A 68,400-nucleotide genomic window follows, 5' to 3' on the forward strand; every position below is an offset into this window, starting at 1 on the left:
CATGTGCTGGATAAAGCTGCTAGCTGCCCTTCGAACAGTTGTAATAACCACTTTCTATCGGAATCCGGCGCCAAGGGCTGGAGCCCAGAAATCTGCTCCATTGTCACTCCCAACTTGCAGCGTGCATGACACAGGAACCAGGCACAGCCCTCTACTCCTCAGGTCCTTCTTCTGTTCTTCATGAGAATCCTGGAAAATGGAAAAGTAAATTTATTAATGATTCGATTTTATACCACGCATGTAAAGGGCAAATAAAAAGAAGGAGAAATAATGTTACAGGGCAGCAAGAGTTACCTGCTGATCAGGACCACCTTTCCTCTTCATGCAGTTATCGTTCAACAGCTAAACAGCAAGATGGCATCCGAAAAAGTATTAGCATTTTAATTGATTTGTCAAACCAAGCATCATTGTTTCTTATTTGTTTATAAGATGTTAATTATTTCAAAATGCGAACAAAGGGTACTGATAATAATTCTTTTCGTTTATAGATCTTAATAAAGAGTAAAGCTATAAAGCTGAGAACATTGTTCTTTTGACACTATCTTTATTGGTCTTCAAAAAGAAAACACAGTAAACGGGTAGCTATTCCAATTAAATTCAAGTTTCCGACTTCCCACCAAGTTCCTTTGAGGTAATGGATCCAATAAAGCTTATTATACATACCTGACCGGGGTCTTCAGGAAATATACAATTTCTCTCCCCTTGAACCTAAACAAAAAGATTATAATCATTAATCAATTAATACCACATTATTCAAAATTTTTATTCTTCATGCACATGCATACATACACAATTCCACATGCAGAGAGATTTTTGTCCTTTTGTTTTTTGGCTTCGGGAAGTGAGAAATATTAAGCATGATGGAAATAGTTTTCTTACAGATTGTTGCTGCCTCATGTTTCCTGATCCACTGCCCAAGTACGGTAAGCTGAGAGCCTACATTCAGGGGGGATATATATACTATAAGAGAAGGAAGACTTCAATAAAAGTAAAGGAATGTTAAAGGAACATTGTGAGGCTGAGGCTTTAAACAGTGTGCCATCCCTGGTTCATGGTTGTTTGCAAAAAAGCGTAGGGGAAGGAAGAAACATCACCTCAATTTGACTCTGAAGGAATCTGATGTACCCAATAGCCTCTAACAAGACAGAGGCTGTGTCAGTCTGCAAAAGAGAGAAATATCACACCACAACCCTCCAAAGTCATATTTAATGTCTTTCTTAAAAAAAAAATGCTTCAAGAGAGGGAGGGAAAAAAACAACAATACGAAGAAGGAAGGAAGCTTTCATCTTTGGAAAAAGTCCTTTATGGGTTTCCTCGTAAAGAATACAAATGTTTTTTATTCCATTTTCGTTCTGCAAGATCTAAATCTTTGAGCCTTCTTAACTTCATTGATTAAAGCTAATTACCTTCCCAAAAGGAGAAACGAGCTGGTGAAGTGCTGTAATTCTGTCTCCTAATTTTTCCTTCCTCACCTGGTATTAATTTGTACAAATTAATCAGAAAAAACAAGGTGATGAGAACTTGATCAGGTCCCATGATTAATTACTTTTAACTAAGTTATGATAGTACTATTCTTTCTGTTCTACATTGATAGAAGAAAGGGAATCATAGCAATGATCATAGCTATGTCCAAAGAATGGTCATCCGTGAAGAAATGGACAATCAAGAGAAGGACAACTACTTTACCAGCCCACGGATGAGTATGTGTGTTTTCTGCTTGTGGGTATCTTGTGGGTGTGCGTGCAAATTGCGTTTTTGTGGAGTGTAGGACAGAGAGAGAAGGAGAGAAGGCTGAAAGGGTTAGGTATTTTTACTGGGCATTTTTTGTACATTACCTTGAAGGTAGATTGGGTTGCAGAAGGTTGAACCCTAGCTTTCTTTAATGTCCCACCAGTTGCAGTGCTGTTACACTACAGAAAAAGAAAAGAAAAGAAAAGGAAAAAATAAGATGAGAATTCTGATTGGACAGCAATCTGATAAATCAGAGACGGTTAGTTAAAAGAAACCCTTCAAGGCCTAGAAGAAGACATTCAGCTAACTAACCTTGTTATATAAAACACTATTCATCAACCACCGGTTGTACTACTTTATCAAAGTAGAATAGATCAAATTATGGGTATAATTCACGCATAAATTTGATAAGTACTTCAAAAAAATCAGGAAACCCTAAAATGTCTGGAAATTTTTTTTCTATCTATTAAATATCATGAAGAATTAATACTCTCTGCTCTTTCATTTTGTCCCGTTCTTAGTACCTCAGAAGAGCGATCTGGAGGTGGATGCCTTGCATCAGCTTTGTTGCCAGAAAAATCCAACATGTTACTGCTGAAACTTGTTACGCAGGATTTGGGGGAAGAGGCAGGCATTATCTGATGAGACCAAGTTGGTTTAGTTGCCTGATGAAAATCTTCATTTGCATGCCCATACACATAGCTGCTTGCGGAGTTTTCTTGCTTCACATCCACAACAGAAGCATTTGAGGCTTGGTGTAATGCTTGTTCCTCCCAGTTCTCCACCTTCTTGGGAACTTGAACTTGAAACTGGCCTATACCACCCTTTTCTTCTTCACCCACCAATCCACCCCTAAAATAACATGTAATAACTCAATTAAACTGCCTGTCTTTTATCAGCTCATCAAGTCAATTTAAAGATCGAATCCAAAACATGCATCGTGTATGTATAATACTGTAAGAGTATGTGTAGAAGACAAAAGATAGCATCAATCTAAAGCCGATACACAATAGATAGAGAAAGAGAGAGAGTTACAAGAGTAGTTGACTCCAGGACTCAGGAAGCTCCTGGTTATCATGCCAAGAAGGAATAGGAAGTGAAGAAGAGGAGGAGGAAGAAGAAGAAGAGGTGGGGGTGTATTGAGGGAAGAAAGTAGGAGGAGGCGGCAGGAAAGGAGAAGGTTGTTGATGATGAGTTGGTGGGCGCATGCTGTTAATGCTCCACCAGTTAGGGTTTCCGGCCATCATCTGCTGCACTGGTGAGCTCTGCAAGACTGCTCGGTTCATGGCCTTTCCTTAGCAAAAACTTTGATGATGATGACTTCGGTCACTTGAAACTCTCTCTTTTAACTACTACTCCTTGTTTTCCTGTCCCTTTTTTATGCTTGCTTGAAGCTAGCTCCCAAACAAGTCTTTGTAGAAACTTTGAGAGGTCTTGCACCTCTGGTTTAAGTAGAGAGAAGAAAGGGAAAGACCCTCAAGTCCTATTGAGAATTTGAATCATGGAGTTTTGAGAACCTTTGTTTTTCTCTCTTTCCTTTCCTTCTTTATGACTCTGCCTTTTTCTTTCTTCCTTTCTTTTATGTTTTTCTTTTTCTTTCTTGCTTTTTCGCTGCTTTTGCTTTATCTCAAAGTGGGACAGAAAAGGTGCAAGCAATTCTCAATTTCTTAATTAAATAACAAAACAAATAAAAAAATAAAAGAATTCACCGGCTACTGTAACTTTTGACATAAACCATTTTTCCATCATATCTACTTATGTTTTTACTCTACTAATTAATTACAAATCCTAATTAATTAGTACATAAAATTAGGTTTTTTTATCCTTTTCGGTGCTTGGCAAGAATTAATTTCTAGACAAAGAGAAAGATTGTAAAGAATAATGTTCTATCTCTTTAATAATAATAATATCAAAGAAAAAAATATAGAAAATAATGTTCTATCTCTTTAATAATAATAGTATCAAAGAAAATAAAAAAATATAGAAATAAATTCGAAAACATTTGAAGAAATCAAAGTAGAAATGAAGTAACTAAATATATTTAATCAAAAGGTAATAAAATTGAATAATTATTATTACCCAATTATCAAAAACTTGAGTGATGAGCAAAGTTAGTCGATCAGCTATATAAATGACTATTATTGGATATATACGGAGTCACAATTATTTGATGGGTCTAGTGATTATTGATCATATTATATATATATATATATATATAGCCATCTAGCTAGCTATGAGCAAGTATCATTTCTCGGTTGAAATCAAGATTGAATTTGTCTTGTATTGGTATAGTGAATTTTCCTTAATTCTGAGGTTACATAAATATTACAAAACATTATCCATATATAGCATGTGGTTAATACACCAACTCCCAGCTAGATATGGTATTTGCTTTCGACTTATACTATACTTTTTGGAGGACCACATATCTGTAGCTATGATTTCGTTATTTCATCAAAAATTAAAAATATCTAGCTGTATTGCTTTGATTTTTCAAAAAAAATTGGGTCGATTAATTGAACATAGAATATTAACTAATAATTCGGAGGTAGTGCCGGTAATTGACGTCAGGATGGTGGGAAAAATGGAATATATATATATATATATATATATATATATATATATATATAGGAGTAAGGTAAGGGTGTGTTTGGCTTTATAATGTATTATTGTAAAGCATGAGGAGCCGCCCGTGAGAGGACCGACAGACCACATTTTTCAAGAGGTCAAAATCTAGGGTTTGGAGATCCCTAACCCCAGGTCTTCAAGAGAATGATTACCATTTCCAAGATCAATATTTCATCTAGTACTAGTATTAATATATAGTATATTAGTACTAGCAGTATTATTTTTCTTTTCAGATTATTTTAAAAGAAATACATCGTTCCCCCCTTTTCACCTTCTATTTTTTTAATCAAAATTCAGTTTCAAATCTTGTTTTTAATTATTAAAAATTTTGTATCTATAAATCATCATCTCTAAAAAATATTTACATTAAAATAGTGATAAAAAATTTCACATTTATTAAAATTAGGAATATCTTAAGCATATATACCTATTGTCAATTGATTTTTTATTAGTTACTTGTTTTAAAAAATTCAATATTATATTAAAACAGACACTCTTCCCATTTGTTGACTCCTTTATGGGTTCTTATTTCGTTAATTCACAACACGTGGTAAGTCAATAAAATAACAAAAGTCTCTCCACCTATTAACTATTGATTTTTTAAATTAAATATACATCTTAAAATATCAATAGTTTATTATTTTTATAAAAGCATAATTTTAAAAAATAAAATTTTAAACCTTTAATGCTATTATCGAATCACGCTTTGAGATGTGAATATGTCCTCCCTTTAATAGCATTGCAAAACGAAAAGGAAAAAAACAAAGTGTTACTCCATTTCTATTGTATCAATACATAGTAAACAGAAGCAACTAGTAATATTCTACCAAAATGTTCTTGCAAACTGTAAATATCGAAAGGACAATTATTAATTTCTTCTTTTGGAATTTACAGTTTCTTGTTAGCATGGCCTAAACTGAAAACGATGTACAGTTAATTGACAAAAATAAGATGACAGTCAATGAAGTTAAAGAGAAGAATACTAGTACTAGTTTTAAACATCCAAGAACAGTGCACGAGCTTTATAAATTTTTTTATAATCCAAATATTGAAAATAATCATAATTGTTGCACCAAATTAATATCCCAATTGGTTTTACATACAAAATTAAAAAATTTTAGGCTTCCAAACTTTATCAATAACTCGAATGTTAGTTATGTAAGAATGGGTCTCAACTTAAGATTAATAAATGAAATTAATTATTTATACCAATATGCTTATGCTCCAGATTAACTCAACATGTGGAAAAAGGCCATGAAAACAATAATTGTTTGACAAAAAATCTCTAGACCTTAGGAGTGCACATACATCAAAATCTAACCGCCTACAAATCAATCTTTGCTTGCGGATTATAAACTTATATTATTTTGTTATTTTAAAATGAAATGTTGCAATATAAAACAAATAAAATTATTCTTCTGGAATAATTTATGGGATTATTCCCTTGACAAACATTCCCTTGAACCGCATTTCAAAGTTGCAAACAAACAAGCAAAAAAACCCTTAAATCTCGAGCTAATCTGACAAGCGACTTAGGAACACAAAAACATTATTCTTGGGGAGGTTTGAAGGGGAAGGGGGGTTTGGAAAATGGCCATGTCTTTTGTCCGCACTGCCAAAATATTTGTCGGGGGCCTCGTGTCTTTTCCCATGTTCCTCAAGTTTTTTACCCTCCCCTTTTTCGTATTTTATGTTGCTTGCCTCTATTCCTGGTAATTCCCCTTCCCCCATCCAAAGAACAAAAATGGAACAAACCCCTCTCTCTTTGTCTTCTTCCTCTTTCCCTTATATTCTCTTTCTTTTTCTGTTTTCACTTTTTGTTCACTAGATCTACACCCATTTGTATACTAGGAGGGAGTTCATAATTCCAATTGATAGATTAACCTCATTCTTCTAAAACCTTTTCATTGTTAATTAACTAAAGTATTTGGACTTTGATTTTTGTTTCAATTCATCAAGTCAGCTATACATTAATAAATTTAACAATTGTTCTCTCTTTTAATAGGATTATACTATACTCAAATTAAAATCTACAATTTTTTTTCAAATTATAAGATCATGAACCATGTAAGTTTCTTTTCGAATAATTACGATATAAAATAAAAATTTTAGTTTAAATTGTTCGCTGAGATTTCAATAATAATTTTAAATTCACGCCGACTAGTTAAAAAAAATGTCCAAGATTTAACAACTAATAAAATAATTATTCATTCCTCGACAGACAATTTATTTAATTAAAATTCTTGCTTTAAAAACAACAAAATTGATGCATCATCACAGTCAGCTAAATTAATGTTTATGTTAGGCAAAGCATGATGAGTTTTTGAATCATCTAATTGTCATTACACCAAAACAAAATCTTAGAAAGAATGATTCCGACACCTTTGAATTGGCATGACTTGCCGCAGCTTGTTGCTTCCACAGTAATATATTGTATCCCCCTAGACTATCGAAATCAACAATTAATTAATATCGAAATCGACAATTAATGTTTCAAACCTTGGTCATGTCGTTTCCTCAGAACTCGAATATTAACCCCATCAAAGGTTGTGTTTTTTTGTTTCATCTTGTTCATGCTTTAATCATTGGATTCCTCATCACATGCATTTATACTAATAAATTAGGGTTTAAGTAAAGCCGTAAATTCTTCTTTGTGATCCCAAGACGGCTTGTTTTTATATAAGCCCGTGTACCTTAAAACCCTCGCCTTGGTCCCTTATTTTAGAGGCTCCCCAAAACCCAAGGGGGAATGCTATAACTAGGTACATTTTTTTCACCTAATTGTAGTTAAGGGTTAAAAACAAAGGCAAACAACATAGCTAAGAAACATGTTTTGTAAGTGTGATGTAAACGTACACTTTCATTTTTGTTTGTCTTATATGTGGCAGATGAAATGAAACCCACAGAAGAAATCCATTTGCCTCTTTTCAAAATTCACCAGTTTGTGAATTGCACTTAAAATTTGTACTCGAAAAGCTAGCTATGAGCAAATTGCAATTGTATAGTTGAATTTTTAAACTTTTTTTTATTGAAATATTCATTAAAGTGGACAGATAAAAGTTGGGATCGATGATTAACCATGTCTAATACACTAATGAGCATTCATAAATGGGCTTAACTCATCTTTAATTAATTCTAGTGCTTTTATAAGTGTGTTTAATTGATGATTAAATTGATAGGTAAGTAGAGAAAAAAGAAAGAAAGAACAATTAGATAATTCTTTTTTGAAAAAACACACATACATACCAAAGGCTGGCCTTCCTTTTTTCCTATCCAATAATTTGTTTTAAGATATAGTTTCGTGACCAAGTCCATCGGTTAACTTTTCATCACAATCTAATAACTTTTCAAATTTATACAAAAGAAAAAATCCAAAATTTTCTTGTCCATATAAGCATTTGCAAATATAATCAACTAAGAAATAATTCCATAAATAGTATATAGTTGGAGAAAATTCAACAAGTTAAAAGAATTGGATTAACCGCAGACATGCATAATGTGTTGAATGTAAGAGTCGGTGAGTTCAAAATTTTTATTTTCTAATTAAGATAAAATCTAGTTAGTAGAATTTAACCCACATGTTATTAATAAACATTTTGGTATAATTATTTCTATAATTGATTTTATGGAAATTTTTTTCTGAGTATAATTGATTTTATGTTATTTCTCTTTAATTGGTGAAATAACCAAAGAATCAAGTATATCTCTTCTTCTTATTAAAACAAAGAAAAGATGTTACATTTATAAAATCCCTCAAAGAATATATATATATATATATATATATATATATATATATACCCAAAGTTGAAATTTGCTTAAATTTTCTTTGACGACAATCCTGGTTTAAGCATCGATCATTTTACAATCATCGAAAAAAACAAAGAAAAAAAGTAAAAGACACTTTGGTTTTTATTTGAAAATCAAGGGGCGGATTTTTTAATAGTTGAAAAATCAGCAAATATCTAGAGTTGGTGGCAATAAAGGAGAAGGACATCTTGTTAGCATTTTCATGTTTTGTCAGTTTCTCGTGCAAAAAGTATATGAAATGGCTTACGCCTTTAAGAAAAGGAAATAAAACTCTATTTTATACCAATGGAAAATGCCCTTTTTGTAACTTAATTACCGCATAAAATTGAAGTACATATTATAATTAGTTTGCCGACCCTTCAATCTATAGACATCATGCTTATTGATAGTAAGTTTTATTTTCCTTATCTATTTTGCAAAAAAAAAAAAAAGTGTTGGTAAATCTCCTGCCAAATTTGAAGAAATGATTGCCCAAGTGCATGCTGTCAATCTATTATATTTCGGAATTATTAAGAATGCTAGCATTTTCCTAAGCACAAAATCATTTCCTGCCCAAAAGAACATCATTTCCCATATCAACATCAAATCCAATTTACTGAATAGTCTGAAAAATATTTCACCGAACCATATATCGCAAAATCATCGATAGTCAATTTGCATCTTGTCAACTAAATATAAACATTAATAGAAAGAAAAATAAAAAGTTAACAATTAATTTATTCCTCATTAGACGAATTGTATTGACTGAGAATTTCCCTGAGGTGTCTAACAAAGATTGAAGAGGCATTTTTAGGTGAAAATAATATCCTGGTCCTTTGTTGGCTTGGCGTGCACGCATTTCAAAGCATCCAATCAATCTTATCCAGACATGGGTTTTTTTTTTTTGGTGGGATTAAAATCAGCTAATCATTCCATAATTTTTCCTTTTTTTTGCTTTTCTCACCTTTTTCTTAGGTTCTCCTTTTAATTAATTTTAATTTATGCTTAATATTCAGTTCTAGTTTTTTAATTTTGCATATTCTTCATAAGGCATCATTTGTTTTTGATCAGATATTAAAATAATATAGAACACAAATGATTTTAATAAGGGTGTATAGATAGGTAATTAAAGTAGTTATATAATTAAAAAATTAAAAAGGAATAATCTTGGCAGACAATAGAAAGAACCATATCTCAGTAGAGTATAAACAATTCCATCAATCATTCTCAGTGTGAAATAATTAATCAGATTTCTCCCTTTCTTTTTCTTATGTCCTACTAAAATACTGATCCCAATACCCTCTCACACCCAGCTTTTTTTTTTTTCCCTATTTTAATCCCTATTCTTTTGTCTTCTTATATATCATATGGGAAAAAATAATCCCCACTTTGCAGTTTTTTCTCTCCACTCATTCAGCTATATTGTTTTTTTATTGTATATTAAAATAATTAACAATCGGTTATTTCTACACTAGCCTTTTCTAGCTTCCATGTGTCGAAAGTGTGCTAAACTAGAACAAGTCAATGGGGCAGAGGCCACAAAGAGAAGAAAAAGAAAGTTCTAATCTTCAACCAATCTATTTGTTATGAGACAAGTGTTTTGCCGAAGTCATTTTCATAAACTTTAGAAAAAGCTTAATTTCTGCTTTTATTACCTTACCAATTACATGTTTAATATGATGCAATGAGTGAAGGAGATATATCCCCTGGCCAGAAAACAACCAGCAGCTGTATCTCTACTTCTTTTAATAAAGCTGTGGTTATTTGCATTTGTTATATATATTATCATACACTAAAAGAAACATTCTAGCATGATCTATTTTTAAACTTTAAGAGAAATTATTGACGTTTGTTTTGCAAAGTTTGATTTTCTTGGTTTCTTCTTATGAAATTCTCTTATTGTTGAAGTGAGATTACATTAATGTCAAATTGAATCTAATGGACAACATTAGACTTAAAATGACATAAAAATCTACAATCAGACTAAACTTAGTGCACATACCCCTCCTATGGAAGCTTAAATAAAAAAAAAAAGCTTTTCCTCAGCATACAAGACGATCACCCGACCCTTAAGAAAAGTATATATCTAATAACGTGATACGTTGGGATTAAGAAGATTGCATGTGAAAAGTTGAAATATAGGTAAATTTTGAATTAAGTTAGAGCATGAACATTGCTTGGAGAGGTCAGGGAACAAAGACATGAAGTAATAGGTAGTTAATTACAGCTTACAAGACATTTGAAGGGTTGGATTAAACACAATTGTGATTAACGAAAACATGTAGGAGGGTGAAATGTATATAGCTTAATATATTTTAATTTGATGTAAACACGATCATGCTTGATGTTTTAGTAAATACCATAATTAATTAAATATAACTCTTTTATTAATAAAACTCTTTACCTTTCAAAAAAAAAAATAACCGTAAATAACTCTTAACAATTGTAAGAGGACAAGGTGAGTTTGTAATAATCACTCCATAATTTAGGAACATACAATGAGGTTATAATTCCCCATGAAGTTAGAGGCAAGGTGACAAGGTATAGTCAAATATCGCATGTAAAGAATAAAATTGTACAAAAATTTATTATTTTTTTTAAGTTAAAAAACAAAAGCTTTACATGAATAAATTTATAGATATTAGCTATTTAGGGTTTGGTGTATGTAAAATACCATACTTCATTTTTTTTTTTATAATTCAGATAATGAGGATTCGAATGTTACTATTTAGATAAAAGATTTATATATCACTGAATGAGCCAAATGCTTGAGATGTTACTATATTTCATGTTTATATTGCATGAAAGTATAAAATCAAATCAATAACTCTATGACCATAATTATATAGATTCGTAATGAGAACGATCTTTTGTTATAATTTATTATGTGATAAATATCTTAAGTTTCACAAGGCTTTTTTTTTTATGTCATTACACGTAAGAGTAAATCTAAATTAATTTAATAAAATACTATTTAACATACATGATATATTTGTTACATTTAATAAGAAATCAATGAACAAACTAAATAAACCAACTACCAAAACATAAAATTGGACAAAATCCATACTTAGTGAGACTTAAATTTGAGATCTAAAATATTGATAATTGGATAAAGTTAAGCCACTGATCTATCCTCCTCTCCCCTTTTAAAATAAAGGAGAAAATTGAAAAAATAAATGAAGGAAAGCAAAAGAAGGAAGAAAGTGGGTGAGTGGGTTATATATTTATTTAAAGTCTTCAATGGAAAACATTAATTGTAAGTCTCACAAAATTTGTCTCATTACAAAATAATAATAAAAACAAAATCATATTCCTCGTTCCAACTAAAATAATCTTTCATAAATAAGGGGAAAAAAATATGCTGATTGCAAATTAACGGTAAAGGGGGGATATTTCAGAAGAGGGTCCCATGACCAGACTGTCTGTTAACATTCGATTTATCTGAGAAGCGTGGGACAATAGCAACAGTGTCATCAGATCTGACGGTGGCCAATCATTCGACTTTAAGCAAATAGTGCCAAGCGAAGTACGGACGCAAAAAGGACCATCCACCTCACATGGCAGATCACGTGACTGGCAGCCCATTAATCAAACCGAACTTTATGGCCCCGGTCGAGTCCAAGGCGCTAGATGACACACCAAAAACTGAGATGGGTCCGTGGCCCACGTGCCACCACACGTGTAAACCAAGCATGTAAATTTAAATATATTATTATTATTATTATTAACTTTTAAAATTACTCAAAAAAAATGAAATTGTCCAAAATGACTTATTCAACTTAAAATGTTTTAATTCAAATACTGAAATGACAAGATTTAAAATTCATAAAAGGTGAAAGAGATAAAAAGTGCTTTTCACTGAGTAATGCTCATCAATTTTTCATATGTACTAAAAAAAAGCACGTGTAAGCATCATATTTAAGCATGTCAACCTAGATTCATGTTTTGACCTAAAAACTTTAAAAAAAGTAAAAGTTGTAGATTCATGTACAACTTGTAAAAAAGAAGAAGAAAGCAGTCAGAGATCAATTGGATGAGGTTGTCCACTAAATTGGCATACATTAAAAATGAGATTAGTCAAATACTCAAATTTAGTTTTTCTTCTAGTGCATAATTATTAAGGGTTTGTGCAATGATGTTTACTTTTACCTTATTTTTATTGTATCATCATTTTGGGTAAGAACTTTGATGCTTATACGCTTCTTAGATTAATTAATGGGTTTCTTTTTATTTAAATTAACAAAAAAAAAAGAGACAATGTATCAAAATTTCAACTACTTTATATAAGACAATGAACATCTCTATTGACCAATTTATATTTTTGTAATAATTAACCACAACACTCATCTGCCAAAAAGAGGAGGAAATAAACAAAATTTTACAATTATTTTTAGTATTGATAAAAAGGTGGTGTTTACAAATCCAAAAGATAGGGTAGTATTCCACAAACAATTTGGGTTTTGATTTGTTAGGAAAAAGAGAAGAAATAAATAAGTACTTGTTTGACTCTTTTTTTTTCAGTTTACGTATCTTTTTAAAATATAAATCAAATCAAACAAGTTTTTGAGAAATTTTTAAAAAAAGTAAATAGTTTTTTTTAAAGAATAAAATTTAAAAAGAAAATGACATAAGGAATTTTTTTTATCTCTTATTTTAAAAAGATGTCAATTTTTTAAGAAATATCATATCTCTCTTAATCAATCTCTTTCTCTCTTCTCTCTCATTTTGCGAATCACTATTCTCCCATGCAAATCATGATATCCTTTTCCTCTACCTCTCTCTCTCCCAAGACTACTTAAAAAAATGAGATGTAGCAATAAAATATAAAAATCTGAAAATTTTTTATTCTTACAAATATTAAGAGAAAAGAAGATAAAAAATTTAAAGCTGGATTTAGGTACTACCTAAAGGTTTTCTCTCATTTACCAAAAATGATTTTAATGTCAAATGTATTGTTTTCTCTTTTCTTTTCTTTTTTTGAGAATTAAAGTATCATGATTCGATTTCTTACTAAATTAACAAAAATTTAATACTATTACTATTATATAAAATTTGAGAACTATTTCATTTTTATATGAATTTTTTTATTTTATATATTTAAAATTATATATAAGTTCAAAATAGTCTTATTCTATTTTGATTTATTTAGTAATTGAAGATGATCTAAATACTTTTTATGATAATTTTAATTACAGAGTATATATAAATTTTTTTTGCAATTTTCTTACCAAATAGTTTTAATTTAATTTTAAAATCTATTATGCTATTATTTTTCATAACAATTTTATAATAACTTTTAAATTAAAAAAAAAAACAAACAGGCTTTAAAATGGAATTTGTTTGAGTCTTATTTGCCAATTTGATGGTTGGTGGCAAAGATTTTAAATATAATACAAGTAATGAATCAAATGAACAATTAGAAGTTGACATTAATTTGGGGCTATGCTTGGGAAAAACTCAATAATCCAAGTTTAGGACTTTGGAGTCAACTTGTCGGGTCGATTCATGCGTATAAATCAAGTTTGTGAAATTAGATTTACTTCTAGCCTTTAGACTTTCATAATCAGGCCAAGGAAAAATATTGGAGATGCCAGTCTAATGTGGATTGACGTAAGCTAGCCTGTCAACTAATTTCCTTTATGTACATTGTTTTGTCGTAATTTATTTATCTGCACATTTAAGTCTCCAAATCTGTGACCAGCTTTTTGATTTATCTCATCGCTTAAATTTTACTTTAGTATTTTAATTAAAAATCATTTAAAAAAAGTATTTAATTAATTGAAATTAATTATTAGTAATAATTAATGTCGATTATGAGTTATTATTTTACGAGCAAACATCATTATCACTACTAGTTAGTTAACCAAAAAATTTGTTTACAAAAATTAAAATCTAAACTTAATAAAAAATCTTTTCTATGAGAATGGAACTATGGATTCAATGCATTTCATTCACTTAAATGCAATTAAAAATGCATCACTAGACATCTTAATATATATTAATTCATTAAATCTAAGTTGCATGAAAAAATTAATGAGAAGAAAGAAATTTAGGTTTCATGCGTTTGTTACTAATTTAATACTTACATTTTGTTATATACTTTTTGGATAAATATAAAAAGTGTATATTGTGATTGAGGCGAAAAAAAATTGCTCTCGTTGAGACTTATATCTGACATATAATTATCTTAGGTTGTTTTTTACTTTAGAATATTTTCTGACACAATTAACAATTAAATAATTAAAATATTTTTTATTTTATTAAATTAATATTAATAATAAAATAAAAACTTAAAAAATTTGAAATCTTTGGAAAGTAAAATTAACAATGTTAGGTAGAAACATAATGGAAATAAATACTGTCATATTTTAAACCTAAAGGGGGAAATTTTTATTATCTCAAACCACAAGGTATTTTTTTTTTTGTAATTTCTTTTAATTTCCTAAAAACTAATAGAAAAAATGTATTTAATAAAAAACAAGAAAATGATTAGAAAGTTATATTTATTATATAATTATTTATTATAAAAATAAATTCATTCATTTTTTTATTAAATAAAAATTATTTTTAATTTTAAGAAAAATATTATTTACTTTCAAAAGCAATTTAAAAAAATAAAAATTCAATAGAATTTAATTATGAGAAAGTAACATATGGACAAGATCATAACTATTCCAAACATATTTCAATAGAACAAACACGTATCAAAGTGTCACGCAACAAAGGTAAAGAAATAAAGAAACAGGCTACATTTAAAAATGGATTTATATTAGATTATTGAAGCCCTATAATTAGGCAAAAATTATCATGATTAATTATGCAAATTAAATAATTGAGAGGGGATAAAGAAATTTGAGATTGACCTTGGTTTCAAAGGAGGTCAGAGAGGCGGTTTGTGGGGACAGCTAGCTAATACAAATACAACTCTTTTTTTTTTTTTTATTTCTCTTTGGGCTTTCCATGTTTGAAAGGGACTTAAAGTTTTTGGACTGTACTGCCTGGCTAGTGGGGTGGGCCCACCAAGGCCCGCCTTTGCCTCCCTACTCTCAGATAAAAGAGAAAATTGTCCCTGGACGCCGACCTCTAACAACTTCTTCCTCTTGTTTCGTGTTTTTTTTTGTTTATTTTTTACTTTTTAAGTTTTTGTATTTTCGCCAAAATCAAAGCCTGGGCCCCTCCTGTAATTATTTCACTCGGACTTGTATTTATTTTTTTTATTTTTTTCCAGATGACGTCAGCCTAACATCAACGATGACGTGTGAACCCATGTCAATTTTTGTGGCCCGAACCCATGAGTCCCACCAATGGCCATGGGTGTGGCTCGGTTCGGTTTTTCCTTTTTCGAACCATGGAGCCTCACATATGGCGAGGGCTACTCTCTAGAAATGGGTCTTTTTACGTTTGTGAGGTATTATGTCATAGATTTGACGTGAATATAAATTTTATATTATTAAAATAATATTTTTGATAAGTAAAGTTATAAAGTTTTATATTAAAAATAAATTTTTAATAATGTATAAGAGAGGATATCATGGTATTAAAGAAAAAAGTTATAAATTTCATATTAATTATATGCTAAAATGATACTGTGTATATAAAAATTTACATAAACTTATAAGACATTAGGATAAAATCATAAAACCAACAACTCAAAATGAATAATTACAAAAATTAATGTGAACCATGACATACTGCCTCACATGAAGTTAAGAATTATAGCATGCCTTTATGAAAAGATAATATTAAAAATTAGGTCAACTTCAAATTAGTGGACATGAGTTTTTCTTTTTTATATGCTAATGATAATTATTGTAAGACTCAAAGTTAAAAACTTATTGACACCAAATGTATCATTTGGAGATTAAATCATGTAGTTATACCTTTCCTTCCCATATATTTCCCATCTTCTCTTGTATGGGCTCCTTGTCTTCTCATACCCTTCCTAATTCTTTTCATTGTATTCATATATATCCAAATATAAACTAAGTGTAAATTAAAATTCAATTGGTTTACATGTGACAAAAAAATAATAATTTATTAAAATATTAAAGCTTATTACTCATAAAAAGTGAATGATGGGAAAAAAAAAAACGGAAATGTGTTACTAATAATTTATGCTGACACCAAATCGGTCCACTATCATTTCCTTTGTCAACTTTTAATGATACTTGGGTCATGTAAATCCGACAAAGTTAATCCGAGCAGATCTAGCTATAAACCACAATTATAATTGGATAAACTGTGTAAAGGGCAAGACTCTTTGTCATTTGAGAGAGGGAAAGGGAAGAGAACAAAACCAAACAAAAGGAGAGATAGGTGTTCTTACCTAACTTGGTTTTGCAGTTAAATGTCTTCAAAGTTTGCCTATGGTTGACCTCTACATGCTCGGTTGTTGAGAAATGTTTCGAGACCAACGGTCCCAGTTCGTCAACTTTCACAATCATCTCTAAAGCTAAACACACATTCTAATTATTCAAGTTTCCGACTCTCAAAGCAATGATGGCATGTTGTGTTCTTTTTCTTTTCTAACACCGTCCTACTTCTTATACTTATTGCCCAATGGCCTCCCCTTTCTTAAGACTTTACTCTTACGCTAGACAGAGAGATCAAATTTTCATGCCTCCGAATCATCATTGTCTTAATACCCAAGTTTCAATGTATTTCCATTTTCAGAACAAGGACGTTTGTGTTCGTATTAGTACTACTTAAGAACAGTACACCTGAATTTCAACATGTGAAAGTTTTGCATTTTTTGTATTCTTAGCATATGTATTATTAGTCACATTTGTCACAAAATTGGGCAAATTCCATTTAAAGCTTATTTAATGATTTTTTTTTAATTTTAAAATTTAACGTCCTTTTCTTTAAAGCATGAGTTTTATAAACAATAAGTATTTATTGTCCCTAGAAAACCATCCCATTAGTTATAATTTGATATCATCAACTTGAAAATTTTAGTATTTGTATATAAAAAAAGATACTAAACTTATTACAAAAAACATTAACATAAATACGTTATTGTATAATTAAAATCTCGTAAAATCTTTTGTGAATTCTCTAGGAGGTTTGTTTATCAGTAACAGATATATGTATGCTCGATGCAATTTATTATTCTCATTAAAAGTTCAAGTTGCTGGTGAAAAAATAGGGAGAATAATTTGAAGTTTGCTTCAACAATTATGACTGGGATATGAGTCTGGGCCAACCCTAAGGATCATAAGTTGGGCTAAAACCATAAGACAAACCCAATTCTAACATCCGACCATCAAGCCCAAATCGAAGTCCTTCCTTCTTGTAGTTTGGAAAATGGATACCCTAGCTTTGCGTCTGTGTCTTAAAAACCCCCTTAAAACCTCCAATTCAAGTTTTAATTTCGTTTTTTTTTAAGAAATAAAAAAAAATGGCAATATTTGGAGCAAGAAAATTTCTATCGCGAACCTTTTCGACTCTTTCTCCTGAACCCTTACGCGTGTGCATTGTCGGAAGCGGTCCCGCCGGCTTCTACACCGCCGAAAAGGTATTCATTTGGTCATACTTGATTGATCACTTCATCATTAAGCTTAATTGAATCTGAATTACCTGATTTTCTGATTTGAAATAAATCACCAGATGTTGAAGACGCATCAAGGATCACAGGTTGACATCATTGATCGATTACCTACGCCCTATGGATTGGTACGCTCCGGCGTTGCACCTGATCATCCCGAAACTAAGGTCTATTCCCCCCCTCCCCCCCTTTGTTTAATAAGTGGCCAATTATTTTTTTTTCCTTAAAAGTTTTGTTGTTGTGTAAATTAATGCTCTTAATTAAGCTAAGTTTTGGTAAAATGCTTGCAACAGAATGTAATTAATCAATTCTCTCGGGTTGCGCAAAATGGAAGGTGCTCCTTTTTGGGGAATATCACTCTGGGATCTTCTGTTTCTCTGGCGGAGCTGCGGGAGCTTTACCATGTTGTAAGATGTTTGATTACTGTCGTTTTCTATTGTGTTTGTTTCGTAGGCTATAGCGGTTAATCTGTTTACCTTTTTTGTTTTTTGTATACTTGTTTATTTTGACGAAATTTGAATTGAATTGAGCAGGTTGTGCTTGCTTATGGTGCGGAAAGTGACAGAGTTCTAGGCATTCCAGGGGAAGTATGTTCAATGGAAACTAGAGTATTCTTGATACAGTTGCAGTGGCTAATTGTTAAATATTTTGAATCTGTGGGAAATGATGATTTTTAAATGGAGCTGTAATGGCTGTTGCTCATGAATTTTCAATGTAAATTTCGTATATAGGATCTGCAAGGGGTACATTCGGCTAGAGAGTTTGTTTGGTGGTATAATGGGCATCCGGATGGAGCAAACCTGGACCCTGACTTGAAGAGCACTGATACAGCTGTTATCCTTGGTCAGGTACATTTTGTCTTTCTTTCATTAATTGCTATGAAGTTAGCTTGATAGCATTATGGCAATACTTAGGCGGGGCATTTGAAGGTTTTTCTTCTCATTTAAGCTCAAAAATTTGGTAGTTGAGTAGTTATTAAATTCGAGTTGGATAGAGCATGGTAGCAATTCAAGGGGAGTTAAGGACAAGTGGAAAGGATCTGTGAGGCATTAGTTAAGATTAAAGGCTATAGTGAAGTGTAATGACTTAGAGGATTTGATCAGAGACAGATTGATTTCAAGTTTTTAACAAATGAGATTTGTGCGGTCATTCTATGTTCAGGTATGCCTTTGAAGGCATTCATTGGGTACATTCAACAAATGTAATAAAAAATTTATATGACTCTTATGTTATGCAAGCTTATTAATGATATGAATAAAGATCAAGATCTCAGTTAGGAGATAAATTATTTTATTTTGGTAATTTATACCCAAACCTCTCTAATAGTGAGTGTTCTTCAAGGCTGCTATAGATAGGTTAGTATCTGTTAAGGATGTGTTTTATGTGTCTGATTATGCAACTTTCTAATTTTGGGTCCCTGGAAATGACTGGTTTGTCAGATTTATATTTTTTTTTCTTTGACCATAAGTGAAATGAAGATTCTTTGCTGATAATATATTTTCTACATGCGGGCCTTCATGTCATACGCTTGGCATTATTAGCATGCTGCAGTTTGAATTGTCTCATCCTTTGCAGACATGCCAGCTAGGCTTGTGTCCATCCTTACAGCAATGCAAATCCATTATTTTCAATGCTTTCCCATTCTGCACTGTTATGGTTGGATGTGATCCCTGATATGTGTGATGGAGTATAGCTAGCTGTAGTATTGATGCATTAACCTTTCAGGGAAATGTGGCTTTTGATGTTGCTCGTATCCTTTTACAACCAACATCTGAATTGGCAACAACTGATATTGCCAGCCATGCTTTGACTGCTTTGGAGCAAAGCTCTATAAGGTTTCTCATCCTGCTCCTTGAAAGTAATTCCATAAATCTGTTCGCAATTTATCAGATTTTATGTTTATTGAACTCAATATTATTACAGGAAAGTATATCTGATTGGAAGACGTGGACCAGTCCAAGCAGCTTGTACTGCAAAAGAGCTCCGTGAAGTTCTTGGTAATTCCTTAGTGTATTGGAATGCATTATTTTCTTAATCACAGAGTCAAGAATGTTTAAATAAGGATATGCTGTTTCACCTACTGATAATTCTTTTTTGAATTGATGGTGTTGACCCTTATCTGTGGAGACGAAGGAATATTTGTCAATCTGAACTTTGTTTGGAAGGTGGACATGGTATTCTTGAAGTTGTAGCTTAGTATGACTGGTGTGGAGTTGCAGTTGTCAAATGATCCATATCTCACACTCTATTCTGCGTAGTTTGTGGTCAATTATAACATACTTCTGATTACTTGCAATGTGACTTATTGCTACATTCCATGTGAGGTCTATGGATTATTAATACTTTGAGAAAATTGCTGTTCGTGGAATAGAAAATTGTCCTAATTCTTTGCAATTTAGATAAGTTTTAACCCTAGTTTTGCAGGTATTAGAGATTTGTATATTCACATAAAGGAAGCTGATTTGAAGATAACCCCAGCAGATGAGGTACATCTTACCTTCTAATCCTTGCTGGTTTTCCAAACTAATGTACATCATTTGCTTTTTAATAGAAAAAATGATAAAGATTATTGGTATTTGCTATTTTTAGGATTTTTTTGGGGTGGGGGGTTGGGGGTGCTGTATACTAGGTCTTTGGCTAAGCAATGAGAGGTATCCTTTTCATTTGCTTCTTTAGCGTCCTGTTCTTTCTATTTATGTTTTTACAATCTTCATGTTATCTTTTTATAAAGGAAGAAATGAAAAACAGTCGTATTCATCGGAGGATATATGAGTTACTCTCTAAGGCAGCCATTGCTGGACCTTCCCAGCCTAGGTCAGGTCAACGTGAACTTCATTTTGTTTTCTTCCGTCAACCTGATAGGTTTCTAGAATCATATGGCAATAAGGGATATGTTTCTGCGGTGCACCTTGAGAAGACAGCTCTAAAGGGTATCTCTTTCTCTCTCTCTTTCTAAATTTTTGCAGTATATCTGCTCTCTCTCATATGCAAATTTGTGAACTGAACAGTATTGAGAGATCATCTTTATGGGTATTTTTAAGGCTGTGAAACACGAGAAATGATCCCATTAAATATAACTTTATTTTGTAGGTGTTGGCCCTGGAAAACAGATTGCCATGGGTACTGGACAATTTGAAGATCTTGCTTGTGGGTAATTTCTTTCCTTCTTTCATTCTTTTTCCTCCCTGGATATCGGGCTTTAACTTTTAATATACATTTCCATCTTTGATGTTGATGTTTTCCCCAACTCATTTGGGGAACTTGGTTGTAGATATTTCAAATATTTATTTTGTTGCACTTCATGTTGTCATGTAATGACATAGGGCGTATTACTGATTTCTTGTCCAAAAGGCAAATGGTTTCAGTTATAGTGAGTAAAAAGCCCTTGTTTATAGTGATATGACCTGCTTTCTCTCTGAAATTTAACAATGACTTGTGACCTACTGAGAGAATTTCTTCTTCCTTGTATTTGGAACCTCCAGTTTGAATTCTAGTGATTCTGTTGTGGTACCATGTAGTAATGTGTTTTCTTCCTGCAGGATTGTACTAAAGAGTATTGGCTATAAATCAGTGCCAGTGGACGGTTTGCCATTTGACAATCAGAAAGGTAAAGAAAAGAATAGCTTAACTGGTAATCTAGTATTATTTCTTACTTTTTTGAGCAATAAGCTAATATACTTTTGTATAGAATTTCTCTCGCCTGCTCAAGCTTTTCTTACAAAATTTGAAGAGAAAAAAAGATTGCTTACTTCTCATCTCATGCAATTTTCTCCAGGTGTGGTGCCAAATATAAAAGGTCGAGTTCTAAGTGATAATTCAGGAGATCCTACATTGCTTGAGAATGGCTTGTATGTCTGTGGGTGGTTGAAGAGAGGGCCAACAGGCATTATTGGCACAAACCTTTACTGTGCTGATGAAACTGTAAGTTCTCTCATGTTGACTAAACAGATTTTTTGAGTTTGTTTTAAAGACCAGGACCAGCTTTGTTGGTTTTAATGTTTAGCATCATATCAAGAGTTACATGTTGCTAACTGCACCCTTGTTATGGTAGGTTGCAAGCGTATCAGAAGATCTTGAACAAGGAGTGTTAGCATCAACAACCAGCTTGCCGAAACCTGGACGAGGAGGACTCCTCCAGATTTTGGACGATAGAAACATCAGGGTTGTTCCATTCAGTGCTTGGGAAAAGATTGATGAGGAGGAGAAGAGACTAGGGAGTTTGATAAATAAACCCAGAGAGAAATTGACGAAATGGGATGATCTACTGAAAGCTGCCACGGAATGAGTGTGCCCCTTCTCTAGTGTTTTCCTTTTTGTCCGAGACAGGACACAGCATTTTGGAATGCTTGGAATTCCATTTAACGAATAAATTATTCACATCCAGCCGGAAGATCCGAAGACTGAACCACAAGAATGTGCCTCTTCTCTAATTAAATGCATATATTTTTTTCCTAATTTTTTATGCCATAAGATATTTTTTTGTTGGTGAAAAGGGGAAAAATGTTTGTTGTCTCTTGTAACACGTCGGGCTTAAAGGGGAACTGATTTTTCAATTTTCTCTAGCCCTTTTGAAGCAAAATAATCGCCATTCAATTGAATTGTCAAATAAAATTTGAACTTTGAAGTTTGTTCCAAATTATTTTTGAATTTTTCTCATACAATTTGTTGACTGAACCTGCCTGTCTCGTGCTTGGTTAACGAAGAGTGATTCATGGGCCATTTCAGATCTTACCTTATTGGGCCATGCACCCACCAATTTACCCAAATCCAGCCCCAATAATAGGGCCATGACCATATTGACAAAATTTTCAGCTATTTTTTTTTCCACCTTTTAGTATGTAAAAGTCCTGCGCTGCATTGCTGCTGTTAATAGTGGCTGACTGGGAATGAGCAGTACCATCTTTGAATCCATTAGATATTAAGATAGAGTTGTAGGAGCCTAGAGCTGGCACTGAATTGCAGTTATTGGATGCTTTTTGTTCTTTTTGGTACTCTCTTGGATTGTTTAAGGGTACCCTCTACAGTTTTATTTATGTGTTTCCACAGATATTTGTCTTCATCTTTCTTGGAAACTAGTAGTCTGCAGCTACCTTGTCAAGCATCAAGTATTTTTCATTGCTTCGGCAAATTTAATTGGCAAGTTGATTGACCAGAGCCATCTTAAATCATTGTTTCACTATCGACTGATGGTGGTTTGGAGCCTAGATCAAGGCTTCCATTGAATTGCAGTTACTGCATGCTTTTTGTTAATACTCTCTTGGATTGTTTGAAGATCCCTTTATGAATTACTACTTTATCTCTGTGCTCCTACGGATATTTTACCTTTTATCTTTCCTGGATATCAGGACTCTGATACCATGGACAAGCATCACGTATCTTTCGACTTTCATTTGTTTGCCTGTAGATAAATTCATTAATGGATTTGGGGTGGGGGTTAAGGCTTTGATCAGAAACATCTCTCCTCGATCCTGACATGACATTTAACTATAGCATTTGCTTCACCATTTCAATAGCCAGCTAGATCCTTTCCTAATTAGGATCAATTAATAGGTGCTAAATTTTATCTTTTTTTATTTATTCATTTCGTTTCAATTGTGTATCACGAGCCAAAGTCCAACTGACAATTCCTTATGGGCAAAACAGCTTGTGAACAAAGTCAAATCCCACCCATGTTTTTCAATGCCAACCACTTGCCAAAAGCCAGCATCTCCAGAATGATTTAGCTGCTCCTAAGTCTACACTATTCTGGATATTATCATGAGAAGATTGAAGGTTGAAGCATGAATTTCTTTCCAGAATCCTCAGGGCTCCTGATGTCACATCAACCTGTCACTTCTTGCACCAAAAAGGATTCCAACTATAACTTCCACTAAAGATACTATTACCCCAAGCCTTTAGAAACTGCAAATTGAAAGGGACTTTCCCATTTTGGGGAAAACAGCTATAGTTTTCCCTCTTGGCCACTCAATTTACTCTCAAAAGCTCTCCTCTGCATAACACTTGGTTTTAAATTATTAGGCTTCCAAAATGTGACATGATACTTTCATGCATATTCACCTCCCAATATCTCTTTGATTTCGAATTCTGACCTTACAGTATGGTTCAGGAGTCATATCATATATTTTGCAGTTCAAATGTCAACCCAATTTTGATCTTCTTTCTTTTGTTTTAAATATGATCATTACAGATTTTCCTGTCTGTACCTCATCAGAGTTGTATGATGTATTTAATGCAACACACTAACAAACACGGTTCTCACATCCTATCTTAGACTCTAGACTATAGCCTCTAAATAAGCTAGTTGGATCCCTTGTTCCTGTTTGCTGCTGGGGTTACGCTCAAAGGGAGAGACTGAGTTGACCTTCTTAAGCATGCATCAGTTAACTTATGACTTTTGCATGTCAAAGGAAAGGTCCTGTTTGATGTCAAACTCTGAACAAACTCAACCTCATTTCTCAGCCAAGAGATTTTAGAGATTTCCTGGGTTGTGATCGTAAAAATTACTTGAATTACTGATTCTGGTATCACCAAAATGGAGCCAGACATCATAAGGAACAAAGCACAGTCTGTACAAGAGGAAAATCTTTGTTTCCCTTTTCTTTTCCTACTAAACTTGATTGCATGTATATGAACAGGGCCTGATGGGACATGTGCTTTAGCTGCTTTAAACCAAAATTTTCAAGTAGGATGACTAGTGATTAAAAATTTTGCCCTCAATCGGCACTGATAGGTTATCTCTTTTCTTCTTGTGCTTTGTATTTTTACTTTACGGGTTGAACTTTTATGCTGAACTGTTCTGCCATTCTGTCGGCTAGCCAGTAGCTAGTATGATTCTACTCTCACTCCCGATTGTTATTTCATGATTTTTCCATGAAAGCCGGCACTGACATGTCTTTTTGGTCATATGCTCGTATTTTCTCTGCATCCAGCAACAGCATCTAAAAACTTTCTTTTCCTGCTTTTAAATTAAAGGGTTTTGCTATTATAACTTTATCATAGAAGTAAAGGAAAGCCATGATTCCATGAGACTCTCCTCTAGGACACATGCTAGCCATAGATTGAATTCTTCAATAAACCAGTGCAGATGCCTACTATGTCGCCGAAATGGTTCAGATGACCGCCTGGATAGTTGATGGCTTGGAGAACAGCTATACATAAATTTTCAATCACACAGAAAAACCTTGATCAATTATGTACTGATTGTTGGTATATGAGGTAGGATTCAAGCCCCCTCGCTCTCAATAATTCAGATGATATGCATGGGGGCCCTTTGATAGAAAGCTAGTGGGAGTACGATAAAAACCTGCATTCCCACTACCTATCGGTTCTAGGACATCAAGCTCGAACTCTTGTCTTCATAAGACCCACAGTTTCCAGTAAACAGGTACGAAGGGCCATTGAATGTGACAATTCTTGGATGAAGGAAAGTTGAACTCACAAATTTGCTTGTTAATTCACGCACTTCACAGTTCACGGAATTGGAACCGATTCTACAGAGCGTTAGTTATGAATTCCAAATCTCTTCTGCTTCAATAGGAAAAAATATTTGTTGTATGTGATTGACCTTTCAGGGCTGATCAGCTCGAGAGGAACTGAGTTCATTTCTTACTAGAGTCACATTTCGCCAGCTAGAATGTTAATCAAAGTTTGGCTTAACTATTCTATAATTGGAATAGATTCTTGTGGTGATGAAGTTGTTCACCTTGATTTTCAGCAGGATGCAGTGGATTTCTATTTGCATCTTGGAGTTGTACAGTGATCTATATAACCTATGGCGGTGGGGTTCCATGGTTCATGGCCTTCCTCCTGATATAAAAGCTTAAAGTGTCTGATGCACAGCTGTTGTTATTATTCATATTTAGGGTATGATGGTCTATTCGGAACTTAAGAAAAGTTTGTGATTCCGCCCCTTATGTTTAATCAAATCCCGCGTGGGGTCGAGGGGTCCTGTTTTGAAGATTCATGTTGTCTCCTATCTCTTACCAGAAAGTCTTTGGTCCGATTATGACCACCATTTGCACTTTTTGGATGTAGGATATTAGTTAAAGGTCCTGTTTGCTTTTTCACTGTAATGAAACCTTGCATTTCCAATAGTTTGGACTATGATTCGCTTTGAAACTAAATTAACTGACCAAGTTTTCAATTAACAACTCGATCAGCTCTCCACAGGGGTGTCTCAATTTCTTCAGAGTATTCTCAAACTTATGTCATCTTCAGGCAATGAGACACTGGAACCGAAACAGGCAACCTTAATGTTATCTTATCCATTGTCAAATGGCAAAAACGTCAAGAGTATAAATCCTTGTTTCACACTGAATCTTCCTCCTATAGTTTTATTCTTCTCTTAGCCAAGGGAAATCAATGATTAAAGGTGGTAGTTACTCATGTTCAACCTTTCTTAATACGTTAACTTCTAAAAATAAAAATTCAACGCATACAAAATTCTAATAAATGTCTTTTGGAGAAAGAAGTCAAATCTTAAAAATCATATGTAACATAAAATATCATTAAAATCTAAAATAATTCACTTTTCTATAAGCTTTTTGCAAAGTTCACACGTGCAGCTTTAATAAAATTTTTAAGTGACAACTTAACTTCAGTCATATCAAAATAATCATGATTAAAAAAAGAATTACTATGGCGAGATTAACGGGCACACGAGTCTATAGCCTTAGGTACCGGGACTCAAAACTGAAAACCCTTCCTCTCCTGTTCATCAAAACAAATCTGGAAGTAATGAAATCCCAAGCTTTTCAACTTGTCCGTAAAGTATAAAATGACCCTTTACATCTAGGAATAGAGAACTTGAGTTTGCTCTTGGATTTAAACGCTGTGGCAATGATCTTCTCCCTCCCTCCCTGACTATGACTGCCATTAGTGTAGAATTGATACCCTGTCGAAGCATTGAAGGGGGAGAACAAAAAAATATACTAGAATCTTGATGTGAGTGGAGGTTAAAAAGCTTAGCTTATCCCATTATCCTGTTAACCACGTGGGTACTTCCCTGTAAGAAAAAAAAAAGTGCAAGGAACAGAGGACCCGCAAAGTTGCAAATGCCCACCACAAAAAGGAAAAAACATAGGATTAGGAAAGATAGTTGAGCTTGGCCAAACACCAAATACAATGAAAAGCAGAGGAGGAGCCAAAAGGGGCCATCTTTCATGGAAGTGGGCTGGCCACACCCCACGCTTTCTTCTTTCATGCGAACACCCGCTCCCCAACTGGTTACGCTGCTAAGCTTAAATCTACTATTCTATATACACTGGGTACGGATATTAGTATTCTCTCACTTTGCTTGCCATTTTTTGGGGTCCCACCAACAAAGGGTCGAGAATTTTGGGCATCGGGGGCCCCATTTTTGCTCACTTATGGGTGGGGCCCTGTTGGGAGATTCTCTTTTTCTCTCTTTTTCATCAAGCTGATAAGTTTGGCTAATGATGGAAGGTGGAGGGTTACTTCCAACACTGGCAAGTGTAAGATGACAATTGGCGGTCGGCCATGGTTAGGGTGGCGTTTGAGCTGTGCTGGGTTGAGAAGGGAAGTTCTGGTTCGTGTGGTTTTTGGTTGATTTCAGACCACGCACGAGCTTGAAGCGTTATTGGCAAACTCTGGAATCTGTAATGGTTAAACTAGCTAGTCCGTTCATAAAGGTAAACAGGTTTTATATTCGAATTGAGACACATTTTTTCGTTTTCACTCTCTTATTCTTGACTATAAAATACATAAAGAAAAATTTACCATTTTACATTCGAAATTAGTTCATTGTCCTGTTTTTATTATAGTTTTTACTTTTAAAAAATGAAAAGTTAGTGATAAGAGAAAGCTTACTTTCTATGATATTACAAAAAAGTACTGGATTAACATGATCCTGGGACTAATGTTGCTACTTATATTTTTTAAAAATTTATGTTATGACTTATATTTAATTAGAATTTTTTTAATTAAGAAAAAAGAAATTCAGATTTTATTTTTAAAATAAAAAAATTATATATTAATTAATAAATCAAATACTCAAATATATATATTTAATTAAAATTGGCTAAATCTTAAATAGTGATATTGCTGTATGATATTGCTAAACAGCTCTAAAGTTTTCTTGTTTTTTCTTATATTTCTACTTTGCTTTGGGACATCATAAACAGGTTAAATTCTTTGGTTTTTTAAAGCTTTGTCATAAAATCAGGCAGGTACAAAATTGAAGGTAGTACATCATGAAAAAACAAATCTAGGTTCAGAGCCAGGAAATTTTTGCTTTTCTTTTTTCACTTTTAAAGATTTTACCAACTGGCATGAAATCTTGGGTGCCTGATTTATTACAAGTTCAAGATGTTGACAAATTCTGAGACATTGGGTGAAGTTCAAGAAAGACCAATTATAAAAAAAAATAAAGGAAGAAAAAGAAGAAAAAGAAGAAAAAAGCAATGTTTTAGACCTTAGAGAATTGACAAGTTGGGAAGTCCATTGTCACACCATACCCTACTCCAACAGTCCACAAAACATCTGTACTTGGGAAAAATTGGCCATTGAAAGTGATTTCATGCCTCTGCTCCATCAACTCCCAACACTATCATTAATCACATACTTAACAATAATGCAAAAGGGTTAGCAGATAAAGCAAAAACAACGCAAAGGGTAAACCACTAATCTGAATAATGATGATGTTTTGGGGACAAACCATGGCTAGGTTTCTGGTTTTTTGAGTGAAGAACATCATACCTAACACACAGTGCAATACAAGGGCCAAGACAAATTTGCATTTGGGGAAATATTGTTTTCAATTCAATTAGTCATTAACAAGTACTACTTTAAGGGATACCGGTCATTTGGAACGATGCCGTCTTGTCCCTCAACGACCCAAATGCTGTGGAAGAGTGGACTTTTCTTTTAAACCGTGCAAACTTTAATTATTAAGATATGTCGTAACTTACTATTTATGGTGCAATTATTAAACTAATAAATTTAAGGCAAACGCTAAGCTACTTTGTACTTTCATTATTATTCAAAGCGTAAGATCAGACATTATCATTTACAGCAATGTCAACAAGATTTCTTTGTATCATTATCAACAGAAAGGCTCTTTTTTTTTAAAAAAAAAAAAGGGAGGTGGGGATTGCCCAATTTGTTTTAATTATTATTCCACGCGCTACTAATTGCACGTTACCTTCAAATTTCTTTATCATATAATTCTGTTATATTTCTTGCAATAATATTATTAAAAATAATTCTATTTGTAATTAATGTCTCACTTTATGTTCATTTCATAATTTTACGTTTAGTATTAAATTTGAAGAGAGTGACATTTTATATCATGTTGGACCAAGTGTTGAATCTTCTACATTAAGAAGTGCAATTAGTTTGGATCATTTAGGTGGATAACAAAGTTTAGTTTTGTTTACCCATTAAGATTATATAATAAACAAATTATGTTTTATGTTTAATGTTTAAAAGCTATTAATGTCTCCCATGATCACAAACAAAACAATGTTCTAAGCTATTGCAAAAAAAGAAATTTCACATATTAAGCTATTATTCTTGTCCTACTTAACTAGGAGCAATGATCCGACCATGAGAACCTAAAGAACGAACTTGGAAGAAAACTTTTTATTACTTAAAATTTGTGACATAAACGAGACAGACAACCAAATAAAAAAACAGAACATAACAAATACAAAATATTTTCCAGCAGAGTCACTTCCAAACCAACACCTCCAAACTGCCGTTTTCCCTCTTTTCTTTCTGCCCCTCTCTCTTACTTTACCAGCTTTTTATTTTCTTTTTTCCTGCAACCCAAACACCAAATCAGCCAAAATACTACCCATCTAAGTAGTTTTTATATTTATTATTTGTTTTTTCACTTTAAAATGCGAGCAGTTTTGGCCGTTTAAAGAGGTAAGGCACACACACAGCAACAGCTCTCGTCTCGTCCTATCCTTTTCTGTCATTCCGTGCGGTTTCTCTCTCTCTCTCTCTCTCGTCCAAACACTGTCTGAAAGAGGGGTGCACTTTAGCTAAGCTCCTTGACACGTCAAAGTAATGACGGTGCACGTTAGTACACCCGGCGCATTTTCATTAGCTTACATATTTTTAAAAGGGCCATAATCGGTAAGTTGGCCGGGAGGAGATTTTCTGTGACTACTGTCGGAAGTGGTTCCCCACAAAAAGGCCGTTTACATATAAATTTTAAAAGTTTATGCCTTTACAAAAACTCCCAAAAAGAAACTATTTTTCTTTTCATAGAAGTACAATAAACAGTTCCATTTTAAACTGGATTTTTACTTCATCTTCTTACAGTGTTGAGAGTAAAGATAGAGTTCTTGTTTGTGTGTGTCTGTGTGTGTTTGTGTGTTATTATATAGAAACAAAACCCAAAGGCCAAAAGTTTAAAAGAAGCTTCTTTTTCTTTGCTTCATGATCAAACCTCCAATCTTTCTCTCAGTTTCAATCTAAAAGAAACAAAAGCACTTTTTTTTTTTCATTTTGTTTTTGTTTTGTGGTTGAGCTCTGCTTTTACTTCTTGATGTTCTCTTTTTGATGTCTAAGCCAATAGAGCACGATTACATAGGCTTGTCAGAGCAGCAGCTTCCTTCAATGGAGAAAAGCTCTGATGCTAATAATAAAAAGAATGGTTTACACTTAAAAGCTACTGAGTTGAGACTCGGGTTACCTGGCTCCGAGTCACCAGAGAGGGAGGATCATGACCATAACGTGCTTCCACTGAAGAGTTTTGTGTCAGGGGCGAAAAGGGGTTTCTCTGATACTCTCAACGGTGGCGGGAAATGGGTTTTTGGTGGTGGGAGTGGAGGTGGATCTGAAGGCTTGTTTTCTCCTAGAAGTGGCGGTAGTAATGGAGGAAACGGTCTTCCCGGGTCGGATTCGGGTGTGGGCGGTCCTGTTTTGAAGGATGAAGCAGCTCAGAAGCCCGTGGTGGGTCAGGAGAAGAAGCCTCAGGATGCTGGTGGTAGTGGTCATGGGAATGGGAATATTGCTCCTGTTTCGAAGTAAACTCATTGCTTTACTTCCTTTTATTTATTATTTATTTTTAATTCTGAGAGGAGAAAATAATCTCTCCTTTGGTAATTGGTACAATGAGAAAATAACTTCTGTTGACCTTTTTTCTTTTCTCCCCTTAATTTATTTCTTTTTAGTTTTTTAGTGGCTGGTTTATTGATTTTGATGGGCTTTTCTTTATACCTCTTTTTGTTCGTTAGAGCAGGTATTAGGAAAGATGAAAAATGTGATTAGTGGTATGATTCTCCTTATTTTGGTTTCTATGAGGGGAAATATTAAAATTATTTTACAAGAAAAATAAAATGCTAGTAACAACATTGACTGGGGTGAGCAGTGGAGTAAGGCTAAGAAGAACATGTGAATTATGTGTGAAGAATTTGTTCTTTCAGGATCTACATGCTTTACCTAGTTTTGAAACTTTTGATCTGTCTGACAATTAAATCGTATTTTAACTATTAACAATTGTTATAAGGTTGATCTGATATTGGGGATTTTTCATTTTTCTTCTCTATGAAAAATTGAGTTGCTTCATTAATTCTTTTGCATTTATCACTTATTATTTGCTTGCAAATTGAACTTCTTTGTTTTACCTGCTGCTTATATTTTTATTGTATTAACTTGTCTGCTATGTAGTTATTAAAACAAGAAGATATAAGTTACGGCCTTGCTATTTTGGTATCATAATTGCAAATTATTCTCAATATAAGAAATTTGATCCCTTATCTTTCTATTCATATTTAGCAGGGCACAAGTGGTTGGATGGCCACCAATTCGCTCGTTCCGGAAGAATACAATGGCTTCTCATCCTCCAAAGAATGATGATGATGCAGAAGCCAAGTTGGGATCAGGATGTCTGTATGTCAAAGTTAGTATGGATGGTGCTCCATATCTGAGGAAAGTTGATCTCAAATTCTACGGCAGTTATAAAGAACTCTCCTCAGCACTTGAAAAGATGTTTAGCTGCTTCACAATTGGTAAATTTTTTTTTCTGAACTTATCCTGTGTGCTTTTTTAACGCTTTTAAATGTCAATCTCTATATTCATTACTCAGGCTATGCACAAGTACAAACATGCCAGTGCCTCACTCAGGCACACTCAAAATCACAGACTAAAACTGTTTGGTTGCCAACTTGCCATAATCCTGTCAATTGTTTTGATGATTGGAAATGGTTTTCACAAAGAAACACATCAGGGAAATTTTCTATATGAATATAAAGCAAAAACCCTCTCTTTGTCTTCTTCACCCATTCTCTTGCTTGTTTCTTTTCATTTGGTGAGAAGAGAGGAGAAAGGTGAGAGGGTGGACGAAGGACAAAGGTGGAATGTTAAATGTATCTTGTTAGAATTGTAGGGTATGGTTGGACGACTCATGCTATCTAAATCAGGAAATTGTGTCTTACAGAATGGACATGTGATGATAAATAAAAAATGATATCAACAGAGGTTCTTTGATTCTAAAAGTGAAAGTGCTCTTTTAACCATGATGGAAAGAACTGTTGGTCATGTGATGTTAGCTTAGGTTAAAACTTCTCTGGCATCACCATGGCAGCAAATTTGAGTTTTTCTTTTAGCTTTTTATTTATTTAAAATTGTTTTCAAATAACCAGTTTGTCTTAGTTGTGTGAAAACCAACATGCATGTCGAAAGGATCTGCATGTGATATAATGATGATTAAATTGGAGAGGCATTTGCAAATCTGCAGGAATGCCCCTGTCTGAAAGGGTTTAATTTATGGTTTCTAATTGACTGGTTCAGGTCAGTGTGGTTCTCATGGAGTTCCTAGCCGAGATGGGTTGAGTGAGAGTCGATTAATTGATCTTCTGCATGGGTCTGAGTATGTACTCACATATGAAGATAAAGATGGTGACTGGATGCTCGTGGGTGATGTTCCCTGGGAGTAAGTTGTTCTGCAACTCAACTATGTAAAGTATCCCATGAACGAAAATTGGTTGGATGTTATGAAAATATATCAAGTTATTCTGAATCTGATTTTTCATGCAAATTTATTAATTGAAAGTTGGAAGTAATTATAGAAACATCTGGAGTTTGTTTTAAACATGCTCCAATCAAATGGTTCTAATTTCATAATTAAAGTTTCCAGAATATAAGAGATGCACAAATAATCCACTAATTTGAGCGTCCTGCTTTGTTGCAGGATGTTTACTGACTCTTGTAAGAGGTTGAGGATCATGAAGAGTTCAGAGGCCATCGGCCTAGGTATGCTATTTTCTGATTTACATTTCCATATGGTTATCAAATTTAATCCAAAATATTCTACTACGTTCTTGTTGAGTTTTGATTGCCTAGTCATGTAATGCAGAATGGCTATCCTTTCTAAGTTTTTAACTTTTTATATCAGCATATGAAATGTTTGTTAGAAAATGTGATGGTGTGAGATATTTTTTATGATACTTGTTGGTTGTAAAAATCCTGTTCAATTGGTTTTTGGTTAACCACATGACGTTGATTAATGGTGGAGGAAGCAATCATTAACACATGTTTCTGCATTATGCAGCCCCAAGGGCTATGGAGAAGTGCAAGAATCGTACCTAGACGATTTGATGCTGCTGTAATTACTGAGGCAAAAGATGGAGGTTGCTAGTCGCTACTATCTGAATGTCAAAGCCTTTTACTGCTATCAAAACTGGGTCATCTGTTTCCTTCTAAGTATGTTTATAAGCATTGAACAAGTTATGTGCTGTATAAGGGCTAAACAAAAATGGCTCCCTGGTAGGCAATATATACTATTTAGACATATCCAGGTTTTTAGGTTTGTTCTCTCCCTCATGTTTCTGTCATGTATTTGATTGTCGTCTCTGCTTAAGGCTACATTGTTTCGTATGTAAATGGTTTGTTGCCTGTCTAATCTCTCTCTCTCTCTCAATCATCCATTACAGACTTGTTCTCGCATTTGGTTGCTGAGAAATTGAAAAAAGGGCAGTGAAAAGTTGGGAAATTCTGCGTTTCATTGGAAATACACACCCAGATAAACTGAACTGTTAACATATAAAACTACCTGGTCTGACAAGTGGTCAATCCTAAAATTGGACCGAGCTATTATCCCATGAAATCAAGATTTGGTTGGCGAGGTAGATAGGGTGGAGGAGGGCATGTAGGAGGAAGGGTTTGTTACATAGATTACGTGATGAAAGGTAATAAATTAGAAAAGGCATGTCGTCAGAGGACGTTAAGAGTTCCTTTCTCACCTCACTTGTTACCTATGAGATTGCGGCTTGGTCATGTTCAAATAATGAAATGCATTTGTCGTTCCTGTATTTTAAATCCTTGAGGTTCTTTTCGAAGAAATTGGTACAAACCCACCAACCATCCCTAAGAAAATATTGAGAAGTGGAGAAGTACCAGCTCCATTTCTTGTCAACTAAGTCTAACATCAAGGAATGGGACTCTGGAATCTGCATGAACTGAATCCACTTACGTACTGGCAACTACTAAATCAATTATTGTACGTTTGTTACTAGCCCATAAAGGGAATACTATCAAGACGCAAAACTACTCTATCGGCTATGGCGTTGCGCAAGCCTCTTTCCAGAACAGAGCTAAAATGTAAGCACAAAATCAACTATTCCTTCACCTTTCAACAACTACAGGATCAAAGCCCCCTATTTGGCAATTGCCAAGAGGTGGAAATATTTTCGTGTTACATAAAACAATTTTACAGAATGTCAAGGAACATAAACATTTAGCGAAACAGAATTGTCATTTGGTTTTGAGATGAAACAAGAATAGAATACACAGCAATTGGAACGCAAAGAAATTAGCTAAATGGGATTACACAAACATTACAAGTAGGTTTGAGAGCATCACAGTTGCCTTCATCCCCTAACTACAATCCATTAGGTTTTGAGAGCACTGGCCAATTTGATAGAATTATAGAGTTGTGCTTTCAATTAAACCCCTGTATCCACGTCTAAATAAAGTCGGTACATGATCATGTAACAACTGAGCAAAAAAAAGAACTCATGTAACAGGAAACATGCTTAGACAACATATCGGTAGGTGACATAACGACCAGCAGTCTCACTGGGCCGAATTATCTTCACAACTTGTCCACGCTTCAGCCCATAGTATCTTGCAATTGGATCGCTCACCTGAATACGGGGCAGCTGCATTCAATCCATTCCAAAAACACAAGGATCAGAGACTGGTATGACTTATAAGAGAGAAAATAAATGCATTCAAAAAAAATGAAACCAGATCAATGACACCAGATCATTAAACAAAAGACACCAGAAAAACACATCCATCGTAAAACATAAAAGCCAGCCATCGAAAGGCATTTGCTATGAACCAGTATCTAAAGAATTGCATTGTCCTTATACACACTTCTTTTAGCTACTGAGAATACATGCAAACAAATTAAACATTCCTACTAGGGCAACTCATGTTCCAATTTGAAGTTGCAGTGATTCTACAAAACAAGATTCATGTATCTGTGGTTCTATACCCAGTTAACCAATTAGCTCCGAGAACATATTATATGAAGTATAACCCTGAAGAACAACTAATATCATACACCAATAAAGATTTGTGCAAATCACTTTAAAATACTTGAATCTACCAACATACAGTAATTAAGATCAGATAAAACTGACCTGTGTTTCCTTCACAGTATATCTTTGCAGCAGAGTCTTTTTCTCCTCATTAGTAAGAACCTGATGCTCAGGAACAAGAGAATGTTCTTTTACATTGACTAGGAGCTCTGATTCCTGCACCAATGAAGAAAAAAAGGCAAGCCTTCACTATAAGATTTAATTACATATGATTGAAATAAAGTCCTCAAATAAGAAAAGTAGAATAACTTAATCAAAATGAGTTCAAAAAACATCCTTCAACCATCAATGCTTCACTATAAATTGCTATAATGGGATGGAAAAATATACTGATGTTAGAGCAAAATTTCTAAAAAAATTTGTGTTCATCAGATGAGCATGGTCGTTCAGTCTAACCATCACACCAACCTGCAGTATATTGTTTGGCTATCATCTCGATGAGCTCAGAGAAAGTACAGTTAATTAGATAAGTCATTGCCTTAAAGCATTTCATTATAGAACATATGCCAAGCATCCCATCAAGATTTATTAATACAGTCCTTGATTAAGAAAATGATCAACAAACATGATGATGACATAACTGGAATCAGAACATCGTATAAGCAAATAAATTTGACCTGGAAAACCTCCAAGTGGAATTTTGAAGAAATTTCATTAATACATGTCCGAGCAAAGGGAGTTAAATTCTGTTGCACAACCAGTACAGCCCTGAATACATTCTCTGATTTCATGCGGTTAGTATACGTCTTCATTGTCTTGACCCCAACCTTTGCTTCATCAGGGAAAAAAACATATATCTAGTCCACAAAAAACAATAACCCGTAAATCAATGAGGCAACACACAAAAATAACTGCAGATCCAAACAACATAAGCAATAACAAGTAATTAAACATATGACACGGCCATATTATTATACATTCAAAAGCAATTGAAAAATGTCTTGAACTAATTGCTAAGATGAGTTGAAAGTTGAGATATATTTAGGGGATACCTGATCAGAGTTGTCGTTTCGCTTAGTTTTATTGATAACCAGATCCTCCCTTTTCATGTTTTCGCCATATTTGGAAATAAATTGAGCTTTTGTCATGGTAATCTCAAAGTCTCCCACGAAATAACCCCTATCTTTCAACATCTGCATTACCGTCTTTCGGATTCGAAACAACCTCTTGATTTCATCATCCGATAAAACCATTTTTGCTATCCTTTTTCCTGATTAAATTTTCAAACATTGAATAATATTTAATATTTAGTAATAAAAGAGTGAAATAACTCAATAATAATATTGTTTACATTAATCAACGAGTTTAATCAAAATAAACTTAGCGGAAAACATAACCCTAAAACTTGAAAGGGCGCGTGAAAAAGACAATAGAAGAAATTGGCTTCGAAATAACCCTAGAAAAGAGAATTACCAGCTAGAGAAGGCGAGTTATACCAAGCAAAACGAATAGCAGAAACTCTATGAAGAAACTTCTCTGAGTCTTCTCCGAATGCTAATGTAAAGAGGAAGTGAGTTTCGCTCCCTCTTTTTCGTTTGATTAAAAAAGGCGGTTAAGAGATGAGGCGTTCCCTTGCGGACCGAGTTACTGACTCGGTCGTGTTTCTGAACTCAGCGTTTGTTTTTTCTTCCCTTCTCACACACTATGATTTTATTTATTTAATTATTTTAATTTATTGGAAGGTTCTGCGCTTTTGGATATTGTTGTTTAATTAAGTAATTGTATTCTATAATAACTTTAATTAGATATTTTGTGTAATTATTTTAACCAATATAATCTTATATGTCTTAAATTTTTTATTTTTCTCCAATTATTTTGGACTATTATTTTCAAGGTATAGAAAAAACTAGTTGTACTGTAACGTTTTTATTTAATAAACAGAATATAACATTTGAAATGTGATTTAGGAAAAAAAAGGAGAAATATAATTAAGATAATTAAATGCGGACATAATACCTAAAAAGAGTTAATGAAATATTTAACAAATTTAAGTGAGTTTTTATTTTTTTATTATATTTAATCAAACTTTTATTTTTTATTATGCTTAATCAAATTTTTTTATTTTTATTTTTATTTTAAGTTAAATAAATCCTTACAACTAGCTTTTTTTAATTATTTTTAGTCAAAATATCACTTATTATTTTTTATGTTATATAACACTAATATGGTATAATAACATGTTATTATATATAGTAACATGACATATTTATATTGTAAGATAACATGATTACGTGATATTTCATATTTTTTGGTAGCATCAATAGATGTAAAAATAACAAATGATATTTTGATTAATAACAGTTAATCAACCATTAACTATAAGAGTTTATTTAATTAAAAATAAAATAATTAAATTTAATTGAATATAATAGAAATTAAGTATTTAGCTACATTTTCTTAACTAATTTAAAAAATTTTTAAAATATTAATGGCATATTTGGTACAAGGAATTGCTAAGTCATTCCTCTCTTATTTCTTTCACTTTTTTATTTTTTAGTTTGGTGAATTTGTGAACTTGGGAAAAATTTCTATTCCTCAAAATCTTGGTTTAACCATTTCTCACTTCCTCATGGTATTAACTATTCTATGATTACGGAATAAAGTCAAAATTTTATTAGACAAAAATATCCCTATTTATTAAAAATAATTATAACCAGACAAATAGAAAATGAAAATAAAGAAAAAATAAAATAAAAAATTATATTAATAATTTAATAATAAATTATTAATATTTAAATTTTTAATGAAATAGAAATGAAAAGATTAAAAAATACAAATACAAATAAAAATTTTTATTGATAATTTAATAATAAATTAATTAATCTTTAAATTTTTTAATAAAAATACATATTAAAAAAGAAAACATATTATTAAATTATAGTAATGAGTAATTTTGCCTAGTTTAATTAATTATAATAAAGAGTATTTTTATTGTGATGAAAATAAACATTATTATAATAAAAGTGGTTTTGTCATTTTATTATTTATTCCTTAGTTATTTCAAAACTATTATTACTAACCAAATATTAGAATGAGTTAAAATAACAATTATTACTTTATTACATTTTGTAAACCATATTACATAATAATCATTCTACTCTATTCATTCATTATTTTATTCTCACATAATAACTCTTCTATTCTATTACATTTTGCAAACCAAATGTGTCGTAAGATTTAAAATTAAAAGATACCATGTATTTTGTCAAAATGATAGATTTAATCTTTATATAATAATTTGTAAAAATTGAGTCTTTTCACTTTTCAAATTTAATAATGTCAATACAATCGTTAATCGTGTTAAATTTTTTTATTATCTATGTTGACATGACGTTTAATTGTGTTAATATAATATTTTTTATTAATGTGACATTAAATTTAATGACATAATAATAATGTTGACATGACAAGATAAAACATTAATGTAAATTTTATAAGTGTTGATGTTGGATTCAGTGGCAGAGAAAATGGATAGAGGTGAGCAATGAGGTGATTTGGTCCTTCATATCTAAGAATTAAATAGATCAAATATTTTTAAAAAAATGGACTAGAACTGATCAAATATTAAAAAGAACCAAACCGATCAAATATCAAATTAATTTGTTGGTTCGATTTTAGACCAATTAATCAAAATTTTATTACTTTTTTTTACAAATTAAAATATTAAAACTTATAAACTTCGTCCTTGATTATAAAACATATAAATAACTTAAACATTAAAAAATAATATTTACTCATTCACTTATATAATTATGTATTTTTAGATAAACTATTAAATTAATATTTAAGATTATTTATAAAAAAATTAATATTTAACATAATAAATAGTTAAAAATAATAAAATTAATATTTACAAAATAAAACTAGGCTTAGGTTTTGAAGAAGGAAAGAGTAAATATTAAAAAAAAGAGTAAAGGAGAGTAAGAAATAAAAAGAAAAGATGGACGGGTGGCTAAAGATGACGGAGTGGACGAAAGGATAGGATGTGGGGCGCGTGGTACAAGCTCAACGGGCAGTCATAGTAACTCAGTAATTAAAAACTAAAAATATTAAATATATTATATTTTATATAAATTTAAAAATAATATATAATGCTATATATATGAATATTATATATTAGTTTGATTTTTTGATTAATTCAGTTTAAAAATTTTAAAATCGATAACCGATTAAATATACTGAATTGATCAAACATTTTAGACTAATTTAATTAAATTGTTTTACCCAAATCACATTTAGTTGAGATAGGTATTAGTTCGGTCCAATTTTGCATATAAGAAACGAGGGATTAGTAGGGTTATTGTCTCTTAAAAATTTAAAAATTTTATAATACATATCTTTATTTTTAAAAATTTTATAATTTTATCTTTATAATAATTTTTTTATTTAGTGAGATATCCTATAATAATTAGTCAATAACTAATTTTAATAGACTCAAGGACTAGAGTAACATAATAGAATTATTTCTCACGCTCCACTGCCCCAGGAACCCATGATCGACCCTCTCTTGTTTACTCCTCCAAAAGTGAAATTTTAATTTCATTACTGGTTGGATTGTTCAATGTGAGGTTGCCATGTGAAATATATTATTGCTAATGGAAAAAAGGTCACAATTTGAATTTCTAAACATAAAATTCTTATTTGGATTTTTGATTCAATGAGATGAGTTACTATTTTAATAAATTTTTATTTGATAGTAATAAATTTCATATGACAACTTCAAATTAAATAATTCCACATCAATACTTATAAAATCTATTTTTATATTTAATCACGCCATATTAACACTATTTTTACGTCATTATTTAGAGTAGGATGCAAATTTTTTAATACCAAACTATTAAGTGCCTGCCTGGTGTAGTTTATTTTTAATTTATTTATTTTTTAAAAGTAAAAATTGAGTCAAACAGTATTTTGTTTGAAGTTATTGAAAAATATAATTTTTTAAAAAAATAGCTTAAAAAAATTCAAAGCTTTCTTTAAAAAAAAAAAACTTAAAAGAGTTATTTTTTTTAAAAAAAATACGTCTTCTTTTCTCTATTTATCGATCTCCCTCTTTTCTTCCCTTTCTACAAATCATCATTCTAAAGTTTTTTTTTATTGTTAGAAAATTAAGGGAAAAGAAACTTCAAAATTCAAAACTTATTATTTTTTTCTTTCTGCTTTATTTTTTATTTTATTTTTTACCTTTTTTTTTACTTTGAAAACTCTTTTTATTGTTTGATATTTTTCAGTTTATTGTTTAATATGGTAATTATGTAATGTTTATTTATTCTTAACTTCGTATATAATATTTGTTGATTATGATTGAAATTATTAGCTAAATAGGTCTATGATTATCGAGATAAATTAAATAAAAATTAAAAAATTAATATTTATACTCGTTTGTGGTAACTCAGTTTTAAAATTTTTTTTCTTTTAGGTATATCAATATGCTGCACTATAAGAAAATTAAAATAAACTTTAATTCTTTTTACAACGGGAATTGCAAAATTCCTAACTTCTTAGTAGTGTATTCCATATTTGAGCTAATAGTACTTAACAAATGATGTAGCCCTCTTTGACAAAAATAAATAACCTATTAAAAAATGAGAAAAAAATATAAAAGCCAAAACCTTTTTATTCATGGAGGAAAACTTTATTGGTGAGGACATTAAGATCTTGATAGATTTGTATTTGTATAGAATTAGCTTGATGATTTCAATAGAAAAACAGGTTGCTAAAGTAATAGGTGATTTTTCTGACCCACTTGGATTCATTATTAATACCACATTGGTTCTCTTCCTTATATGTAACATCAATTTTGTTTAGCTAGTCATCAATTTCAAATCAATTTTTAAAAAATAACAATAAATATTTTTTTCATATTCATCTTTTTTTATTTGATTTAATTTTTTTACTTGATTTATTAAATACCCATTATAGTAATTTTAATCAAAATTAAAATTTATATAAATTATTTTATCAAATAATTTATCTACATAAAAGAGTTTATAAAAAGTAAATTTATTAACTAGGTTTAACTTAATTTTAAAAATTATTTTTTATAAGAGTTTTATAATAACTTTTAAGTTTAAAAAAAAGTTAAGCTAAACATGGTCTAAGACTTATTGCATAAATGCAAATGTAAGAAATGAAGCAATAATGCGATTTTACTTCAACAGATGAAAGGGATTCGATTTAAAGAAAAAGAAAGTAATCTTACACGTAGACATAATTAGTAGTATTTTATTTATTAATTACACAATGAGAAAGATTTTGAACCAAAAAGTTAGAAAAAGAAAAAAGAGAAAAAGGCTAAAAACTTATAAAAAGACAAAAGCTAAATTTCCCATGCATGATGCATAAAAAAAAAGAAAAAGGAAAAAAGAAAATACAATTTGTAAGCTTTTTGTATTAATTAAAATTAAAAATAACCTCTGAAAACCCATTGTTGTAATTTCAAAGCCTGGAATTCTAGTATATTCCACATATTCACAAAAGCTCTGAAAAAAAATAACTAGGGCTAATTAAAAGAAAGAAGAAGCAGCAGCTGAATCTTCTATTCTTCTTGTCTGTGCTTTTGTTAAAAGGATTCCCAAAGAAAAACCATGAAGCTGAAACAACTGGAAAGCCTCTTAGGCGGTCTTCAACAGTTCTCAAACCCCAAGGTCTTCGCATCTCTGTCTGTTTCTCTCCCTTATCCCCAAATAAGAAAGAACATAATTTGTTAAAATGACAGTAATTATTGAATCAGTTCGTGGTGGGATATCTGTTTTCTAGTGCAGGTGGAGCTGGAACAGTACCCTACTGGACCTCACATCGCCTCTGGCTTGCTCTACACTGTACCGATCCTTTGATGCTTCATTTTTCTTAACCTTCTTTCATTTCCCATGTAAATGACTAATTGGGTAAGCTTTTCTTTTTCGTTTTTTAATTTTTTAGGCTGAGAATTCATTTGATGATATTAGCAACAAAGTTGTGGCTGATTTTGGTTGTGGATGTGGCACTCTAGGTGCTGCTGCTGCTCTATTGGGTGCCGAGTAAGTTTACCTTGGACCCCGCTCTTCTCCTTTCTCTTTCTCATTCATTCTTCTCTTGTACTTGTAGATTCCTTAACTTGAGCTGAATTTGAATATCTAAAAGAATTTATGTTTTTAAATGGGAGAGAGAAAAAAGCTCTGTGTTTGCTTCCATGTCTTTTGTTTTTATGTGGGCGTTCTGTTGCTTGGAATAGGCAGGTTATCGGAATTGATATTGATTCTCAATCTCTTGAAATAGCATCAATGAACGCCGAGGATCTTGAGGTGCTCTCTCTTTATTGATATCGATATATAGTAAGGCCTAGAGCTTTTGCTGGCCTCATTGACATAGTTCTGACTTCTTTTTCTCTCTATCAGTCTGTCTATTCAATGCAGTTTTAATCTATGCTAGTTAATTTGATTATTTGCTTGGTAATTTATACATTTCATGTTGCGTTGCTTTCTTATTTGAACTTGCAGTTGGAAATAGACTTTATTCAGTGTGACATCAGTAACCTAGGATGGAGAGGTAACAATTCCTTCTCCTCTCCTCTCTATATCCCTGTCAGCGGATGCACACACTTGAAGCATAATTGTTCTAATTGGTTTTTACCCCTGGAAATTACCAGTCATTCTGATATGAACATGTTATTCTCTTATGAGATGTAATCAACAGTTAGCTTGCAGGAAATGGTGATTCTCTAGCACATTGAAATATTTGGGTAATAAAGTATACAGGAAGTATATGGCTAATCATTTTCATGCTTAGAATTTGTAGGTACATGGCTGACTGGCTCCACAGTAATTGCACTTCTTTCTTCTTTGATTTTGTTGTATTTGTAGCAGATGTACTAAACATAATCTAGTCATTACTTTGTGGCCGCTATGTTATGAGTATTGAATCAATCAAGAGAAAAAAATAGTAAAAATTATGTTTAAAACAATATGTATGTTAAAGGAATGTTCTACTGCCTGTTTCCCAATTTTAAAATCTTGTGATTTTTATCTTCATCTTATGGTCTCAAGCTGTTATTCAGGTCAAATTGTTGATACCGTTGTGATGAATCCTCCATTTGGAACTCGAAAGAAGGGTGCTGACATGGATTTTCTATTTGTAGCATTGAAGGTAAAACTACTGACAAAGTCGAAGATGTTTCAAATCCATTTTTTTTCAGCTTATTTGATCTAATAAGCATATTTGTCCATATCTTGTATGTTCCAGGTTGCTTCTCAAGCAGTTTATTCATTGCATAAGACCTCAACAAGAGATGTAAGTCCTTCGCTTTGCATTTTCTAGTAGTTGAATGGAAATCTATTTTAATTACTTGCTCTGCCCATAATTTATTTTGTGTACATGATGGATTTAAAACTAAAGTAGCGAATTAACTAGTCATTGATTAACATTTGGTCTACTGTGTTTCATGTTTTAGTTAGCATAGGTATTTTGGTAGTCAATAGTTCCCTCCAATTTAAAGAGTGCAATGTAATTGTCTTATTGTTGTGAAAGCGATTATTTTCTCTTAATTTTCTTCACTGTAAAATCACTTATGTTTATACTATCAAAACAGTCCTGCATTTTCATTTGCCCAAATTTGCTTGCTAATTAGCAACATTATTTCATCTTTTGTTGCCAATGTAATTTCTCATTGATTGTCCCATGTAGTCTGTTTCTTCCATGCAAAACATTAGCTGCTTGTGCTGTTTGCATAAGGATTTTACTGTGACTAAAAGTTGAGATAATTTTCTTTCCTCACTGTAGCATGTGAAAAGAGCGGCCTTGAGGGACTTAAATGCTAGCAGCGCTGAGGTCTTGTGTGAGGTGGGTAAAACAAGCTTCACAATCTGATGATATGTCTTTTATGACCATAAACAAATGTTGCCATTATGCATTATCGTTCACAGGTGAGATTAATCTGATGGTTTGCTGAGTAAGCTGTAAGCATGATCTGGGCTTAGGCATACATTCTACTGTTTGTTGCTTGCATTGCACTCTTTGAAATTGCTTTTACTCTAATTTTTATTAAAATATTTGCTTCCTATTTTCTCTCTTCCCCACCCCATTTTATGACCAGCTCCGTTTTGATGTTCCTCAACTATACAAGTTTCACAAGAAAAAAGAGGTGGATATTGCTGTGGACCTCTGGCGATTTGTACCCAAAAGGAGTAGGGGAAAAGACATTTAACTGCCTAAATGCTCATCAAGACCATGCTTGAAGTATATCTCACATTGAACGAACAAAAAGGATGGTCCTTTTAACTCCCCTTGATTTTAGTACTGGAGGTGTCAGGTGTGGTTCTGTAGGAGAAGCAGATTCAGGAATGTGACTTCATGTAATAGTTGATGAGAAATCAAGAAAGTCCTATGGCTCCTTATGTGTTTGCCTCGCTATCTTAATTTGAGACACTTCGTAAAATCTCTATATATCAATTTTGCAGTCTCATCTGGATTAGAGAAACGAGCTTAGAGCTGTGATTTTCAATTAAAATCTCTCTTATCCTAAACGTTGGACATATCCCTGTGAATGAGCTGAGGAAAATTGAGTATATGTAACAGCTAAATATTAGGTAATGTTTAGTACTAGTGAAGTGGAAGTACATTATTTGTAATATGTTTAATTAATTTATATTATAGTATTTGTTTTGTAACAGCTCATTGCAATGTAAGATTACAATGCAATTACATTACAATTAAGAAATTTAATGTTATTGCAGTTTAAAATCATTACAATGATATTACATTGTCTTCTATAATATTTTTAAAAATATTTTTACTTTTCAATTTTAGTATTTTGTTAAAAATATTTTGTAATGTTATAATTAAAATAAAAAATATAATATAAGAATTAAAAAAATAAAATATAATAAAATATAAAAAATTAAAATTTATATATTATAAGTAAAAGAAATTAAAATAAAATATATAATAAAAATTATATTAAAAAATAAAAATATAAAATATAAAATTATAAGAAAAATAAAAAATATGATATTAAAAATATATTTAAAAAATAATATTATATAAAAATTAATCATAAAAAAATAAATATATTAAATTTATATTTTAATAAATAAAAATTATTTTAAAAATTAATATTACATTCTCAATAAAAATTTTATAAATTAAACACTATAATATTATTTTTTTATATTTTAATTATTATTTTACTTATATACTAAACAATGTAATATTATTTTTTTTACAATCACATTTGATACAATCACATCATTTACAATTACATTATATTATATAATTATATTATATTATAAAATATTAAATACGACTAAAAATATTTTTAATTGGGGCAGAAATTATCGAAAGGCGGCATATTCGGAGATAGCAGCGGGCACCCTCAACCTGGCCCTCAATAGCCTGCAGGGTAAAGGTCTTTGTACCCGGACCTGTCACTCTGCTCTTGCAAGTACGAAACCAACTTCTGATTTAATTTAATAATTCCTCACATGTTTCAGTATTTCCATTTTTGCAAAACAATTGGAAAGATACTAATCTCATCTTACAAAATCAGAAGTAGCTTTGAATACAATGACGCTCACTACATTGAAAACTTGCTTAATCACATCAAAAAAGAATCACATTACTCTCTCCTCCAAAAATTAGTTCCTACCACCAACCAGATCTCTCAGTTGCCTCCATTGTTTCCCATTGGTATCATTGGGAGTTCCTTCTTAAAGCAACATCCTCCTGTCTCATTCTTCAGTTCCTGTTTTAGTATCTTCAACTCTCTCCAAGAGTAAATCGAACAAACCTTCGGACTTTTATGTTCTCTCCAATTGCTGCAACAGTTTGCTTTACCAAGTCTTTAACCAGCACACTGTCATCCTTAATGAACGGCTGTTCCAAAAGGGCAAGCTCTCCAAGCCTCTTTGAGACCCTCCCTTCGACAATTTTCTCTCTAATGTTCTCTGGTTTTGATGCAAGATCTTCTCTTTGCATCTCAAGGTCTTTTTCTTTACTCACAACACTCTCTGGAACTTCTTCAATGGATACAAACTGCACCTGTGGACAGGCAACGACTTGCATTGCTAGGTCATCAACCAGCTCTTTGAATTTTTCGCTTCTACCAACAAAGTCGGTCTCACAGTTGACTTCAATTAGTACACCAATGCGAGAGTCGTGAATGTAGGAACCAATTCTGCCTTCAGCAGCAAGCCGGCTGGATTTCTTGTCAGCAGTTGAAAGGCCCTTCTTTCTAAGGTATTCCTGAGCCTTCTCAAGATCGCCTCCAGTTTCAGTCAGAGCTTTCTTGCAGTCCATCATCCCAGCTCCTGTTTCATCACGCAGTTGTTTAACAAGTGCAGCAGAGACTGCTACTGTTGGTCTGCAAAAGAGATATGGGTGAATATAAACCATGCAAGAAATTATTGGAATAAAAACAAGGCCACATTTCTTTTCTACAAGTATTTTTAGCACACATAGTGAAAAGGCAATGCAATAGAACAAATACATACAAAAGGAAAATACTTCAGAAATTTCAAATTATAGACAAAGCATTGACCAGAATGATATTGTAGGGAGTAAGAAACCAGAACCATGGAAAACAGCCACTTACTTCTGATCAACTTCCTTGGCTTCCACTGAACCTGATTGCTCTTTTCCAGCAGTAGATACTGGTTTCGCTGCAGTTTGGGCAGCCACTTCAGCAGCAAAATCCTGGCTTTTCTTCTCCAGGCCCTCTCCAAGATTGAACCTCACAAATCTTTTCACTTTAATATTTTCTCCAATGGTTGCAATAGTCTGCTTCACCCAATCTTTCACCACCACCTTATCATTCTTAATGTAGGGCTGCTCGAGTAAAGCCAAGTCCTCAAGTCTCTTCCTTATCCGACCTTCAACAATCTTTGATCTGATCTGCTCTGGTTTCGATAAGAGATCTTCCTTTTGCATCTCTATTTCTCTTTCCTTGTTTACAATATCCTCAGGAACATCTTCTGGAACAAGATATTGTACTTGAGAGCAGGCAGCGACCTGCATGGCTAGATCGTCAACAAGCTCCTTAAAAATGTCACCTCGGGAGACAAAATCTGTCTCACAGTTAACCTCTACCAGGACACCAATCCTGCTATCATGAATGTAAGAACCTATTCTTCCTTCAGCTGTAACTCGACTGGCTTTTTTTTCTGCACTTGCCAAGCCTTTCTTGCGGAGAAACTCCTGAGCTTTAACAATGTCCCCTCCAGTCTCTGAGAGAGCTTTCTTGCAATCCATCATTCCTGCTCCTGTTTCTTCACGGAGCTGCTTTACAAGAGCTGGTGATATAGTTGCGGCTGTTCATGCATATGAATCAATAAATTGAGGAAGATAAAAATAAATGTCTTAAAAAAATATAAATATTGTATAGAAACACAAGAAGTATCAAGATTGTCTTAATACACACACTCTGCCCATCCAAATTGAATGTCCACAGACAAGAGTTTTAGGAGTCCAAAGATAAAAAAAAGGCAGAGTATCAATATATCCCAAGATGAATAGTGGACATTCAATTTGAGATAGAGGGAGTCTACTATATTGAAAAGCACAGACAAACAATACATATTTGCAGCTTTAAAATTTCCTTGCTAGATTAGAGCTTAATTCAAAATTTTGTAAGATGCCTCTAATAGGTTAGGAGAACTGCCAAAGTGGATAAATTATAAACCTTTAGTCACATTTTCCTTAGGAGCAGAGACATTCGAATCTGTAACCTCGTCACTCTTCTGAGGTGCAGGTTCTGCCTCTTCAACTTGTGAAGTAGAAGGAATTTCAACCTTAGAAACTGGTGTCTCTATCTGCACTTCATCTTTGGTATCCTCAACTTGATTCTCTGGTCCTTCAATCACTTCACTTCCTGAAGACTTAATCTGATCATCAGCAGATTCTTGAGATGGATCAGAAGTTACATTGTTTTCCACTGTATCTGTATGCAAGATCAACAATAAGAAATACATAGACCAAAAACAGAGTGAACAAAAATAACATATCCTTATTTTCTCTAATTCTTTTCACGAAACAACTATTGCTTAGTTAGGGATGAGAATATGGAACTCCATAAATGACACAATAGTCATTCTATTGCATCAAAATTTGTACTTCCCAAACATCTTATAAAAGAAACAGAGAAATGAACTAATGGGGTTGGATATATCTCAAGTAATTCAAGAAAAAAATAGTACATTTATAAAAAGGTTGTGTTTCACTCTATAACTAATTTAATAGAACCTTGAGCTGTATCCTCTTGCAAATTATATCTTGCTAATAAATCATTGCTAACAAAATCCTGCAAAATTGATTTTTAGCTCTTCATTTATTTTGTTTATCAGACAGTGATCCCTTGTATTTGATGCAGAATCATAGATATTGTGTTTCCATTCATCATTTGGTGACGATTTTTGTCACAACATAGCTACCAGTGTTATGGATATCTACCTTCAGGATCCTTGGGAACAAGAACATCGGGTTGTACACCTGTGCTGGAAACACTGCCATTTTCTCCAGGAATAGCTCCAACTTCTTCATCTTGAGCTGATGCAGCAGAAGGACTTTTGCCCTCAGCTAGAGGTGTTTCTACTCGTACTTCATCTTTCGGTGTGGAAATTTCATCAGCTACTGAATTTGCTGAAGTCGTAACTTGATCAACTACTTCTCCAGATGATCCAGCTGTTTCATCATTTTCCAATTCATCTACTGAAGGAGACTCGGCACTACCTTCAGGGGATAAAACTTCAGAAATCTCCTCTGTTTCTTTTTCTGTGGTTTCCTCAGCCTTGTTTACTGTATCTGTTTCCTTTTCAACTATTTCTGTTTCCTTTTCAATTATTTCATTTGCTGCAGTAGAAACAGTGGCCGACTCCTCAGCTGGTTGAACCTTTATTTCCTCTGACTTTTCTCTCCGATCCAAAAATGCAGCAATCTCCTTATTCTCACGGAAAGCTAGCACAAAAGGATTTGTTGCAGTATGAACCACACCTTGGTTGAGCTGTGAGTCCAATTTGTCATCATCCTCTTCTTTCTTCATCGTCAAGGTTACTCGTCCCCTTGAGATGCGTAACACACGTACATTGACTTCTTGGCCAACTTGCAGTGATGAGCCTCCCATCATGCTCATAAGTCCATCATCAGATTCTTCAGATGTCGGCAAGAATCCTTCTTCCCCCTCAGGAAGGGATATAAAAGCACCAGACCTAGTTAAATTCTTCACAGTGCCCTCTAGGTCTTGTCCCTTGACAAATTTTGAACTTTTCACCTCCTCCTTTCTCTGGCTGGGCTTTGAAGCATTCTTCCTAGCAGGCCTTGCCCTATCAGTAGCAGCAGGACCATCTTTTCGTGGCTGGCGTTTACTAGCATCATCATTTTCACGCATAGACAGAGATATCCTCCCACTCTCAGTGTTCACTTCAACTAACCTCACCTTCACCTCTTGTCCAACAGACACAACACTTGCAACATCCTTAACAAAGCTATCACTCAACCGGGAAACATGCACCAACCCATCTGTGAAAGCTCCAAAATCAACAAACGCACCAAATGGTTGGATTGATCTTACTTTCCCAGTAAACATCGCACCAGGAATAAGCTCCTCATTCTTAATAGGTGGCATCTCACTTTTTCTAACAGGTCTTGTTTGTCTGGACTGAGTTGGAGTGGGACCGGAGTCTGATTTGCTGGTTGATTTTTCACTTGTTTCAACAGCATCCGATTGTATTTCTGAGCCTCCACTTGAAACGTCTGTCACAGTAGAATCAGATTCCTCCACTGCTACATCAGTCCCTGTGGCTGATATATGTATTCCAGGTTTTCTATGTAAAGCATACCATGTTCTGTATTGTGGAAACAGTGTAACACAAGTTGAGAGAGGTAGCATAAATCTTTGTGAGGGTAAAGCATATCTTGTATGTTTTCTTGGTAAACTGCATCTTGTTAAACAAGTATTCTTCCTTACTGTACAGGCAGTTCCGGGAATAAGTGTGATGTTGCTAATGGAACAGGGGATTACAGGAGTCATGTTGACTTGAATGGCAAAAGTTAAAATGCTGTCTGCACTAAAATAAGTGTTTCATCTGTTTCTTCACCTGCAAGAACAAGAATGATGTGCTCAAACACATAAATTTCCCCTGAGTTTGAGATAAGGCATAAGATGTCCAAGCACCAGTTGTGCTAAAATCAAGATGCCTAATATCTTCTATAAATAAAGAAAGAATTAGTAATTTAATTCAGCAAGCAGCAATTTCAATCATAAACATGATTCTGGTGATTATATTTTTCATGCAAATCAAAATGTTTCATGTTCAACTAAAGGCTTTGATATGCCAGGCACAATAGGTTCCAAATGTATATTAACTGTTTTGCAGCAAATACATTAGTTTCTGAAAATAAAGACAGGTGTATTTAGCTGATAATTATGTTTTTTAGATATTTCACAAATCATTGAGAGTTCAAATTTTCAATTACCTTTGATTAACAGATTCTCAATTATGCATCTTCTCTGCCTATTTGACCAAAATCATAAGTTTAAAAACACAAGACACGCATATGCAACATTTTTCATCTAACTGTTCTAGCAGCTAGGAAAAATCTCTATCTTCAATTTAAGAAAATAATGTTGACTTTAAAGAGAACGAAATTCAACAACTTTTTGTCTTTAAAGCAGGATTTCAAAGCCAAGAAACAATAACCAAATTATCACACTGTGCATTTGAACATTCTATCAACTAGCAAAAGCCCTTACCTTCAGACCAAAGCACTCATCAAGAGTTAATTCTTATAAAGTGCATTATGGACCAATGAAAAGGCTTAGATAAAAAACTAACCAAACGCTTTCTTAACAGAATAGAAGAGTTCCTTATCAAAATTCAATTCGTTCACAGTTTCTTTTTCTTTTTGGGATAAATGTGTTGTTTTATTCACTTTGTTCACTGTAACAGTAATTGAATTCCACTCAAAAATTAAATCCCAACATTTCCTTTCCAATTCAATAACAAGCATAGCAAATTCATTACCAAAATACTAAACAATTTCAAACTTGACATGACTGCGGCCAAAGAGAACCAAAACAGGAAAAAAAATTAACAACAACCCATCATTAGAAAATCACAGAAAAACAGAAAGCAACTTCAAAACCAAAGACCCATTGGCTTATAATCAACCAAAAATGATACCTTTTTGAGAGCTAAAGCTTTCTGGGAAAAGTTTTCAGAATGAACTAAAAATAGGTATCAGAAACAAACCCAAGGTGTTGTTTGGTGATAGAGCCTATTCATCACAAGTGAAGAAGGAGAAGAGAGGGAAATGAAAGGTGGGGCTTTAAATCCTTATCTTTGGCTTCATTCATGGATAGGAAAAAATAAAAAATACGATGATGATTATGGGCTCGGCTCGGCTCTTGCACAAGTTTCCCTTTTTTTTTTCATTTCTTTTTTCCAGCCTTTAGCTTATGATTGGCCGAAAAGCAAAGCTGGTTAGGATGGACTTGTATTCCAGGGCAGAGGGGCCTATATTTTTCTTAAGGGGCCGAAGATAAAACCCAAACCTGTTTCCTAGATATCGAGTTGGACCTCCATTCCTTAGTTTCTTCTTCTAGAAAGAAAGTTGGACCTTTTACTTCAGTTTCAGGTAGTTTGCTCTTCCCCTGGGCGACTTTAATTCTTTTATCTGATAAAAATGAAAAATTCAAACTTTTCAACTCAATCCCTTGTTTTCCTTTTGATGTTGAATGATGCATAGATATGCATGAGATCAGAATCTCCTTCTTATGAATTTTTTGAAAAGGAAAGAAAATAGTGTCTGGTACAAATAAGAGCAAATGTACCTTAAGATGTAGAAGATGTGAAATGGACTACTGTAAAAGTAGTATTACTCTTATCCACACCAGACACTGTTTCCTTGTCATTTCCTTACAAGTTCACCGTTAAAAGAGAGTGGGATTTTTTCTTTATTAAATTTGTATCAACTTTTCAGGGACAAAGCAACAAGAGAGAGATTGTAATTAGCTTTTGTTTTAAGCATTACGATAGTTGCGGTTGGAAATTGACATGAATCACATCAAAAGCAAGAGCTTCAGTTCATGCGGGAAATTCTTTGGAATCTGTCAGCAGTCTTTTACATGGGAATTCCAATGCCATTTGCTAGCAATTGTGCCACAACAAGTATGACACATGAAGCTTACCAAAGTGTTGAATTCTCCTACAATTTCTTATGGATATTGGAAACCGTATACATCATTTTTCTTCAAATTGTCAGATTCATGCATTGCTACTGAACTGATGTAGTATAAAATCAATCCCTTTGTTCTGGATTCCTTGTAGATTTGCAATGAATCTGCCTCATTGATATCATGTCAGGCCAATCCTCTTAAAAGATGTGGCTTAGCTTACATAAACTGATAAACAAGCTCTTTTAAACATTTTTCCACATCTTCGACTTTTTTGAACAGTGAATCACAGTGATCTTGTTGGGCTGGAAATATTAAAAAAGAGAGTGATGCTGTCACTTTCTTGACTTATTATTATGTGAAGGATCAAAACCTTTTTGTTACCTAACACATTGATAATGGTAAAGAGCAGCAAATGTGAACTCATAAAATAAATAGTATATTTGCCCACATGCATGCATGCAGGCTAGCTATGCCTATTTGTACCTTGAAAACAAGTGTTGGGCAGCAGAAACCAAATTCCGCAGATTCATCACGAAAGTATAATAAACTAATAATGCAAGCATGGGCAGAAACCATAAACAATACTTCACCCCTGGAGGAGGATGACCTCATACCTTGCATAACACTGCAATTACATGATAAATTTTCAGGTTTGTCGAACAAGGAAAGTTCATAGGGGCTGATTCTCCTTTATTCCCAATGCTAAAAAAAGCAGAGTTTTATAATCCTACCCACGTGGGAAGGTGACAAATTGTGGCTCATATTTTGTCAAAACTGCCTGCAATTTGATCATCTTGAGTCTAGTTAAAGGCTTTGTACAAAGAAAGAATAAAGCCTATTCAAAGGTTAATGCAAATCTGATTGTGTAATATTATGAACATTTTCCCCCAGAAAACAACAATAGTAAGTTTCCTTTAAGCATCCCCTTCATAATCTCAAATTAAATCTTCACATGTGCATTGAAACTTGAATACTCTTCCTGCCTTTTATCAACAGTTTATTGAGTTTGAGAACTTGAAATCTGTTTATTATGAGGCAGAAATAATTAGGCTAATAAGATTTCATTGTTCATTTGAGCTTACTCGAATTGGATGATTGAATGGATGGAAAATTTGACTGAAATCCTCTATTTGACTCTAATTGGGTGGTTGAATGGATGGAAAATTAGACAGAAACCGTCTATTTGTTATTTAAAAAGAGAAAAAGAATAAGCCAGCTTGATTTTGTTTAGGCACTATATATGGGACTTGTAAGCTCCACTAATTGATAGTCATAGAAAAAACCAATTACTTTCACAACAAGTTGACTTGTTTTCCTCAGAAATTAAACTTGAATGGGTAAAACAAAGGTTAATTAAAACCTAGTTGGCCTGACATCTGAAACTTAAAATTTATGGAAGCTGGCAAAATGATTGTGGATATAATAAAATCCCCAATTGAATAAATAAAATTATATGAATCTTTAATGTAAAAGTGTTTCTGAACATAATTGGTTGACAATGCAATACATGTAACGTATATCATTGGAAGGAAACAATATTTATAGGAATTTTAAACCAAGAGATTTAGGTGATCATTCTGGATTTCTAAATCAAACAACATCAGAAAACCATATCCAAGATAGATCATAAGAGCACTGGGGATGTTGGTTTTATGAGTGGTATTTTCAATAATACAGGAGACAATGAGGACCAAATGCATTGATACTGCCACATTTCCAAGTCAGCAGTGGGGCCCATGAAAAGGGTTTGTTTTTTCAATTAGGCTTTGCCATTGCCATATCCAAAGAAACCAGCCAGGTGTTGAATTCTGCAGCATCTTCCGCATGTGGGTCAGGAGCTCTCCTTGCAGTTTCCAGTTGTGCCAGACACCCATCAATCTTAATTATACAATTCTTAGAGGCTTCTTGCATTTTAAAATATGCAAGGAAATCTTCCACCTAAGCTAAACATGGATTTAAGGTTTATTTTTCCTTAGCTCAGCTCTCCGCAAACTGATTAAAGGGATCTAGGTATCCTCAAGGTCTACTAACTCAATCATGCAGCCTTTTTTTTGGAGGGTTAAAGCATGGGATCTTGGTCACTACCTAAAGCATTTTAGTATAAAATTTGTGTTTAAACGCACATGATCCACCAAACCATAGGCTGTATAATTGGTTGAATATAATATAACAAAATATTGTGGATAATTTCTAATTAATTTCTAACAGGAAAGAAACACAGGAATCTTAACAAGGGGGGAAAATAAAAAGATATTTATTGAAGAATATGTACTATGGTATGGTAACAGTTTGATCCAGGAGAAAATATTGTATAGAAATTAGAGGAAGAGCTCTCTCTTAAACTCTGTCATATATAAATAGAAAAGAACGTCGAGACTCAACATTTTTTTAAGCATATGATGTAATATCTATCTGTTAGCCTTGGCACTTTTTCCCTGCAATTCCAACCTCAAGAAGAAAATTTTTAACCTATTAAACACATTAATAGACAATCTCTACATATACATTTCAGGAATTTAGTTTAGATTTAATTTGTTAGTGACACATTTATAGTATAAGATTTGATTCATAAGATATATATGTCAGTATCTTTATCTTGATGCTACATAGCTTGCAGCTGTTTTGGAACCAAATTTTATGGAGGAAACCAAAGCACCCCAAAAAGAAAAAAGAACCAAATTCTAAACTTCCAGAAGGTTAACATGCAATTCGCTGCCTGGGTACATCGAACAGCTGATAATCATCTCCTGAAGGGGCTACCTTTTAGTTTCCAACATATATTATAAATATGTTAATAGTTGCATGATCATATATAATTAAAAAAAAAAGACTGCAAAGTAATGCGCTTAGATGTTATATTATAAATATGGTACAACTTTGTGTGAAATAATAGGGGGGGCATGCATGATCTGACTTCTTTTTGCACAAAGGGTCAAAGCAAATGTTTATAGTTTATTATGCACTTTTTTCTAAACCATGGCACTGGAAAACCATTTGCAGCACTGATACACGACCATATACATTGTGTAAACAGAAAAATTTTAAATAAAAAAAAAGGAATATGGTTACTAATTCTATGCTATAAGTAAAGATCACATCACACTAGCTGATGTTGAATCAATCTTTTCCGAGAATCTTAGGATATTCTTTGCTGCATAATTTATATATACACCAAAAGCTGAGATACCTAGACTCTCTCTATCCTCCCACATCTCTCTTCATCTTAACCGTAGATTTTGAAAAAGAAAGAGAGACAAACCGATAAAGAAAATGCCTTAAATTAGCTAGAACAGCTTTGGGAACAATTCCCCATACCAATATTTCAGATTAAATAAAGGTTTAGAATCTCATATAAAATGGGATTGCGGGTGATTATAGTGTTGTAGTTGGATCATGGATGGATTTGGGAATGGTGGGGAGGGGCTGCTCCCTTTGCTTTGGCTCTCCAAAAAAAAACTATGCATAGACACAGCGTTTTCCTAGGGATTACATTTGCTTTGCAAATCGTGTGAAGTAATGCAACCTGTAAGGTTTGCATGTGCCCACAAATCTATAGTAGATATGATATTCTCTACATCTCTCTCCACTAGACTTTGTCTTTGTTTTTTCTGATATTTTATCATTGCTAACTACATCACTCATCAAATCACACCAAATCAACATAATCCCCTCTTTTCTTCTCTGTTATCATTAATTAATTATGATCATTTTAATTTTATCATTATAATTATGTTACAATGTGGTTTAAAATATTAAGCCATCCCCCACCTATAACCAGAAAAAAATTAATTAAATTTCTCATTTCTCAACTATATATCTCCTTCTGGGAGGGGTCAGTTGGTCTTACCAGGTTAATCCCCACGTAGACTTTCTGAGAGTTTTTAGGGTTAAGCAATTCATGGAACATCACCTGCATGTTTACTTCCTCCTTACAATCCTTATCATTTTTATATGGTTTTTATTTTAATTAATCATTGTTAACTTGGACTGATGGGGGTTTTATTTAAAGGGGATTATCATGAGCAAAGAAGAATATTCATGCGTCGGCATTGAACTACAACACGTGGCGTAATACTAGTAGTGAATCCATGGCCAGTTAGCAGTCACATTGTTTAACATAACAAACTATTTTTTATAGTTTCCTGAATCATCTGATTCACGACTATGGAATTAAATAATTGTTGTTGAAAATGATAATAATTATTATACATCTTATCGAGCAAGGCAGCATTTTTCACAGGTCTGCATCATAGCTCAGCATCGGTTATCGAATAAAAATTTATTATTTGGGGTGTGCATGCAAGACCACAACAATAATAAATTCAGGAAGCAAAACAAGTGTTGGATTTGTGTGATACATGTTTTCTTCTTTAAGCCAATGCTTTAATTTAATCTCTAAATGCTCATTTGTTTCAAACATGTTTGGAGGAAAAAAGAGTGATGGGGAGTCCCTCAACATTATTATATATAATTAACCAAACCTTTGAATTGGGATTCATAATTTGACCAATGATCCCTCGCCCCTCTTTGACTTACTTTGCTTTTTAATGTTGTGAAACTCAAATTTATCCTCTTTTATATAACCCCATTCACTGTATATTTTAATGAAATCTGTCATAATCGATTGGTGTATGATTTTAATAATTTTGAAAAATATTAACCAAGCGGACTCTTAATAAGTTTAAAAGAGTTTATGATGAGCTTTGGGTGATTTAATTTCCAAAAAAAAAAAAAAACTCGAAAATGTCTCCAGAGGTGTGATGAGTTTAAACTGTGGGTATTATTATAAGGACTTTTGCTTTCTGAATGAGGGAACTCATGCTTTAGTGTAAGAAAGAAAAGGTTATGCCTGCAATTACCCAGCAAATGCTATACTCTGGGAGGGATTGAGGGGGGTGTCTTTGGTAATTGCAAGAGGTTCACATGTCTTTATAAGAAATTGGAAGATTCTCACTTTCCACCACACAAACAACTCATAAAATATGACCCACAAATCATGCGTTAAACAGCTCAATTAGATTTGGTTCCCCTTTGGCTAATTCTTAAACAGGATATCTTCCCTCAAATTATCGCGATCTTTTGGTCAAATTAGCCTCTCCCTCTCCCTCTCTCTCTCTCTCTCTCTCTATATATATACATATACATATTTATTCAGCATTAATTCTTCACAAAATTTAGTTTTATTTTTTTATATAATATAAAGAAATACTTGATTTTGGAGAATTGAACCCTTTTGAGAAATATATATTTTACATTGACATCTCTTTTATGGAAACATTCAAACAAAAATTTCGAGATTGATACAAGTTCGGATATAATCCCAAGAATCCCTGTTAAGCTGCAGCCAGGATTTCTAGAATCTATGCTTAAAGGCCATGCTAGCTATATGCCTTTATAGTAGTAAATTTTTTGGCCCTTTTGCTTAAGACATAGAGAATGTTGTTTAGAACAAGATGAGATAGAAATCAAAAACTAAATACACAAATGAAAGATATACAAAGCAAAAACCTTAGATTTCAACCTTAACTTAGACATGAAATCCTGTCAAAATGATAAGCTTTCCTTCTTTTGAAGGAGCGTGACATGGACTCTTGCAGTGTAGGTAAAGTTGAAGCTATCAACGCACTGCAATGGCGCGTAGGGCTTGGATTTTTTTGGCTAAGCTTAATTTTGAAAGAGACAATCCCTTTCAGGTCTTAGGCTTCAAGGTCTATTTAAAATTACTAAAATAAATTAAAGAAATAATATAATATTAATTTGGTTTTTTTTTATTGCTTTTGGTGTTGTAATTGAAAAAATATATAAGGTAAGTACTCAAAAAAATAGGCAACAGAGAGGTAGTGGAAAAAAATGAGCATAAAATCTATGGGTATATATATATATATATGGCTAGTAAATCTGTGCACAATCTGATCCAGCGATGCAATAATTACTTAGGTGCAAACAGCTTAAAAGGGGGACGGAGATCTCTGATTCCTCAGCAACTCTCCTTTGCCAGAAAGTTTGCTGCAAGAGAAGGCTTGGGATTTGCGAAGCTAAACTATCGCTCTTTTTTCTTTCTTCTTGTTTTCTCTCTTTCTTTGACATATCATCACTGAAAAAACATAGAAGATGGGTAGCAGTTATTTTGGAGAACCAAACATGGGAAATGAAAGAGGAGGGTCGTCTTCGAGAAAAGGCAAGAAGAGTAATTCAGACAAGCCTAAGCAACCCCAGAGAGGCCTTGGTGTGGCTCAATTGGAGAAGATCAGATTACATGGACAAATGGGCTCTAGCTACCATCCTTCTCTTCATGGACCTTACGCTGGAAATTTCAACCAGGTAACTTCTCACTCTTTCTTCTTCTTTTTTTGCCTTCCCTAGCCCCTCCTTGTGTTTTTTTCGTGCTTGAAAGATTATCTGGCAATATCAGGCGAAGTATTTATTTGGGGAATTTCATTAAAATTTTTCTGTACATGCAGGAAGACATGAGAGTGCAGACAGCTTATTCATCTATGCCATCATCATCCTTTTCTTATTCATCAACCTCATCAACATCCTCAGCTTCTTATGGTTTCCACCCCAGCATGATGGTAGGTGAACCTGCTCTTTGTTGTCTCCAAAGAGTACCATAAAATTCCAATTTTTTTTTTTCAAAAAATTGATGGGTCATTGAGTGCATCTTTGACATGATTTTCTGTGTCACCCATTTGCAACCGTTGTTTCCTAATAGATGATGAGGTAGCGTACTGCTCAGAGGAGAAAATACATGGCAGAAGATTTTTGGTGGATATTGCAATATTTGTTTAGCATCCTCATCATGATCATGGCACACAAGCTTTGATGGAAATAGTTGTCTCTTTCTTTATGAATTTATCGAAATTATTTTTGTACAAGGATCCTTGAAGTTGCTGACTTTGTTTACTTGGTGCTAACCCTAGACACTTTTTCCCGAAGAAATAAATTTTCAGTACTTCATATTGTCATCCCCCATCTTGATTGCTGTATATAAATTATTATATTGGTGAATAGAAGTGTTCCAATGAGAACCAGAATTAAAGAAATTAAGGAAACTGAATTGATTGTTTATGTGTTACTTTATTAGGAATTCTCTATAGTCTTGAATTGCAAAGTAAATTAGTCAAATTTACCTGATATTACAGATGGGGCTAGGTGAATATGATCAAAGAGCAAACATCAGATATGGTGATTCCCAACCTAGTACTGCAGCAAGGTGAGCGTAATTGACTTTCCTATCCTATTTCTTTTCACGAGAATGACCGTTTGGTGAAAATCTGATTTCTCCTTAGAAGCTTGTTCTAGGGTGTTTTGTGCTTATACTTAATATCTCCAATCGTTTGCAGCAGTTGGAACCCCGGCAGTGGCATCTTAGACACTCAACATTATGCACAACCAAACATGACCAGACAGCTTCTAAACCTACATGTCGAGGTTGCTACATACTCCTTTCATATGTAGATGCCCACATTAAATGCAGAAATGAAAGCTATGTGGCATGTCAAGATTCTCTTTTGTATCATTGAGCCAAAAAAAAAAAAGATTCTGTTTTATATCGAATTTAATATTTTTTCCCTTCCTTTTCTTATATACTTATAGGATTCACAACCAAAAAAGAGCAAGAAACACAGGAGCAACTCATTGGGATCTAGCAGTCATAATTCTGAATCAAGTGACACGCAAGAGCTGGATTTGGAGCTTAGACTGTCATTGTAATCAGCAGTTTTCCACCAGTTAAATGCATGGACTGCATTTTATGCTTCCCTTAGAATTGTAAGTTCAAGATAAGCAGTTTGGTCTTGCAATTCACATACAAGTTGAGCAAGTTGATGAACTTGTTTGAATTTACATTTGAAAGGAATCTTATGTAATGAGAGGTAGATTGACTTGCTGCATGAGATATAGTAAAAATTTCATATTCTTGTTCATGAATTTTCAAAGAAATGAGGATTAAAGTCATAATTCTCACAAAATTCAATTATTTTGAGCCTAGCAGTCAGCATCTAACAGTAGCAACTTCATGAAATCATATTAAATCCCATTAATGCAATTGAACCTTAGTCCTATTGTTCAATAGTTAGTCACTTTATTAAAGAGGGTAAAAAAGGAGATTAGGAATATAACCGATCAGGGAAACTGTGGTCAACCAAGTACGTGCTAAGTGGGGATTAAAGCTTCTCAATTAAGGTAAAAGTAATAAGGGACAACTTTGGATGTCTCCGAATCCTTTTCTTCAAATACATGAACTTACTATGTGGCATTTTGCAAGCAACTGAGTTCACAGTCAAGCAGGTGCTTTTGCCTTTAGAAAAATGAAAATAAAACTAATATTAAATCCACTAGATTAGGGTTATGTCAAACAAGAAATTTATATCTTATGTCATCTAAATACAAGCCCTAGCTATCTATACTACAGCTAGGAATTTCTAAGGAGCCAATCAATTGGCATGCGAGAAATTGCACTTGACACAAATAGGAACACAATAAATTTGAATCACAGTGCCATATTATTATGAATATGGTCTATATATACTTTGATTTTTTGAGATTTAATAGGTAGTATAAACCTACGAGGTAACTCATGGAGAGAGGAAAGGTGAACTGGTTTACTCTATGGAATCAGTACTTTCAATCTTATGCAATTTGCTTTCCTAGTGGCTCCCAGCTGCATCAAAAGTTTAAGTTTGGTTTTGGTTTGGAATCTTAATTTGATCAACTGATTATGTGTCTGCTTTGGGCAATGAAGTGGAGAGAGATAAGGTATATGCTTTATATTTCATGAATATGTGTCAAATCTTCAACAATGCCACAAAGAGAAGTACTGCAACTGCTTGACAAGGTTCAGTTTTAGTGATGTTTATTCCATATTAAAGTCGATTTTTTATTAAGGAATATCATTTTCTTTTTGTTTGAGAGGTTTGGGGGCCGGGAGAATTGTTTCAAATAAAGTTTTGATCACAAAGTTAATTGCTTATACATGTCTTAGATTCAGCTCTGAGGAGGCAGATCATTAGCAGCATTTTCATGGCCTTTCCTCTTGAGTTTTTTATGACATAGACGTAGCGAACCAGCTTGGCAAAGATTAGATTGTTTGGCAGTGAGTAGCTATCATGTGTATGTAGGCACCAAATCCTAAAGTTGCTCTATATATTTAGATGCCTCTCTTTTCCATTTTTTAATGTGTCTTTTTGGATTATTAATTCAGAAAGAATACGGCAAAAAGAAGAATGCTTCCGTTCCAATGCCCATCAATCAACAGTTGGAGACATTGGAGCAGCCATTGTGAATGTAATTTTTCACATGTAAAATCTTTTTTATTAGCCCTGATGCTTACCAACAAGCTTTATATGATGACCAGTCAGATTTATCCTCGATTGCCCATTTACTTTAATCAAGCCAAAATAGATAAAACCCTAGGAACTAGGGTTCCTGTCATCATTTATTTCTTACTTTTTCTTTCTTCTGCTGAGTTGAAACTTAATTAGGGTTTCTAACTGTTATGTAGGATCTTAGCTTAAATTGTCTGGCTCCAATCTTTTGCATCAAATTTGTTTGTCATTATACCATGAGAGGAGTGCGTCACAAGTGAGCTTGACGTGTTTGTTTTTTGCTTTCACTATACATAAAGTTGCTTACTTTAATATGCAGTGTAAAAGCTATGAATATACCCCCAGATACAGCTGTATTAATTTGTCAATCATGGAAAAGATATGTTTGTCATCAAGACCAAAAAAGCTTATTAAAATTACTTTTCGGGTAATGAGATTTGAACCAAAAGCACCCTCTTGATGTGTGTTGATATATTATCTTATCTTGGCAGCAACCCAAGGTGAATTGCATAAACATCAACACTAATTACAATTAGAGTGAAGCGATTGGAGCAAAGCACAGATGTATGTTGGTGTTTTGGCATGGCTTTGGCTTGGATAAAACAAACTCAGTTGCCCACAATCTTAATTTCATCATGGAAGAGAGGGAAGGAAAACTTTGTCACAGTACCAAATAGCATTAATTTCTTCCTTAAAGGGAAATATGAGAGAATGTTCAATAAACCTTTCCCAAACCAGAATACAGGACATCATGCTAATTTTGAAAACTTTCACAAACAGGAATTAACAGGGATATGTGCCCCTCTAAGTAAACAAGAAAGGACCTCATTTCCTTGCGCCTATTTGTTTTTCAGTTTTATGACTTCTTGTCATTAGTCTTTTCAATCATTATTATAAAAATAAAAAGAAAATACAATGTTAACGTTAAATAAAGATTATAGAAATTTGAATCATTACAATCAATCAAATGAGGATAAAGATATATTATATATGTGTATGTATATATCAAATTGTTAATAAAAAAATGTCGAGTTTTTGGACATAATCAACTTTGATCATTGGATTCTCCTTATTTAGTTTTCAATTTGCCTAAAATACAATACAAGCATTAAAACTACCCATGCCCCTGAAGAGAAAAGAGTTTGGAGCTATTGATAAAATAAAATGACGACTTTTGGATTGGCCTGTGCATAGCGGGCAAATTTGCCTAAGTCATCGTCTGCATTAGCTGCTATCATTGTTGAAAACTGTCATTAGTTTTAATTCAATTTTGGCTTGTAGGCCATCATTGATATTACCTTGCTGATACGGTAACTTCCAAGTCATTATCTTCTCCTTAGAAATTAAGAAAAACAAATTTCAAAATACCAATACAGTGGAAATATATCATTCAAAAGATAAGATCAAAGTTCAAATCTGGGGGAGGGTAGGTGGGAACTCTAAACTGTGACAGTCCACTCAAAAGAGAGACTACCACAATTTCAATTTCTTGCTTTGCGAGCCAGGGTGGGCAACTCTCCATCTGCTTGCCTATTTACCTTGCACAACAGATACGGGAGAAAGCTTGGATCATTGTATAGCACCATCAAACTTTCTTTCATTGAAATTTGTAGGAAACTTGGCTTATGAGTACTTTGTCTGTCTGATGGAATTTTCAATGCCAAGGCCTACAGGAGAATCTAAGGGACTGAATTAGAGCTTGTGCAATGTACCCTGTTGCCATAAATGTTCTTATAAGGATATTTTGGAAGGAGACAAGGCACAAGGGGTTAAGACAAAGGGACCGAATGTCTCCTTATCCTTTGATTTTTCTGATTCTCAATCATTCAAAGTCCCCCTTGCAACATATATCTTCCTGTGAATCCCTGTCTTTCCTTGTAGTTTTCAACCCTTTTGCCAAGCCGAGGGATGGATGGTTAGAAGCTAGCAGACATTCTTCCTGTTTTGATTGGGGGCTAATTCATCTCCGCTTGGTTTGCCATAAATCAGGTGCTTTCTAACATATTGGAAAAAGCGGTTACTTGGCATTAATAGAGAATGGGAAATAATTTTTTTCAATGAATGTGAACTGTCTACCTGTGGAAGAATTTGTTTGGAAGATGATTTTGGGCCGTGTATGGCAATTACCACACCGTCCTGGGTTACAAAGTGTTGTGCTAAACGTGCAGTATGTGTTTTGGTGTTCTTAATTATCTGAAGATATATGCCTTGATTTGATTGATACTGTATTCTGATTTCAAGCGTTAACAACAATTGCCTTGATGAGGGGGGTTCGGTTCTACTCATCTTCTCAAAATCTATAGGCATTGAGAACCCAAATGAAATCTAGCAGAAAGTCTAGCCATCAGAAAAATATTCGTGATATTTGTCCCATCAAAATGGGTAGATTCACATGATCTTATCATTTATAGTGATTTTACAAATGCGGCAAATTGGGTCTTAGAGCCACTAACATCGCCTCGGAATGTGAAGAAATGTGATATTGCGGATTGAAGACCTTAACAGGAAGGTGGGAAGGTGGCAGGTTCAACACATCCTAGGGGAGGCAGATGTGATGGCTGAGGGCTCGACAAAGCCCGATACAAAGACAACATGACATGATGGTGATGATGTGATTGGTGGGGAACTCGGGAGGTGCTGCTTCTTTGTACAACGCAAGGTAAAAACCTTTATTTCATGGCTTGATGTAAACTGGAGGAAGTTAATCGGCAATAGAAAGTCTTGATTGGTGGATATTTTCTTATTGAAAACTCTGTAAACAACTTGCTAGTTGCTGTGTTGTAACCCGAAAGGGGTAAGGTCCTGTTGAAGGGCTGCTTTGGGGGGAACTTCCGATATGGTTAGAGTCTAATACTTGGTGAAAAGCAAGAAATTATGTTGTGGCTGGATTTTTGAATATGAAATCCTGGGTGGATTGTATTGTAAGCGGCTGACGGGCTGTTTTTATGCCGTTCCTCCGTGTCTAGGTAGTTGTTCTGCTGACATAGCTGTGTGGTTGGGAACGTGGGATGCTGGAGGCTGGTTCTGATCTGTAAACGATTAGCAGTGGCTGTTAATGTATTTTTGTTCATTATGTCTTACTTGCGGATACAGACCCTGTCTACTCCGTTTGTAACAAAAACAATGTTATTAATAGAAATCGTTTGCTTAAGGCCTGAGAACCAGTGAATGAAAATCAGGTGAAATCAGTCAAGGAGTATTGCACGCAGTACGATTTAAGTCCCCAACAAACAAAGACCTTGACCAATATGGACACCCCATTTTTTCTTCCATTGATCCCACTAAAATTAAATAAAAACTTAAAGAAAAAAATATCAAAAGTTAAATTTCATCTATTTTCCCATACAAAAAATTAAGAATCCAAATAGTAATATGTATTCAATCTTAACGCTTATATATGAATTTTTAAAACTTAAAATTTGTATTGCTTATTGTTATTATTAATTGCTAAAAAAATTCTTCTTGATTGACAAGTAGTCTAACCATTTGCCTTCTTTAATGATTGTAAAAGGAATTAAAGTTAATTGTCACAATTATAAGGAAAAAAGAAAAGAAAAGAATCAACGCTATTTTTATAAAAAAAAATTACAAATGTCCAATTTCATGCATCACTGCACGGATATACCTATATATGAATATTGATAATTATAAAATAATGTATTCGATAATTATCATTTTTTTAAATAATGTAATAATATATTTGATTTTATTATTTATATAATAAATCTGTAATTTACGTATAAATTGTTCAAATGATATTATAAGATTATTTGAGTTTCTTTTTTTATATGATTAACTATGATATAATCCCACTGAAAACGTTTTTTGGGCTATGCCACTGGAAAATCCAAGTTTGAAAATTAGGTAATAGTATACCAATGGCAATAAACAGATTTGGCTACCGCAACGTCTTCCTAACGAGCTCAACTCCATTAGAGTTCCTGTTTACCTGCTGAACTCTTTCCCAATTAAGCTTCTTCATGGCCACCGTTGAAATGAATACAATGTTCCTATAATTAGCTAAGCTAACTCTTATTTTGGGTGTCCTCTAAACAGGGAGCCAGCTCTAATTTTCCATGATTTGTACGTAACTGATCATGTTGGAAAGCCTTGGATTAGAAAGATGCGGAGAGGAATGAGGGGAAGGGCATTTGGAAGCTAAGACAACATATATATATAAAGGAGGGAGGAGGCTGTATAAAGAAGCCGCAGCAGGGATTAGAAAAGTAAATAAAGTGTACAATTATGACGATGTTATGGAGAGGCCTGTGTATTCTACCTCTCCTTTTTGTCTCTGGTAACTGTCAATTTTTGTTCCCTTTTTTCCATCCTTTTAGTAATCCAGGCAACGGCCTCAACATTGGTGGTGTCGTTCCACAAAATGCTAATGGCTTCTTTCCAATTGCGGGTGGCTCCCCTTCTGGTGGGAGCTTATCTGCTCAAAACAAGGACGACGGTAGCTTAAATTCAGGCTCCGTCAACGTTGCTGGTGGCTCTGCTGACAATAAAAAATGGGAAAGCAATGTAAAGGACAAAATCAAGACTGGATACAAGGGCAAGTGGGAGCTGTTTGTTAGAAATGCCGGTGTCTCGGCCATGCACTTGATCTTACTTCCCAAGATTGACCAGGCTTTGATGTTTGACGCCACGGTTTGGAAGCAATCAAAATTAAAGTTGCCTGGCCCGCCTTGCCGTGAAGTCGAGGGAACCAATGAGCTAGACTGCTTTTGCCATTCTATTCTCTTGGACATTGAGACAGCAAAGATTAGGCCACTCAGGGTACATTTTGCTTTCCTATTTTTTCATGCATTTATGGTGCCTTTGACAAAGATGGTGGAAAGAAGGGGGGGAAGAATTACTCAGTTTGCCTACTTATAATATAATCTCATCTTATAAATGAAAATATTTTGACATTTGTTTTTGTAACAGTTGAAATATGACACTTGGTGTTCATCTGGTGCCCTTGATGTAAACGGACGGCTAGTGAGCACTGGTGGATATAATAACGGATCAGACACTGTCAGAATTCTCGACATTTGTCCTACCTGCGAGTGGAAAGAATATCCTGGAACACTTGGAAATGGAAGATGGTATTTAACTTCACTTATGCACTATAAAATTCTCATTTTCATGCCATTTTCGAAGTTGAAGCTGAGTTGTTTTTGTCATTGAAGGTATGCGACACAGGTAACCTTAGGAGATGGTAGGTTCATGGTTTTTGGTGGTCGTAACTTCCCAACTTACGAGTTCGTCCCACCAGAAGGGCAACGCAATGATAAAAGCAAAGTCATCCCTTTCAAATTCCTGGCAGAAACCCATGATGCGGTGGAGAACAATTTGTACCCTTTTGTCTTTCTCTCAACCGACGGAAACCTCTTCGTCTTTGCCAACAACCGTTCCATTCTGCTCAATCCAAACAATCAGAAAATCCTCCACGAGTTCCCCGTTCTCCCAGGTGGTGCCCGGAACTATCCAGCATCGGGAAGTTCTTGTCTCCTCCCTATTACACTTCAACCAGATGAAAAGCGTAAAGTCATCCCTGCTGAGGTCTTGATATGCGGCGGCACATCACACGATGCTTTTACCCTGGCAGATTTAAAGCGCCCGAAGGTGTTTGTCCAAGCAAGCAAAGACTGTGCCCGCATCGACATCACCAAGAGGAATGGAAAATGGAAGATCCAAAGCATGCCATCGCCTCGTCTTATGGGAGACGCCGTGGTTCTTCCAACTGGAGATGTGCTGCTCATCAACGGTGCCAAGAGTGGTTCAGCCGGATGGGACGATGCCAGGGAACCAAATTTCACCCCCGTCTTGTATAATTTCCGAGTAAAAGAAGGTGGTTCCAAGTTCACAGAGCTTGCACCTTCGACTATTCCCCGCATGTACCATTCATCCTTCGCACTTCTTCCTGATGGAAAAATCCTCATAGCTGGTAGCAACACAAACCCTGGATACCAAGATAACGCCCTCTTCCCCACTGAGGTTCGTGTAGAAAAATTCTCACCACATTATTTGGATCCAGCATTGGCCAAGTTTAGGCCTGAGATCGTACTTGACCAGTCCGCCAATAAGATTCATTACGGAAAGAGATTCACGGTGCAAATACGTAGTGCTGATCGGACCCTGGACGACGAGGATCTCCAAGTAAATATTTACTATCCGGCTTTCACAACACACGGGATCTCCATGAATCAGAGGCTGGTTCGATTAGGAATTGTTCAAGTGGATAAAAACGTTTCCTCTCGAACCCACAACATCAAAGTTCAAGCACCCATAAACGGTAACATTGCTCCTCCTGGTTATTACATGCTCTTTGTGATTCAAAAAGGGGTGCCTTGCGGCCGTGCCATGTGGGTTCAGATGCTCCCCTAGGCCTCATTACTTCAAGCTCCAGTTTTAAAAAATTTCAACAACCAAACGAAAACAAATCAGGAGAATTCAAAGTCTTGACGTTAGCCTCTCTAAATTAGAAGATTCAATATAAATTATGATTTCTTGTCCACATTTTGTTAACCAATTGTAATGTTGGTTGTTCATATCTTGAAGTCTTGAGGACAATTTTTTTTTGTGTGTTTCGTACTCCTCAATCTAAATTCTTTAATTTTTATTTTATTTTCTTTTTTGGGATTTCTGCAATTGACACGAGAATAAATG

The 68,400-nt window shown here is 33.5% G+C and overlaps 8 protein-coding genes across 12 annotated transcripts in view; 5 read left to right on the forward strand and 3 right to left on the reverse strand.

The window, feature by feature from the left end:
• The window catches only part of LOC110410525 (basic helix-loop-helix (bHLH) DNA-binding superfamily protein), a 3,663-nt gene extending 355 nt beyond the window's left edge, over positions 1 to 3,308 (reverse strand). The window contains exons 1-9 of the mRNA XM_021420260.2: positions 2,767 to 3,308; positions 2,256 to 2,583; positions 1,836 to 1,910; positions 1,407 to 1,472; positions 1,095 to 1,160; positions 880 to 936; positions 664 to 708; positions 295 to 342; positions 1 to 189 (exon numbers count right to left, since the gene is read on the reverse strand). The exon at positions 1 to 189 is cut by the window's left edge and continues 355 nt beyond it. Of these exons, the coding sequence (XP_021275935.1) occupies positions 55 to 189; positions 295 to 342; positions 664 to 708; positions 880 to 936; positions 1,095 to 1,160; positions 1,407 to 1,472; positions 1,836 to 1,910; positions 2,256 to 2,583; positions 2,767 to 3,017 (1,071 nt within the window). The 5' untranslated portion in view covers positions 3,018 to 3,308 and the 3' untranslated portion in view covers positions 1 to 54. The remainder of the gene's footprint in view (positions 190 to 294; positions 343 to 663; positions 709 to 879; positions 937 to 1,094; positions 1,161 to 1,406; positions 1,473 to 1,835; positions 1,911 to 2,255; positions 2,584 to 2,766) is intronic.
• A 14,163-nt stretch (positions 3,309 to 17,471) lies between these two features.
• Positions 17,472 to 22,331, forward strand: LOC110411558 (Pyridine nucleotide-disulfide oxidoreductase family protein). The gene is made up of 13 exons (XM_021421768.1): positions 17,472 to 17,665; positions 17,758 to 17,862; positions 17,989 to 18,102; positions 18,229 to 18,282; positions 18,427 to 18,543; positions 19,421 to 19,530; positions 19,619 to 19,692; positions 20,120 to 20,181; positions 20,427 to 20,625; positions 20,786 to 20,846; positions 21,235 to 21,302; positions 21,471 to 21,616; positions 21,747 to 22,331. The coding sequence occupies exons 1-13, from the start codon at positions 17,549 to 17,551 to the stop codon at positions 21,978 to 21,980; spliced, it is 1,461 nt and encodes a 486-aa protein (XP_021277443.1). The 5' UTR covers positions 17,472 to 17,548; the 3' UTR covers positions 21,981 to 22,331.
• A 7,483-nt stretch (positions 22,332 to 29,814) lies between these two features.
• On the forward strand, positions 29,815 to 33,569 carry PAP2 (phytochrome-associated protein 2). 2 transcript variants are annotated; one of them, XM_089782626.1, is made up of 5 exons: positions 29,815 to 30,693; positions 31,448 to 31,677; positions 32,459 to 32,600; positions 32,859 to 32,930; positions 33,219 to 33,569. In XM_089782626.1, exons 1-5 carry the CDS (start codon positions 30,227 to 30,229, stop codon positions 33,274 to 33,276), a joined length of 969 nt encoding a protein of 322 aa, XP_089638752.1. In that variant the 5' UTR covers positions 29,815 to 30,226; the 3' UTR covers positions 33,277 to 33,569. The 2 variants fall into 2 exon arrangements, with proteins under 2 accessions (XP_089638752.1, XP_021276374.1); XM_021420699.2 differs by having other exon boundaries at positions 29,830 to 30,693; positions 32,859 to 32,920.
• An 891-nt stretch (positions 33,570 to 34,460) lies between these two features.
• Positions 34,461 to 36,855, reverse strand: LOC110411064 (DNA-directed RNA polymerases II and IV subunit 5A). 2 transcript variants are annotated; one of them, XM_021421076.2, is made up of 5 exons: positions 36,711 to 36,855; positions 36,267 to 36,484; positions 35,892 to 36,071; positions 35,317 to 35,430; positions 34,461 to 34,827 (listed from the first exon to the last, which is right to left on the reverse strand). In XM_021421076.2, the coding sequence occupies exons 2-5, from the start codon at positions 36,465 to 36,467 to the stop codon at positions 34,702 to 34,704; spliced, it is 621 nt and encodes a 206-aa protein (XP_021276751.1). In that variant the 5' UTR covers positions 36,468 to 36,484; positions 36,711 to 36,855; the 3' UTR covers positions 34,461 to 34,701. The 2 variants fall into 2 exon arrangements, with proteins under 2 accessions (XP_021276751.1, XP_021276750.1); XM_021421075.2 differs by having other exon boundaries at positions 36,688 to 36,852.
• Positions 36,856 to 41,772: 4,917 nt separating this feature from the next.
• LOC110411572 (S-adenosyl-L-methionine-dependent methyltransferases superfamily protein) lies at positions 41,773 to 44,961 on the forward strand. Of its 2 annotated transcripts, none has more exons than XM_021421795.2 (9): positions 41,773 to 41,924; positions 42,037 to 42,148; positions 42,269 to 42,296; positions 42,491 to 42,560; positions 42,756 to 42,804; positions 43,313 to 43,401; positions 43,498 to 43,545; positions 44,035 to 44,094; positions 44,348 to 44,961. In XM_021421795.2, exons 1-9 carry the CDS (start codon positions 41,865 to 41,867, stop codon positions 44,456 to 44,458), a joined length of 627 nt encoding a protein of 208 aa, XP_021277470.1. In that variant the 5' UTR covers positions 41,773 to 41,864; the 3' UTR covers positions 44,459 to 44,961. The 2 variants fall into 2 exon arrangements, with proteins under 2 accessions (XP_021277470.1, XP_021277469.1); XM_021421794.2 differs by having other exon boundaries at positions 42,042 to 42,098; positions 42,199 to 42,296; positions 44,348 to 44,959.
• Positions 44,962 to 45,695: 734 nt separating this feature from the next.
• On the reverse strand, positions 45,696 to 51,580 carry EMB2726 (elongation factor Ts family protein). The gene is given in 6 exon segments (XM_021421376.2): positions 45,696 to 46,011; positions 46,013 to 46,612; positions 46,844 to 47,558; positions 47,930 to 48,187; positions 48,697 to 50,339; positions 51,426 to 51,580. Coding segments are annotated over 5 exon segments (3,180 nt in total). The 5' UTR covers positions 50,273 to 50,339; positions 51,426 to 51,580; the 3' UTR covers positions 45,696 to 45,980.
• A 6,686-nt stretch (positions 51,581 to 58,266) lies between these two features.
• LOC110411416 (mediator of RNA polymerase II transcription subunit) lies at positions 58,267 to 60,146 on the forward strand. Of its 2 annotated transcripts, none has more exons than XM_021421556.1 (5): positions 58,267 to 58,741; positions 58,882 to 58,992; positions 59,563 to 59,633; positions 59,764 to 59,851; positions 60,017 to 60,146. In XM_021421556.1, exons 1-5 carry the CDS (start codon positions 58,532 to 58,534, stop codon positions 60,131 to 60,133), a joined length of 597 nt encoding a protein of 198 aa, XP_021277231.1. In that variant the 5' UTR covers positions 58,267 to 58,531; the 3' UTR covers positions 60,134 to 60,146. The 2 variants fall into 2 exon arrangements, with proteins under 2 accessions (XP_021277231.1, XP_021277232.1); XM_021421557.1 differs by having other exon boundaries at positions 59,767 to 59,851.
• A 5,810-nt stretch (positions 60,147 to 65,956) lies between these two features.
• LOC110411000 (glyoxal oxidase-related protein) lies at positions 65,957 to 68,320 on the forward strand. Its single transcript, XM_021420980.1, has 3 exons — positions 65,957 to 66,525; positions 66,676 to 66,836; positions 66,921 to 68,320. Exons 1-3 carry the CDS (start codon positions 65,992 to 65,994, stop codon positions 68,116 to 68,118), a joined length of 1,893 nt encoding a protein of 630 aa, XP_021276655.1. The 5' UTR covers positions 65,957 to 65,991; the 3' UTR covers positions 68,119 to 68,320.
• Positions 68,321 to 68,400: the final 80 nt, after the last annotated feature.

This window comes from Theobroma umbraticum, unplaced genomic scaffold, assembly GCF_002168275.2.
Source record: "Theobroma umbraticum cultivar Fairchild unplaced genomic scaffold, ASM216827v3 scaffold_56.0, whole genome shotgun sequence".
NCBI lineage: Eukaryota > Viridiplantae > Streptophyta > Magnoliopsida > Malvales > Malvaceae > Theobroma > Theobroma umbraticum.

What these genes read in the sequence shown, in the direction of transcription:
- LOC110411558 (XM_021421768.1), top strand. Translation starts at nt 17,549, where the DNA reads ATGGCAATATTTGGAGCAAGAAAATTTCTATCGCGAACCTTTTCGACT. An exon ending in CTGATCATCCCGAAACTAAG is followed by an intron (nt 17,863 to 17,988) that starts GTCTATTCCCCC and finishes TGCTTGCAACAG; the next exon opens with AATGTAATTAATCAATTCTC. An exon ending in TGAGAAGACAGCTCTAAAGG is followed by an intron (nt 20,626 to 20,785) that starts GTATCTCTTTCT and finishes TTTATTTTGTAG; the next exon opens with GTGTTGGCCCTGGAAAACAG.
- PAP2 (XM_089782626.1), top strand. Translation starts at nt 30,227, where the DNA reads ATGTCTAAGCCAATAGAGCACGATTACATAGGCTTGTCAGAGCAGCAG. An exon ending in AATATTGCTCCTGTTTCGAA is followed by an intron (nt 30,694 to 31,447) that starts GTAAACTCATTG and finishes CATATTTAGCAG; the next exon opens with GGCACAAGTGGTTGGATGGC. An exon ending in ATCGGCCTAGGTATGCTATT is followed by an intron (nt 32,931 to 33,218) that starts TTCTGATTTACA and finishes TGCATTATGCAG; the next exon opens with CCCCAAGGGCTATGGAGAAG.
- LOC110411064 (XM_021421076.2), bottom strand. Translation starts at nt 36,467, where the DNA reads ATGGTTTTATCGGATGATGAAATCAAGAGGTTGTTTCGAATCCGAAAG. An exon ending in GAAACGACAACTCTGATCAG is followed by an intron (nt 36,072 to 36,266) that starts GTATCCCCTAAA and finishes TTTGTGGACTAG; the next exon opens with ATATATGTTTTTTTCCCTGA. An exon ending in ATACTGTGAAGGAAACACAG is followed by an intron (nt 34,828 to 35,316) that starts GTCAGTTTTATC and finishes GATTGAATGCAG; the next exon opens with CTGCCCCGTATTCAGGTGAG.
- LOC110411572 (XM_021421794.2), top strand. Translation starts at nt 41,865, where the DNA reads ATGAAGCTGAAACAACTGGAAAGCCTCTTAGGCGGTCTTCAACAGTTC. An exon ending in AACAGTTCTCAAACCCCAAG is followed by an intron (nt 41,925 to 42,041) that starts GTCTTCGCATCT and finishes TTTCTAGTGCAG; the next exon opens with GTGGAGCTGGAACAGTACCC. An exon ending in CAGTAACCTAGGATGGAGAG is followed by an intron (nt 42,805 to 43,312) that starts GTAACAATTCCT and finishes GCTGTTATTCAG; the next exon opens with GTCAAATTGTTGATACCGTT.
- LOC110411416 (XM_021421556.1), top strand. Translation starts at nt 58,532, where the DNA reads ATGGGTAGCAGTTATTTTGGAGAACCAAACATGGGAAATGAAAGAGGA. An exon ending in GTTTCCACCCCAGCATGATG is followed by an intron (nt 58,993 to 59,562) that starts GTAGGTGAACCT and finishes CTGATATTACAG; the next exon opens with ATGGGGCTAGGTGAATATGA. An exon ending in TTCTAAACCTACATGTCGAG is followed by an intron (nt 59,852 to 60,016) that starts GTTGCTACATAC and finishes ATATACTTATAG; the next exon opens with GATTCACAACCAAAAAAGAG.
- LOC110411000 (XM_021420980.1), top strand. Translation starts at nt 65,992, where the DNA reads ATGACGATGTTATGGAGAGGCCTGTGTATTCTACCTCTCCTTTTTGTC. An exon ending in CAAAGATTAGGCCACTCAGG is followed by an intron (nt 66,526 to 66,675) that starts GTACATTTTGCT and finishes TTTTTGTAACAG; the next exon opens with TTGAAATATGACACTTGGTG. An exon ending in ACACTTGGAAATGGAAGATG is followed by an intron (nt 66,837 to 66,920) that starts GTATTTAACTTC and finishes TTGTCATTGAAG; the next exon opens with GTATGCGACACAGGTAACCT.